General features: G+C 37.2%; 1 protein-coding gene across 1 annotated transcript; it reads right to left on the bottom strand.

Annotated features, from left to right (window-relative positions):
* Nucleotides 1–19483: 19483 nt before the first annotated feature.
* LOC132106653 (TOX high mobility group box family member 3-like) lies at nt 19484–67837 on the bottom strand. Its single transcript, XM_059512557.1, has 7 exons — nt 67056–67837; nt 37172–37234; nt 28462–28710; nt 21912–22175; nt 21577–21804; nt 21163–21243; nt 19484–20218 (listed from the first exon to the last, which is right to left on the bottom strand). Exons 1-7 carry the CDS (start codon nt 67152–67154, stop codon nt 19484–19486), a joined length of 1719 nt encoding a protein of 572 aa, XP_059368540.1. The 5' UTR covers nt 67155–67837.
* Between the last annotated feature and the right edge of the window lie 4252 nt (nt 67838–72089).

Genomic DNA, 72089 nt, shown 5'->3' with positions numbered 1-72089 from the left:
CTGTCTGAGAAAGTCTTCGAATCCTTTCATGCCTCATTTTTTTAGATGGTTTTCTCAAACTCTTGCACGTATCCTTACTACTATTTTTTTTTTCATGCTTTAGTGAGTGTGAAAGCTTGAAACTTAAATGCAGGCTAAATATTTGAATTCTGGCCTTCAAAGAAAGAACAGCCTGGGAGAAAATCTACATGGATGTAGCTTGTTTTAACTATGTGAGATCCAAACGCTAGAAGTAAACTGCATAAAACGCTTGACAATAATGGATGCCCTGTCTAACATCAACCTCAGAAGGTGAGAGTAATAGGCAAACAGACATATTTCATCATGATTTGACATAAATCATCATCTCCTCCAGGCTGTTTATAAACTCTACCCTAGATCAGCCCAGGATGTTGCACTTCACTGGACATTCATAATTTTTTTCGTTTGGATATGTTTTAAGTACAAAATATCACACAATATAACACAACTTTTGCACTATAAAGATACAAATAAGATAATTGGGTAACTTACATTTTAGACTTGTTATTTCCATTTACTTTGTGTATTTTTGCTCTGCCACAGAAAAATAAATGAAAATAGCTATGAATAAAAAAATCTATCAAATCAGTGCAAAACAAAAATAGCTCAAAACAAAGCTAAAATAAAATTTTTACAGTCACTGAGTTATACACACTTTCAACGTGAAAATCTTTTTTTTTTTTTTTTTTTTTAATGACTGGTAGTAATCATAAACACATTTGAAATGTCAAACCTTTAACCAGTGGATGAAAAAAATCAGCAAGCGGCAAAAATTTAACAGTAATTCTGCAGGCAAACTTTGGAAAGCACTGTTCTGAGCAAACTCTAAATGAATCAGCACTATTGAGCAAATTGGTTAAGTGAAAGATTCATTTGTTGCAGTCACTTTGTTACATCAGTAGGCGGCAACAAGAGTGAGAAACCGAATCCCTTCACAAAAGAGTTTATGTGGCTGTTAGGTCTACCGAAGAGTACATGCAATGGTCACTTTGAGAAGTAGCTTAATTCACGATTAACTTTTTGAACACTGAGATCATTTACAATTTGACCAATTATCTAGGAATTATTAGTAAGTAATAATTCTAAAGTAATAATTCTAAATAAATACACAGTACACAGAAATAGATCTGAATAACTGGCATAACATTTTATTGATTTATATTATCAGTATATACCGTATAACTTTTTTCTATTTCTTTAACTGACCACAAGGGCATGACGCAGCTCTGCCTGTTTATTCACTACTGCTAATTAAAACCCTCAAGGGCAATACATTTGTAACAAGTTTATATCAAACACAAATGATCACAGCAGGTTCTCCTCTTAGGAACGCTACAGAGAAAACTGAACAAAACAATGCCAATAAACAAGTTGCTGTTTTTGTGTTTTGCATCAGCTGAGTGACAGATGTAAAGTGTTAGCAGGGGAGAGGTGCTGCGGGTTTCTCAGAGAAACCGCGCCAACTCTCTCTCATCAGATAAATGCTTTGAACTCAGCGGGCAATGAAACTGACACTAATGAATGTGATTCCCCAACACTGGCTGCCAAAAGCAGGAATAAAACTAATAAAGCATGTTCAGTTCAAAGGTAGACAACTCAATATGGACGGAATGATAGAGACTTGGCTCAAGTCTGGACCAAAGTACATGAATGAGTAAAGTTTAAACTTATGCGGACAGCAGTCTGGCGGGCACTCTCGGTTGACTACATATACCCACAATGCACCATGTACAGCTCTCTTAGCTTCACCCTTGTCCAATTAATGTTTCCTGTTAGGGAAAAAGTGGACCTTTTGAAAATCTTGCAATTCTCTGGTGTATGAGATTCCTGAACAATTTCTCAAATAAAATCGTCTGAGAGAACACAACTGTACTGTATACACCAGGACAGAAAGGACAAAGGGGGCCTCTCTTATTGACCACTTCTTGCATCAGCCATGGCACATCTGTAAGCAATTGAGACATTGGCGTATGACTCAAGACCTATGCCACCACAGCAAATACACACCTGGAGTGCATTATTCATTGAGATGTGAGGTCAGACAGTTTGTAAATGGAATAAATGTTGTGTCAGAGATGTAATTGGGCCACATCTTTTACCTCTAAACTACAACAAAGGAAAATTATAGATACGACAATGTATGTTTGCAACCTTCAGCATAAGGCAGCAAAATCAAAAACACTAATTTATGCACTCAATGGAGTCAGAGGGCTATGAATGAACTATCTGAACCATCCTTTTTTTATCCTTCATCTTCCTAGAAATGGATGTAAACATACAAAACACATACTAGCATTCATAAACAGAGAGCTCCCACACTCAAATAAATTCTTGATTATTACGTGTAAAATGTTGCTGATCAGTCAGCTGAAAAACTAATTTCATTTTCTCATTAGGAGCCTGAGCCTGAGGCACATTCTCATGTCAATGTTTATTACTCTGAAAACAGAAAATTAAAATCATCAGCTTGTTTAGCTCTGGAGCAGTGAATCACCACATTTATAAGAGCACGAGGGAGAGAGAGAGAGAATAAAGCTACTGCAGAATGGAGATGATAATAGGAAACCAACTCATTCTAACCGAAGCAATGAATTTATAGCCACTATGACCTTTTCCTTCCCTGGAGATTTGTTGCCATGCCAACTTAGATCACATTTTTTGACGGTATGAAGTACAGACTGTGTATTTTGTAAAGGCAATTTAGTTTTTTATAGTATTGAGAAGAATTATGTCTGGGAACACAGTCGACACTTGCAGGTTTAGTTTTAAACCTGATGACTAGTCAGCACTTGAAACACAAAATTCCTCTTAATATTTACTGTTCGCTTCCATAGGAGGTCTTGAAGTCCAAGGCTAGATATATTATTTATTACGCTGAACAACTCTTCAAAGCTGCTTGAAATGCCAGGGCACTTTATTAAATAAGACAGCTGCACAAATGTTTACCTTACTTTGGAGTTGATTTATACTGTCAGGATAACATTATTTCTCCCATTATATCTCACAACTTCTCGCTTGCTCAAAGGCAAAGCATTTTACACATCCCCACAGAAAATGTTTACAACATTAAAAAAAAAATCTACAGTAATCTACAGTATGTCATATATGACTGAATTCAAAAGACTCCAGTGTGGCAGAGGGTGACACAAACAAGATAAATAGATGTGACTAGTATTCCTTTAACTTTTTCCACCGAATGTTGCAGCCTAGACTATAAATATTCCTGGAAGATTACATTTCAAGATTAGTTTTTTTTGTTTGTTTGTTTTTTCATGCAGGCTGCAAAAGATGTAATTCAACATTAGAATCATTTAATCTGATGAAAATAAACCATGACGTTCTGGCACACAGAAGATATTCCCTCTCTACTGATGTGCAGAGGAACCTTATTTAGAAGAAATGAAAGGTTATTCTGCAGGTTTGAGCTAAACAGATGCTGTTTATCAACACTAATCAGTGCACCACCATCATCATCATGCACTCTCAACATTACATAATCAACATGCATGTAAGGCTGATTCGGTGAAGTCCCTGTTGTGTTTGTGCACTCTGCTGTATCTAATGAATTACAAGATATGACAACAGCACTGCTCAAACAAAAGCCAACTGTACATCACTTCCAATGAAGCCTAATGATTTGAGTTTGCCAATCCAGTGAGGGAGAAAAATATGGCAGAGCCAGAGAACAAAAGGGAAAAGTTCATCAGGGCTTGGTCTCTTCATTTGGCAGGCTGAGAACAGGGCAGCTGTTGAAGAGTCTCTATTGTATTAAGACTCTGGTCCTCTACAAAAGATTCTCATCCATCAAAAACCAAGCCACTGACCCAGAAACACACAACACAACCCCAACAGGAAATGTGTCCCTCAGAGCAGTTGTTCTCAATTAGAGACCTGGGGACCCACTGCTCTATACATTTTGTATGTCTTTCTTATCTGACACACTCAGAGCCCATCCACACAGAGACATGTGTAACTGCATACGTAAAAGATTTATATAGTATCGGCATTTCGCCCAGACGGATCCGGCATTTTGAGAGCCTGAAACTGGTTCCTAGGGTGGATAAATCTGAAAATGACGCCCTTGTGTCTCCCCCCACGTCTCGGTCCTAGTCAGACACCGCTATGTCACATACTGTAACAGCAACAACAACAATATATACAGGTTATTGCACATGCTCCAAGTCTTCTTCTCCATTTCTAGTTTATCTCCATTGCAGAATTACAGCAGCACATACTGGTCTGGCATGCATACTACATTTTGAGTCTGTTTCATTGGTTTCGTGTGTACCCAAATATTTCTTGAGATGACGCTGTGTTTATAAATTTTTTTAAAAAGAGAAATAAAGACCGGATAGGGAAAGCTCTGGCTTTTGTGTTAATGTGGCCTCAGTTAATTTCATGGAGCTCTCTCCTAACGAGCTGATGATCTGAATCAAGTGTGTTAAATAAGGGAGACAGAGACAGAGACAGAAAATGTGCAGAGCAGGGGGTCCCCAGGACTGGAACTGAGAACCAGTGTCTCAGAGAGCCCAGTCAATCACAGAGAGATGAGAGCCGAGTCAGACTGTGTAACTGTGAATCATGCCAGTAGCTCTTTACAGGAACCTTTTATTGTCCTCGGTGACAACATGCACACACTTTCTATTAATCAAAAATCCCTAATAATGAGAAATGGTTTTTGGGCAGTGAATTGTCTTAATAAAATGATTTCTGAAGGATCGTGTATGCTGTGTCATGGCAAGAAAAAAATATATTATATATATATATATATATATATATATATATATATATATATACAGTACAGACCAAAAGTTTGGACACACCTTCTCATTCAAAGAGTTTTCTTTATTTTCATGACTATGAAAATTGTAGAGTCACACTGAAGGCATCAAGGGCTATTTGACCAAGAAGGAGAGTGATGGGGTGCTGCGCCAGATGACCTGGCCTCCACAGTCACCGGACCTGAACCCAATCGAGATGGTTTAGGGGTGAGCTGGACCGCAGACAGAAGGCAAAAGGGCCAACAAGTGCTAAGCATCTCTCGGGGAACTCCTTCAAGACTGTTGTAAGAACATTTCAGGTGACTACCTCTTGAAGCTCATCAAGAGAATGCCAAGAGTGTGCAAAGCAGTAATCAAAGCAAAAGGTGGCTACTTTGAAGAACCTAGAATATGATATATTTTCAGTTGTTTCACACTTTTTTGTTATGTATATAATTCCACATGTGTTAATTCATAGTTTTGATGCCTTCAGTGTGAATCTACAATTTTCATAGTCATGAAAATAAAGAAAACTCTTTGAATGAGAAGGTGTGTCCAAACTTTTGGTCTGTACTGTATATATATATATATATATATATTAGTTGGGGGCCGTTATCGGCGTTAACGTGCTGCGTTAACGTGAGACTCTTATCGGGCGATAAAAAAAATATCGCCGTTAATCTATTCTCAAAGTTGGGTTGGAGGATGGCAAGCTATGATGACTTTCACCTTGATATTTTAGCGCGGATGTATAACTAGCCGAATCTGTAGGGGGCGAGAACGAGTCTTTAAACCTACTGTGAAATTACTACATCAAACGTGACGGTGCGCATGCAGAGAGAGAGCCGCGTATCACAGACAGCGACACTGAACCGAGCTCTCTTCTGCGAAGTTCTCCTCGAAGTCCCTCCTGCACTTGAACGAACAAATACAAATCGAAAACACTCACAAATGAAAGAAAACACTCACTGCTCTTGACTGAATTACTTTGTAGTTTTAACAAGAATTAATGCACAGTCAAACCAAAAATTATTCAAACACCAGATATAATTTTTTATATATTTGACTAGTAGGTACAGGACACTATAATACATTTTTGTGAGTGAGTATAGCAAAATTAAGTGAACTGTGACATATTATACCCAAAGAATCTTCATACAGTGAACTACTAGTGAAATTGATAAAAAATTGTATATCAAACATTATACAGCACCTTATAAAGCACCATGTATTGCTTATGTGTTTTTTTTTCTGAATTGCTAATGGAACCTTTTCACACCACAGTCTGAACAAAATTAAGCATTGCTTGGTAATTGGTCAACAAAGTATTGATGGTAGTGTAAATATTGTCATAATAACAGTTGTCTATAGTTTTGGTTGATTGTAATCCATTACATACATTTCTATCAAAGTTATGACATTATCAAGACAAATTTGTTCTGACACAGTTTAACTCTAAGTTCTTGTCATATTTTAGAACCATTTTACAAGCGATAGCAAACAAACTGTGATAATGTGAGAAATGTTGAAGGTGTCTGAATAAATTTTGGTTTGATAGTATATTTCATTTTTACATTGAAGACTATCCAGTGCTATCTAACATTTAATTATTCAGTTTCTGTACCTTGACACCTACAAACTTGAAAAAAATAACGTAAACATTGTGTAAATAGCACAAATAAATAAAAACGAATGAACTAACAAATTAAACAATTTCAAACAGGGCCCATTGGTACAACCTTCACTGGGGCCCCGCTGACCCCAGCTTTGGCCCTGGGTGCAGAAGCAGCATGGACTCATACTCATTGTGCTTTCACACAGGACGCGTTTGCAGTCCGCTACTCGGTACGTAAACGATCGATCACCTGGAACGCACTGACAGACCGCAACTGTGTGAATGCTGCAATCCGTTAACATGTGCGATAAAAAATATGCAACGTAGTATGTGTGAAACAGGCGTAAAGTTGTTTGAACCTTGTGCAATGTGGAATTAGTTTACAGCTTTTTCAAGCACTTTGTGATGCATTTTGGAAACAGGAGATGAGCCCGTGGTCTAATGCACCACCTGTCTTGAGAAACCCGTTCTAAAAGACTTACTTTTAGTCATTATTTTATTTGGGTAGCACACATATTCTGAATGTTTTTGGCAGAATTCAAATGAGCCATTTTAATCTAGATTAATCTAGAATAATTCCAAGATTACATATTACAAGATATATATATATATTAGAAAAGTGTCCTTTTAAATTGTAAAAAGATTTCACAATACACACTTTTTAGAGTCAACTCTTTGTACATTTATATTGAACTAAACAAGTTTTTCATTATTTTAAAAACTAGGTAAAATAAAATAGATCTAAGTTAGCATGTCGTTTTGTAACATGGATCTGTTCATTTTACACTTTTTTTAATTTGAAGCAAAAGTCTAATCAAAATCTTCTCATGCTTCCTGGTCCACCTCATCATCAAGTACAAGCCATCTGTGGTACTGTAGATCGTTCTCGAAAGACATCTCCACTACATATGTTCTGACCTTTCCCCGCAGCCAGGCTCTCTGTTTTCATTTTCTACTGCTGGACAGATAGCGTTGCCATTTCATTTCTGCCGCCTGGATCATTTTTCTCACCTCTCATATCTTGAAGAACACTCTTGCTCACAAGCAACAGAATTGAATGACTAAGTAATGTTTAATACCATCATTATCAGCAACCTTTATTAATTACAAACTCTGTTCTAATTGTGTTTTGATTGCTCAGACCTCATTATTGTTCATAGCGGCAATTAACACAGCTGGTCTGTAATAGGATAGGAGATGGAACCATTCACATATACGGGATCAGTATTATCAAAAACATTATCCATACTCAAAAAACAACATTATTTACTAAGCCCTGCTTGGATGTCTAATGCACATTAATTCAGTCAAACAAATAAATGAGGTGTGATAGATTTAGATTAGTCTTTTCTATATATACACATGCTGTATTTTTGTTGTGCCCTTGGCTTGTGGCTTCTCTGTGCACACACGTACACACAGACACACACACACACACACACAGACACACGCACACACACACACACACGCACACACACACACACACACACACACACACACACACACACACACACACACACACACACACACACACACACACACACACACACACACATATATATACAAAAGAGCCACAAGCCAAGGATCTATGTTTCTTAGCTTTATTTGGCATGTGTCTGTTTAGTTTTCAGTGCTTTTCTGTATATATATATACACATCAACAATCTAAGAAATCATTAATTTAATAACTAAAGGCTTTTAGTCTGTATGGTCTGGTACATGTTTTTATAGCATTTATCAAACATCCTATCCAGCTTGTTTGAATTCATAAGATGGAGTGATTGTGTGAAATTTAGGACACTGATGAAAAAATGAGGCCCATATGTTTACAGACGGCTTTTGGAGGAGGCACGGTTATGGACAAGGGGTGGGGGTGGGGTGTGCTTCTGTCAACCTGATGTTGATGGATGAACCCTCTGAAGATCATGAACACAGAATTAGTGCATTAGGAGCTGTGTGATGAATAGCCCCAGTACCTCCACAGCCTCATCAACACAGTCCAACACATGACAAATGGAATGGAACCATGAACATAATAAACCACACTCATACATAAACACACATTCACACACTCACACGATCACATCACTGGGGTGGTCGAGGCATTGAAAAACAATAGAGAACTGATTTTAATAAAAACTCATTTAATATGCACAAATCTTATGTATTGTGATGCAGTCTACTGCAGAATGAATGCAGAGATTGTTTGAAGGACAAAGATGGTAAATGCAGTATTGTTTAGAGTTTGCTGATTTTAACAATTTAAATTTATTTGAAACTATTTGTGACAAATCAGCTGCATTAGATGTAATAAGGGGGCCATTTGGAGGCCATGTTTTATAATTATGAACACATGTTCTTGAACCCCATAACATTTCACTCACTTTTTTTGTTGACAATATTTCACATCAGGTTCAAAAGAATCGAATTTACATAAATATTCCACAAATGTCCATACTGTTATGAAAGAGGATTAGGATTAAGTTGATGCATCTTCATGCTGTCTTGCTGTCTACACCTTCATGTGGAATTCAGTTTAAACTCTGACCAAACCAAATAACTTCACTAGTGTAATCATCACTGGCTGGATCTGTTAAGTAGGATTCTGAGTGATTCTCTGTGAGTATTTGCCTTATCTGTATATAGAAGCAGAAGAGTATAACCTTTGGCAGATCACTCCTTTATTTTCATCTCTCTCTCTCTCTCTCTCTCTCTCTCTCTCTCTCTCTCTCTCTCTCTCTCTCTCTCTCTCTGATTATTTTTAAGAACATATTAAATTTATATTGCAAATAGTTAATGCTTAACAAATCAGACCTGAAGTTATATTCCAATTGTCATGTAAATGAATGCCTACCACGTGACTAGCAACGTCGTTACAAACGCATTTTCAACAACACTTCTTTATTCTTGAATGTAAAGCATAATAGCGGCGGGGGGGGGGGGGGGGGGGGGTTGGTGGTCTAAATGTATTATTGTTTTTTTGTGTGTCCCTTTGTGTCTGATAAACTGCAAAAACTGTGATAAACAATAAGCAGACTGCATAATAGACTAACAAGTGGTCCAAAGCTCTCTTTAATTTAATGAATGTTTCTACAAACTACTTGGATCGCAATGTTTTTTGTGAAATGTAAAGATTAAATACTACTTACGTCACTGTGTCTCCAGCGTGCATTGAAGGTACGGTAGGCAGTCTCTGTGCTACTATAGCGTCCCCTAACGGAAATACAAAAATACGCCTTCGCTTACTCAAACACAGGGTTAGTTCACCCAAATAGCAAAATTGTGTCATTAATAACTTACCCTCATGTTGTTTCAAACCCGTAAGACCTCCGTTTATCTTTAGAACACAGTTTAAGATATTTTAGATTTAGTCTGAAAGCTCTCAGTCCCTCCATTGAAACTGTGTGTACGGTCTACTGTCCATGTCCAGAAAGGTAAGAAAAACATCATCAAAGTAGTCCATGTGACATCAGAGGGTCAGTTAGGATTTTTTGAAGCATCGAAAATACATTTTGGTCCAAAAATAGCAAAAACTACGACTTTATTCAGCACTGTCTTCTCTTCCGTGTCTGTTTTGAGAGAGAGTTCAAAACAAAGCAGTTTGTCATATCCGGTTCGCGAACAAATCATTCGATGTAACTGGATCTTTTTGAACCAGTTCACCAAGTCGAACTGAATCGTTTTAAACGGTTCGCGCATCTCTAATACGCATTAATCCACAAATGACTTAAGCTGTTAATCAGCTTTTTTAATGTGGCAAACACTCCCTCTGAGTTCAAACAAACCAATATCCCGGAGTAATTCATGTACTCAAACAGTACACTGACTGAACTGCTGTGAAGAGAGAACTGAAGATGAACACCGAGCCGAGTCAGATAACGAACAACAGACTGACTCGTTATCGAGTCAAGAACCGTTTCTGTCAGACACGTCCGATTCGAGAACCGAGGAGCTGATGATACTGCGCATGTGTGATTCAGCGTGAAGCAAACCGACACACAGAGCGTCTGAACTGAACTGATTCTTTTGGTGATTGATTCTGAACTGATTCTGTGCTAATGTTATGAGCGCGGGTAAACCGAAGGCTTGAATCAAGGGCAACAGAGACAGTTTGAGGGCAATCATCGCCAATGACGCCCAGTGTTGGGAAGGTTACTTTGGAAATGTAATAGGTTACAGATTACAAGTTACCCTGTTTAAAATGTAATAGTAGTGTAACTTTTTCAATTACTTTATTAAAGTAATGTAACTAATTACTTTTGAGTACTTTTTGATTACTTTTCTAAATTTGTGAAAATTAAAGAATAATAAATGAAAGCATATACATCAACTTAAATACAGTTATCTAATAAGCATGTGACGTATTCTGTGTAATAAACTCCTGAAACATTGGTGTTTTTTTGAAACTGCTGTCTCTTTGTATATGATGATAGTTTTCTCAAAATAAGTAAAATGCACATGAAGTGACACAGAGCAGTTCTAGAAATTATGTTTATGTGCTCGTGTACTCCTATATTGAGGCAGCAGAGGTTGAAAACACTGCGAGCTTCAGTAGGCCTATGTGTAGTAAATGAAACCATGTCTTTACCATTAATTTACAGAAGGGGCGGACTGGGAAAAAAATTCAGACTGGAAAATTCAAACTCATACAAACAAATTCATGGACAAAACTATTTTTTTGTATGGACCTGACATAAAAGAAGGTTTAAATCTTTAATTTGGGGACATGCAAAATAATTTAAAGTTCTCTCCTGAACTGCACCTTCACTTCTATTTTTCTCTTCAGTCTTTTTATTTTGCCCTGTTATCCATCTCTCTCATGACTTTAATACTCAAGATTGAACAAAACTATACTTTACAATACTATACTCCACAGTACTACAATATCTTTATAGAAAAATCCTAATACTGTACACGAGTCATGTTTTTCCCTAACAAAAAATTACCATGCTTTTATTAGCCTATATAAAAGTAAAATAACCTTGTTTTGTTTTTGTTTTTTTTGAAAATGGATTTGTATTTATTTTTAAATAAATACAATTGTAAAATAATTTTACATTTTTGGTTACCACAGTTAAACAATAGTAACCATTTGGTCTGTCGTAGCTCCCCCTAAACCTATAAAAAAAAATCAGAATTTTTTTCAGCTAAATTACTACTGTAACATTACAACAGATAATAATGATGTCCTTTATATAGTATTTTGAGTGATGACTGATGAGCAACGTGCTGCTGCTTGATTAATTAAATAAAAAAACAAAGACAAAAAAGCATCTTTACAGATGAAACTGACCTGAAACCCTGAACAGTAGTTCTGCTTCTCTGCTCCAGCTGTGCGCTTCCACAGTCCACTCTTTTCTATCTCTCTCTCTCTCTCTCTCGCATTGATTACTCTGAGTCTGATCCAAACCGTTTGGCGGAGGCGCGGAGAGCGCGCGAATCATGACTAACAATTCATGACAAATTAGAGATTTAATTATCAAATGGCGGATTCGCAAATGATCGATTTAGTATATAATAATGGTATTAAATAGTGGGGCAAAATCGTCTGCCAGGCCACCGGGAATTGTCCCGGTTCTCCCGGTGTCCAGTCCGCGCCTGATTTCCACAGACACACAGAACGTGCAGGAGTCATATGTTGCATTTTTGGGGCTTAATATTCACAGACACTAGTCCATGTCATGTTTTGATTCAAGTGTACTGACCTACTTTTGATTTAGTCATCCAAAATGTGGCATATTCCGTCCGCGTTAGGCATTCCGTTTTTACGACTGGATTCTACGAACCAGACTGTATTTCCGCATCCCGGAAATTATTAGGGCGGTATGTCTCAGAATAGTCAGTGCAATTTGGGAGAGAAATCAGTTAAATATGTATGTGGATGTGTGTAAATATTCAAATGTAATCCCCTTTGTAATCGTTAAAAATTTCATAAGTAACTAATTTAATTACTCATTTTTTCGTAGTAACTGTAACTAATTACAGTTACAATAATTTTGTAATTAAATTACGTAAAGCCGTTACATGTAACTAGTTACTCCCCAACACTGATGACGCCATTACGTCGAGCGCAAAAGAACCGGTGAACCGTTTTCTTCAACCGGTTTATTGAATTGAACTGTCCGACAGAACTACTGGTGATCCGAAAACCGATGCAACCGGTTCTTGACTCGTGAATGAGTCAGACACTGTTCGTTATCTGGCTCGGCTCAGTGTTCATCTTCAGTTCTCTCTTCACAGCTTTTCAGTCAGTGTACTGTTTAAAGGGATAGTTCACCCAAAAATCAAAATAATGTCATTGAACACCGAGCCGAGCCAAAAAACCAAAGGATTGAAACAAGGGCACTTGGCAAGTTTGTCATATCGACTGAAACACAAACATTTAATCAAATTTCTCCATCTTGTCAAAACGCTGCCATTGTTAATCCTGTCTGTCTGAGTATTTTGACAAGTCCTCGAATTTTGGCTCGCACTTCTGTGACAGAATCGGTGCTTAACAACTAAACATCTTCTGGCTCAGCTGCTACAGTAGCCACGCCTCAAACTCTTGCTATTGGCTGCGCGGAGGGATGCAAACATATAGGTTGACAGACCAGTAGGACATCCTATCATTGCATTCAAACATTTTATGTTCCTGGGCCCTCAGACCACAGAAATATTCCATATTCCTTACAATTTCATCCACCTATGATGCAGACAGTTTTCTTCAAATCAGCTACAGCACATTACTGAATATTGATGATGGCCAAATATGCAAAATAAATAAAATGCAAAATGTAAAATGGTGATTTCACAAGCATTTCTATGTTTAGCCATCCTAACTGGTTAATATTTTAAAATGCTGTGTAACGTGAACTCTCAACTCTTGTTGTCATGAGTCTGACTCATCAGGGCCCTCAAAAGACTAGCCATGAATTTCTGTTTCCTCTTTCTCTATTTGACAGCCGTAATGGAGTCCACCAAGTTCGTAGAAACAAGAGGCAAAATTTACCATCTCATATTTAACTGTTTCTACTGCACCGATTGAAAAGAGCATTCCTCCTCATAATCTGTAAAAGATTTGTTTCTGACTCCCCTTTCATCAGAGCAATGCGTTTCCACCCTTCCCTCCCTCTCACCCTCTTTCTCTCTCTTTCAAACTTGTGTGTAACCTTTCTCTGCCCCCATTGTTTGGCTTTTGTTTGGCAACAGCTGTTGGGGTGGATTTTTTGGGGGTCAGCTGTGAGAGCTCCAGGCACAACAGGAGCAGATGGCGTTTTGCCCTGCATGAATGGAGAAACGGAGGAGAGGAGCTGAATAGAGTCTCTCTGAATGGTGTCTGTACAGCACCTGCCTCTTGTAGCTCCACACAGACATCATAGAAACATGGCCTGATCTGCTACGGCTTCTTTACTGTCGTACAGAATTAGACACAGAGAGAGACTGATGTAGAGAGAGGTAGAGAGAGAGAGAGAGAGAGAGATGGAGCATGGCTTGTTGGGTTGTGTCCACATTTATTGATTTCTCTCAGACCACTGGAATAATGTGCCGTATAGTAAGTTTGAGTTATTGGATATGACACAGCATGCACATGTAATCTATCACTTTGGTCTCCCAGTACACTTTATCAGCTTTGTTGCTATAGTAACATGTGAGCTCAGTAATAGCTTACATTAACAGCCTAAGTAAGTCACAATAAAAAGCAATTTCAGAGAGTCAGGTTTCTCAGAAGAACACAAAGTCCACAGAATACTGACGAGGAATTGGAAAGAGGTAGCTCAGGGGAAACGATATGGTTTTATATTCTGCAACTGAAGGAGATGGAATTTATTCTCTCTCTCTCTCTCTTTCTCTTTCTCCCTGAGACATCTGTCAGCTACAAAGTTTAGTTCTCTGTCACAACAAAGCAAATGTTCCTCAATCAATGCCAGCCCACAATGCAATTGTTAAAATGAATCTCTACCTGAATGTTAAATAAATGTAACAGTAATATCAGTGCAGAAAAATTCCAGTTATGTGCAAACTGTTCTGAAAACCTAATCACATTGTTTGTGTTGGCCACAGAAACACTGACTGTACAATAAACGATGTTTGGAGATTTCCTGGAGAGATCGTGTTGAGAACCGCTGGCTTTTTCCTGCCTGAAAGGTGAAACAGAGTCGTATTTCTGGGCTTGTTCACTTCAGTGATTTTGAAGCAGGATTGTTTGTTTGATGACCTTTAACTCTCAGAGTTGGAGTTTGAGAAGAGCTGAAAACTGAGAGAATAAAGTAGTTTGTGAACATCTCACAGCATTTCTTGTCTTTGGCCATGCTAAAATGCAGTCCTTTTTTTTCATCTAACCAATAAGAAGTGACTCAGTCTATGGAATATTTATGTGCTGTACTGCAAATGACAGCTCTGTATATTCAAAGACAGCACATTCAAATGATTTTAGCTGCAGAGAACAATGAAAAGAATTTGAAATTATACTCACTTAAATCCAGCAAGTTCATAATATGTAAGACATTTTATAAAATGAACTTGAAATTAAAATATTGAGGGCTTCATTGTATTCATCGCTCTAGTAGAAGCGTGAAATTTAGCTCCACAGAATAATCTCACTTGACATTAATAAGTGCGTATAAGTATCCTGCTTTAGCGAAAACTACTTTCTGGGAATTTAAACTTCAGTTTAGTGCAGTTCTGCTGTTTCTGCCAGAGCTCAGAGGGTTGCTGGGAACATCTAGAAACCCATTTCATCTGTACTCGGGAGGAATCGGGCTGAAGCATGGCTTTGATACAGGGGTGTTGAAAAACACATCATGTTCATCTGATTATCAAGGCAATTGACTAAATAAACAAGTACTAATTGTGAAAACAACACTAAAAACATTTTTTGAATAGAAGCTTTTTTTCTTCAGAAAGACTAAAATAAATAAATAGCTTACATCAACTAAAATTAAACAAAAATATTAGATGAAAAAAGGTGTTGCCTTGGTGCTCTGTGTGATGTAGCATCAAATGACTCAAAATAAAACCAATTATAAATGAATCAAAAGAAAGAAAAGTAAATAAAAGAAAGAGAAGACTAACAATTGAAAGTCAAGTTCTTTACTTGGCCTCAGATCCAGCTGTTAGCCTGTCGTTCAGTCTGGGGAATCTTTCAAACAAATGTTCACAGCAGCACCTAAAGAAAGTCTTCTCTCTCTGACTGAGAGGTCAACATTATTCAAACAAAAGCTGCTAGGGATCAGCAGGATCTTGCTCAAAGCTAGTCGGTGAAACTCCTCACTCACTGCAAGGCCAGGTGTCTGAAGTCAGGTCAAAGGTTGCATGTGTTGTTTGGGAGCTGTGTGGGAGGGGGTTAGTTTTGTTAATGGAGGGCAAACAGCATGGACTACCGGACAGTGTTACTGATGTTCTGTGGTTAGAGATGACCTGTGCCCTATTCAAGTTCTACCCTATTTGGTTATTGTTGCTAAGCTACACAAACAATGTCCACAGCCAGAAACTCTCCATCTGTCATGCTTTATCAGTGAATACTTTATCAGAAACCAAGAAATTGTATCAATGATCACCTCAAATTACCGATCACAATATTTTTGTGTGTTTGTTTGTTTCACAAATTTCATAAGATTGACAAGATTCAGTGAGGTAGAAATTCTTGATTGTTAGCTACAAACATTGTTAGTGTCTTTTCACAACAGGCTTACAGCTTGGTCTTGGTAGAAAGTACAGTATTATTTATCCATGTTAAATATGATATAAAAATATAAATTATGGTCATTTATTTTCATGCTCTGATGAAAATTAGTCAAAGAGAACACAAGCTATTGAGGTCACACTCTCGGCCTCAGGACACAGACCTTTTGTCACACTGTTCCCACTGAATCTGTGTAGACAGCAGGGTAATGAAAGACACCAATCAATCATTGACTGATATTACAAAAATGGGACATTCACTATGCATATGACCTTTCCCTCTGTGTCTTTAACACAGACTAAATCAAAATGCATGTGTGCTCACACACACACACACACACACACACACACACACACACAAACACACACACACACACACACACTGAGTGGTGAATAGCAGTGAAATATTAGGTTATATGCAATAAAACTACTTTCTGATTATGTGACTGTGGTTTGAACTAGATTCTATAGATAGACATCATATGAATACTGGAGGGTAATTCTAGTCGAGGTGGAATTTATGTTTGCTTTGAAGAATTTATGGGAACATATTACTTTACTGATATATTTATCTGAAAATACTGTAATTACTCACCATCATGTCATTCCAAACCTGTATGGCTTTCTTTCTTTTGTGGAACATAGAAAAAACTATATTATGCATATTCATATATGGAAATATAAATAAATACATATATATATATAATTTATATGAGGTCTGGATGATGATTTTTTTTTTCGTAATTCTTAAATTCATAATAGCTCATGTGTAAACATCATCGGCAGTTGTTAGGACGTTTAATCAGTTTTGAAAATATCCGCGAACCTTTATTTATTTATTCATTCATCGCTGGGGGGTGTCAGAGTTCCAACCCTTGTTGTGAGATATTTATCCTCACTGAGACCATGCGGATAACAAGGTTTACCAAATAACAAGGTACTGCATGCATTATTGATGCTGCCCTCCATGAGACTGTTTGGAATAATAAGAGCTATTTCCCGGCCCCTCATTACCGGCTGTTTTTAAAGGATGTGTTTGGTCGCCATGGACACCACTCTTACATTCTATGCTTGGCAATCTTGGCTTTCTCCCTCCTTTTCTCTTCCCACTTCTAGCCATTGAAATTCAGGGCATGTGGGGTACTCGCTGTTTTTAATTTTCATTTCATCATAGGCGCTTTAAGACTGTTGCCAGCACTTATTTGCAGTTTTCCTGCAGACCTCTCCCCTATACCCTCTGACAGAACAGATGCTGCAATTAATCAAAGAGTGAGAGTGTAGGCTTCTCTGTGGCACAAAACCGACTCGAGAGCCAATCACTGCAGCCTCTCTCATGCAAACTGCACAAGCATTCTCAAAATTAACTAATTGGGTACAAAATACAGATTGAGAATTCTATTAATGTGGAACAAGATATGCACAGGCACAGATTCCTTCCCTTCTGTTGCGTTGGGGTGTCTCTGTCTGGCGTTCAGCAGATAAAGGCGTTCCAATGTCCTCACATGCTTATTGTGCATTTATGATAATTAGCCTTTTGCTAATCCTACCTTCCCCCACAAATATTTGTGTCTGGGGGCTCACGGGTCATTTTTAAAAGGTGGAAAAGGAGATCGGGGTGAACAGGCATGAAGGAAAACATAAATAGAAAATGCACAACATATTTGCAGAAATAAATAAAACCAAATATCTGAGTTGAAAAATAAAATCCAACTGTATCCAATTTATCCAAAATAAACAGAACATTTTAAGTACTGATGTCTTTATTTTAAGTCTTTCATAACTAACAAGGACACATTGAGGAAATATTTTATACAAAAGTATGGCTAATATAATCTTTGAAATGAATCAGTTCCTTGAAATAAATATTTTTGATTATTTTAATTGCAAACAGAGAGACACAGAGAAATATAATACAAAATTATGGCTAGTTATCATGTTGTTGATGAAGGAATGCCTCTTTTTAATGTGTATTATTTCTTTTTTTTTTTTTTGATGGAAAAAATAAAACTTAATAAAATGACATGTATGACAGGTGGAGTTTCCAACTGACATGAACTGTATTTATTTTACTGTCAGGTTTTTAAAAGCAATTAATTTTGAAATGTAAGCAAAAATACAAAACAGATGATTTGCTGCTACTATAACTCATAAAAAAGTAGAAAAGAGCACTATGAGATAAACCAGGTGACAGTTCAGCTTGCCAATGTCTGCATTTAAAGCTGCACGTATTAAAACTTTACAACAAGAGGTATGAAAAATGTACAACTTCAATTTCTTCTATCTTACATCTGATAAGACTCCCATTTAACGGCCCTTGTTGTGAAATTTTGGGTATTATGAAATAAAAATACCCAACAGCCTAAATTCAGTAATTTAGCTTTTCCCCCCATGTAATAAGTTTTCCTTACACATAAAAAAAAAAAAAACATAGTCAATAAAATTTCTGAGGTAAAGATAATTACAGAGAAGGATTTTTGGAGTGCTGTTACTAGATATGTTGGAGTGAATGCGCTATAAATGGTTTTGGCCAGATGAGAATAACTCCAAAAACATTCTCTTCTTTCCTAAGAACACATACAGCAGGTTACAGGTGTTTGGAGGTGTTTACAAAGGTGTTTGGAGACATGAGGACTGAAATGATCTATGGAAGCGTGTCAGATAGTCTAGCAAAATGCCAAGTGTTTTACATCTTTTGTAAATTCACTGGAGATTGCCTGTTTGATAACACGGCATGAGATGGGTCAAACACCACTTGGTTCTAAAAGCAGGATGATTTGATTGAGAGCATCCCAACAGTGACTGTTAAACAGTTTCATCCATGGGAATGCCAAGAAGGATGATGGAAAAGGGAAGAAGAGAGGGTAGATTTGATGATACACTGGCCAGACAGTGCAAGAGCCATTCAGCATGTCTCTGATGGCCAGTTTAATAACAGTTCAGTTCATTTATTTTGTGAAACAGTGACTTCTTTAGAAATTCCACGTCCACAGAAACCCGGTCTTCCATTTTGTCTTGTGGTGAAAGAGAATCCAACCTCATAAATAAAGCTGTTAAATAAAACTGTCAGGTGTTTCTGCGATCATCTCTGAATGTTCTTCCCACGCCATCATGCGCTGACAGAGTTTAAACTCCACGACAGAAAGAGCGAGAGAGAGAAACCAAATGAACTAAATATACATACAAATGACTACTGGGCACACAAGTCTATTAACAGACCTCCCGGTAGCTCAGCCTATCTTATAGACAAAAAAATCCAGTTCAGACGCTTTGTCCTTTTAACACATATCTTATATCCATCTAGAACAAAGGACAGTTCTTTGTAAAACATTCATATTTCTTACACACTTCTTAAGTGCAACTTAAAAAAAGCAACCTTGCAATGATGCTTTTCATTAACAACTTCCTTCTGGGTTTCTGGTGGGGTTCAGTAGATGCTCACTTGCGACAGGACCTGGGCATGAGCCTGTACCTGCGAGGGGTGAGGCTGGGACGCGGGAGGGGGTGGCGGGCTGCCGAGAGAGGCCGAGTGCGGCGTACCAGGCGAGTGCTGCACAGGCGAACACTGCGACTGCGGGATATGCTGCTGCATTTGATGCTGCTGCATCTGCTGCATGTGCTGCATGTGTTGCATTTGCTGCTGCATCTGTTGCTGCTGCTGCATGTGGTGCTGCTGAAGCTGCTGCTGCAGGTGATGCTGGAAATGCTGCTGCTGCATTTGCTGCTGAATCTGCTGGTGGTGCATTTGCTGCTGCTGCTGCATTTGATGGTGCTGCAAGTGCTGCTGCATCTGCTGCTGTTGCATGTGCTGCTGCATGGAAGCGTGCCGTTGCTGCATCGGTGGACTCAATTGTGGTGACATGCCCGTCTGCGGACCACCCGCTCCCATCTGCCCCAGCAGCTGCGATTGAACGCCGCCGGGTGTCATGTTCTGATGAGCTACTGTGACTGAGGTGACAATCTGGCTGCTGCCGACACGCATTTGCAGAGGTTTTGGGGCAATGGCTCGAGGCAGGGCCTGCTGGAGTGCCTGTGCTGCGGCAGACATCGAGTGGTGCTGGGATAGAGGGGAAGGCAGCATGAGCGCTGGAGACAGGCTGGTGGAGGCGAGAGTCTGCTGCACCGAGCGGATCGTCTGGGCCTCCGCTGACTCTGCGGCAGCCTGAGACAGAAATAGAAAGTGGTCAAATGAATTCTAGTACTCAACAGATGTTTCTTATGTAGTGCCCTCTTCTTTATTAGTGCTGATCTGGTGACTGACTCGACAGAAAACCTGTTCAGAGAAAATTGCTGCTGTCTTACAACTCTGATCTAAAGAACTTGCCAAGAGGGGAATTCATATTATTTGGTAGCCTAGAAAAAATATCTGAAATAAGTCTTGCACACTAAAAATAACACACTTTACTGTTCAGACTTTCTGAAAAGAAGCTTTATAAATTTACTCAATCGCTGAATCGAGAGCAATGTGATGTTGGTGTCATAAATGTAGCATAAATCTCAAGTACTGAAGTAACACACAGTACCGCTAAACTGTCCGTAAAATGATCTTAATTTTTTATAGGAAGCAACAAATATGCAAATGTTCCCAACTGCCTGGCTGATACAGCGAGTTAATGAAGCATGATGAATCATAAGAATATCTCATTCTAATTCATTAGCTGTATTTAATGCTATTTCTACACCTAAAGTGTGATGGAAGAAACACATTCACAGTCACGTTTAAGTATGCAAGAGAATTCGGTTTACAGAAAAAAAATCATACTTTAAAATCCTTTCCAGCTGGTTTTTAGAAGTTCAATTTGAGAAAATCAATGAATGCACAATGAAATAAACACTGCTCCTAGTAATAGAAGAACTCCTGCTTTCAATTGCCTTTCAGCTGTCAGTTCTATTTTTGGTGCTTTCACTGAAAACTTCTACTGTGTAGAAGGTTTTTTCTAGTGGCTAAGGACTCAAGGTGAAAGCTATCGAGTCTGAAAATGAGCTAAACTATTATACAGATATTGGTTAATAGAAATATAATAGAAAACATGATTAATGGTGAACAAAAAATCTATGAGTGAGCTTAAGTCTGCAAGGAGCTGTTTAAACAGAAATCATCTTCACCTTTGACACAAGGCTAGCGCGGTACACTGCGAGAGCTTTCAGGTACTCCTTCTTTGCGGCCTCTGTTTTGCTTTTGTAAACCTGTGGAGAACAGAATACGTGAGGTGTGACAAACAGATAATTAGCAGAACATTGACTGGCAAGCATGAGCTTCACAACAGGGAGAGCCTACAGGCTTCATCTAAGCCGGTAATAAAAAACTAAAGAAGGGTGAAAATATCAAGCAGTCTGTTAAAATACCTGTTAAAAGAATCATTCTGTGCAAATCGGAGAGTAGAAATTCAAAACATTTGTTATTCTACCTCAAGCGAGAAGACTCCACGACAGACAGCTCTATTCACAGAATGTTACAGATGATGTTTTTTGTGAGGTTAAAAATATATTTTGGTATTACACAGGACAGCAGTTTGATACCTGTTTCTGCTCCTCTCCCAGTCCGTCCCACATAGAAGCTACTATCTTGGACACCTCTCCGAATGTGGCGTTAGGGTTCTGGCCTTTAATGGCCGCCTGGGTGTCTCTGAAGAACAGGGCATATGCAGACACTGGCTTCTGAGGCTCATTGGGATCCTTCTTCTTCTTTTTCTTGGGCGTCTTCGGCTTCTTACCTGCGTCAGGGGCGGGACGCTTTTCACCAATCACCTGATGGAGAGAGAGCAGCTTGCTATAAGTCCTCACTAATTGAATGTTGATTTAATTCTCGTTTAAATGTTATGATGAAAACACTGCATGGATTAAATGTCACTCACCCTGTTTCCTTCCTCTTGATCGTCTTCATTAATGGAGCTGGAGGGAGAGGGTGTGGCTGATTTGCTGGCGGGTGGGGATGGGGACGTGTGAGCAATGCTTGATCCGGTCATATTCAGCCCCAGCTGTGTGTTGATCTGGGACTGGTTGATGGTGGTAAGCTGGTTTTGTGACATCATGCCATTGGGGTTATGCATGCTAATGATGGAACGCATCACCATGGTGGGGTTTGGAGGGTACTGACGGAGGTGGGTCTGACTGACAGCCTGCAGAGCAAACAGACAACAAAAACCTTTTTAGATATACACTACCTCACACATTTTTGGTGTCAGTACACTTTTTAAGGACACATTGTTACATTTCACAATATTACATTTTCGATCAAATAATTGCAGTCTTCTGTCAAAATCAAATGGTAGGGTATGCTTATATTACAGTGCTAGACTCAGAAACAGAGTGTTTAATTATTATTTATTTTTTAAATAAAATAGTACAGAATGTACTATTGCCCATTTATAAGTTATTGGGCAAAACATATTAATATATATATATATATATATATATATATATATATATATATATATATATATATATATATATATATATATATATATATATATATATATATATATATATATATAATAATTACCAGCTTATCTGTATTTGCCAGAGGTTTAATATATTTGCAGCCTTTAGTTAAAGAAAAATAGAATTAGCTCAGTGTAAAAAGAACAGAAGTAAAAGGAAAGTCCCAATCAAGACTAAAATAAAAGTGATGTATATGTATTGGGGGAGTTTGGACGTGGGGAACCTGATGTGTTTTGCATTGACTGAACAGTCTCCAAAAGCAACCGGATTACAGAGAAAATATCTACTCAAACAGCTAGAGAAAACCAAGAGTTAATTTGATCTCCTTTGTTCATTTTTCATTCTACATCAACTCTCTCTCTTTTTCTCTCTCCATCTGGTATTCAGAGACTCAAACTCAATATCTGTATGTGTCAACACATCATAAAGCTGTGCACCTGGCCTTATTGGCCAGACCTGCCGAACCCTTTCCCTTAGTACAATATTCTAACACCTTCCCTCACACACAGATTACATTTTCTCTGTATTAATTCCCCTGGGTACATGCAGCTTCGTACTGAATCCGTAAAAAAAACACAATCTACAAAACAATAGCTGTTTTCAACATCTGTTAGGGGGAATTTTTATTTTTTTATTTTTTAAAGAAACATACTACAAAAAAATGAAGCAAGTGAATAAATAAAAGAATCACTGAATAAATAAACAAATTAATGACAGAATTACACTGCCAAAGAAATACACATTTGCATTAGTTTCATCGCTAGAATGCAGTGACCAGAGCCAGAGCCAGCAGTAGTCTTCGTGTCAGACCTGTCTACTGTGATCATTAGTCATGACCATCTGTGTCTAACACTTTAACACTAACAGTCAGCAATGCCCCGTACAAATCTCTATGAAATCACTACAGCATTCTCTATGAGTCAGTAATGTAAAGAGCGGAGAGAATCACAAAGATGTAAGGCAGCCTTTGAGGATTCATGTTTATCATCACGGTCTCAGGCTGGGCTTTGTGTTTCGGCTCTCTCCCCCATGTGAACACATCTACATGATCCATGATTTGAACATGCAACATTTGTAAGACGACCATATGCCCACTTACTCTTTTGAAGTTTTTTTTTTTTTTTTTTTTTTATGCACTGACTACATTGGTGAATGTAGTCCCGGAAATGATCAGAACTGGTCTTTAGTTTCAGGAGCACTTTGATCTGATCGCACAAAGCAGAACAGACTTAGAATTATGTCCAAAGGCGGATTATGAAAAAAAAAGCTGTGATTTATTTTGAAGCATCAAATGATTTGGCAACATTATATTCCAAATTCCCAATGATCATACAGCAGAAAAAGAAAACATGATATGATTTTGTATAAAATACATATTTATGTGTAGAATCGGTAGATGGAAAAGAAAGAATGATGAATGGAGCATTCAAACTAAACGCGCACAAAGAGCAGTCAGCTTCTGCTAATAGCAGCCTTTGTAGGCAATGAAAGAAATGTGATTTCTGCTATCAGAGTGGTTTAGCTGGTAGTAAGAGTGAGTCAGTATCCGATCGATTTATTTATGTCCCTGCTGCACACGCTCCATTTGCATTTTGATTGGAACATTGTCTGCTGACACACAGCTCACATCTACACAGATGCTTTAGATAGTCTTCATAAATCTGTAAATAACTTCTTATCTGAAGAGCAAAGAGGCCAGATGTGCCCTCTCCTTTCCTCTGTGTGTTTGCATGTGCTTGTGCAAATGTTGCTATTATTCCAGCAATCAGCCCATCTCAGCTGACTGTATTCCAGCAGAAAATAACCCTTTTCCCCTCATATCTATATTCCCCAACTTACTTAACTACAGGCACAAAAGCTTCTGACATTAAAAGGCGGCTAAAAGAGATGCTGACCAAACAGCCACAACGCACTGAGACATTAGATGGATGACTGTTTGGTTCAGTCTCAAATAGTATCCTCACCCCTTTCATCAAAAGCAGGAACCACAACTAAACAGTCAAGAAAATATACTGGGTGGGGGGGCATCCCCAGACCTCTTTTTCCAGCATGTGTTCATAACCATAACATAACCAATACTACTTTCATATGATCAGGATAAGAATCTGAAGATGCCGTGTCAAAGGCTGAGAGTCTCGGGTCTGCTCTTTAAGATACCAGCCTCGGGACTCTGTGGGGGGTGGGAATGGAATTGGAGAGTTTATTAAAAGCAGCTTGGTATGAGCTGTTCCATGCTGAAAAGAATGTTAACAAGTTCAATTTCCATTCAATCATTCAGCGGAGCTCTTGGAAATGTTCCATAACAGAAAAAGGAGTATAATCATCTATATGGTAATTATGAGGATGAATCTTACAAGTTTGGCCAGTGTGAAAAGGTCAGCTCTATTATGAATAGTTTATCAGCCCCCTGCACATATTCACAGCAGCACTGGAAACTTAACCAACATCCTGCTTTATTTTTCAACCATTTATGGGCACCTGCATAACTGGCTCCTTAAAAAATATATATATAAGAAAATGGAAATCTGAATGCTTGCAGAGACCATGGTAGCGTGAAGATAAATTGTTTTCTGCTCATATTTCTCCTCCACCTACTCACTCTCCTCTCTCACTCCATCTACAAGACACACACACATTCTCTCGTTTCATGCAGCTCATATACTGTTCAATGCATCATGTACGAATTGTCCCCTTTGAAAAAATGGTCCAAAAATATTGTTCCAATGCCTTAAATTAAAAAAAAAAAAAAGTCTACAACCAACCAATCTTTGCTCTCATCTCTTTTGCTTTCCTCCTTCCCTCCATGTCTCCCGTTGCACTATGGGTATTTAAAACTTGTTCAACATGATTTCATTTCATTTCAAGTACTGGCTGAGAAAACTAAATTACAGAATCAATCACACAGAAGGTCAGGTTGAGACTTCATTACAAGTATTGCATGCCTGCATGAATATCTTTCATTTCTTACCGGCCCAATATGTCACAGTGGATGTTTGACAAAAACAAGAAAAAAAAAAAAAACAAGAAAAAAGAAAAACATGAAGGTGAAGGGGGAGGAAAAAAAAATCCACTTTCAAAGATTGATGTACAACTGATGTCACAACTACTCAGCTTGGAGATAAGATAACAGAAATGTGTAAAGAGAAAGAGTGGGGGAGAGTGGAAAGTGTGTGTGTGTGTGTGTTTGGTTTTGGAGGAGAGGAAAAATATAGTTTCTGCAACACTGGTCATATTTTTCATTTTATTCACACACACAGCAGTCAGACCCTCATCGGTCTGTGAGGGATCATGTTTTAAAGACAAACTGTTCCACTGTAGATAGCTTCGAATCCCACAAACATCTGCTCTACACAAATACATGCTTGTTCATTATATTTTTCCTTTAGGAAATGTATGCATAACAAAGGAATGTCAGTTTAAAAGTAATAAAACACTTTTAGGTTGTTGCTATTGCTTTTCAATTCATGCACACTGTTTCTAAACCTGCTCTGCACAACCTCAAAGAACACCTCCTGAATTTAGTCTAAATAGATGAACTCATACTGTAATTTGCATCTTTATCAGTTGCTGACTACTCTGAGATCCAGTCAGAACCCAGATTCCAGTGAGTCTCAAACGAGATGCAGGAGCTTGTTAGGAGAACAGATTAAATAAATAATGACTTCACATTCTGAATCCCGCCAGACTTCTTCACAGCTGAGAAATGGATTTTGCCGAGCTGGGTTTGGCCAGCAGCATCTGTGGATAACTTCGCCTGACATACGTGGAGCATTAGGGGGAATAGTTTGCTTTAATGCAGAAACACAAAGAGCAGATGAAACTAGCACAGGTACACCGTTCTGTTTTGGAATAGATTTTTTTGAGGCAATGTATACATTTTCTTGACATACATTTTTGTTTTATTCTTGTGCTGACCGTCTGTCATAAACATTACAACAACTGGATCCCGAGTTGTATTCAATATTCTGTCTTTCTGCATTAGATGTGAAATTATAATTCTCAAACACATCAACTTGACTGAAGGACAACGTTGGAGGTTACAATGCTAACTTCCGCTAACCCTTAGCGAGTCCTTTATAATTGTGAGGCATTGACTCAAAGACACGACACTGTCTGTACCAGTCCCAGAGAGCAGGACAAACTGAGATCAATTCCATTAAGAGGAGAGAGACAAAGTATTTCAGGAGGACAATGAGTGATGAGCGATAGAGAAGAATCAGAGGGACGGTCACAATGCCACCAGGCACAGAGCAGAGTGCCCTCATTCTCCCCCAAACCCGCTAATATAGTCCCCACACAATCAGAACCACTGTCTGCAGAAAGAGCTGCTAAAGAGGAATAATGTTGGGAATCAAATCTAATCCTTTCACAGTGCAGTGAGAACAGGCCGCGTTGTAATTGTGTCAAGGTTCCGTTTTTCTTCCGGATGCATACGAGCTTAACTGACCATGAAATGAAAATTCTTTAGGCAAAAAAGCCTTCCGGCGGTCACTTATGCAGCACAGATATTTTAAAAGCTGCAATTATTTTACTTGCCAGCAGCACGGATGGCCAGGAAAAGAGCAATAAAATTTGATGGTGCCTATCCATATTGGAATATAAATAAGGATATATTATTCCACATATGTATACATATTCCACTGTAGGTTAAGGGAAAGGAAGGAAGTATACAAAAAAAAAAAAAAAAAAGCTAAACATCTGCAATATTCATGAAACGTCTCAAAAACTGAACCATCAAAAGCATGTCAACGCATCATCTGCTGGCTAATGCCACTTTGTGTCCTTTTATGTATTGAAAATTCACTGATAGCGATTTCATTTCTATTATAGCGGTTTTAAAATATCTAGTCTAGCCATGACATTTTCAGTGCTTCCTCTTTGATGAATCCATGTCTGTGGCATTTAGGAGCCATTTCTCTATCTGAATTAACATCCATAAAAGCTTGATCATAAAACATGATTATTATGAAGCAAGCACTTGCCTAGCCCATTATTTTATCTTACGTGTTAGTCATTACAGCAACACAAGGTTAAAAAATAAATATATTCAGCTAAGCTAACCAATTTTATTGCTGGCATTATCCATCTGTTGTCTTTTTAAATGATTGTCCTTTACTAATCCTCATGTTGTTCTAAACAAATAATAACTTTATTTCTTCCATGAAGCAAAAATATAGAAACTTTAAAGAATATACTGCTTGTTCTTATGCATGAAGTCACATCGAGTAAGGATTAGAGCTTTTAGTCTTCAAGAAGGTTGGGAAATAACCATTAAAATGCCATTACCACACAAATATGGTCCTCAAAAGTGGTCCATATGACTGTAATCCAGGTCTTATAAAGCCACACAATGGTTTGTGTGATGAACAAACCAAAACTGAAGTTGTTAATTAATGATGATTGTCTAATCGAGTGAGCTGTTAACCATTATTACCAGACCACAGGCTCTGATAGTTCAACCTTAGAACCAAATTAGTCAGATATTTAAATTAATCATTTAGCCCATTTCTGTGAACTGGACAAACTGATTAATGAAGAGATGCGACCCAAAAGAACAGTTTGATCAAGAATTGAATATTGTTACACATCTCATAAACTTACCAAGGAGACCTAGAGGGGATGTTAAATTTATATTTATAGATGGAATATCCCTTTAAGGCTTTATCTACAAATATAAATCGAGTTTTATAACAAGAGCACGTTGCATCAGCCACCTTGATTTGTTTTGCACATAATATCTTTGTCAACCTTATTTGCATTTAGAGGAGGAAACCTACCTGGATTTAAATCCACACTTTAAATCAAGGAGGATTTAAAAGCTAAATGTAACTGCCAGTAAATTATGTTGTGGAAATATATTTTTTAAAAATTTTGGCTTTGCATAACTACTGCCTTCAACATCTGCCAAACATTAAGATCTTTAAAATGTTCAAGCAAATAACCAGAGAACAACCAGACACTTACCCTTGGATGTCCATTGTTGATTTGTCCTTCCTGCTCCATCATATTTCTGGAGATGGTGATTGAGGGCAGCTCCAGGCTCTGGGGTGGGAACTGAGGGGTGAACGACCCCCGATGAGAGTTGGGGTGGTCAGGTATCCCAGGGAAAGCTGAGTCCACCTCCTGGAGACCCATACCAGGCTCGGTCTCGGGAGGAGGGGTGATAGGAGGTATTTCAAACTCCTCATCACCAAGACTTGGAGTATGAAACGTCTAAGGAAAAAACAAAGGAGAAAATCAGACATTAATTTTGCCCGAAATCTGGAAAGGGCTATGAAGTTGAAAACCTGAAATCACTATGATGTGAATACTATTAAAGAGAACACTGTAGACATTAAAACATAGCCTACTGACTTCTCATAAATTGGAAACTAGGGCTGACAAAATTAATGTGTTAACGCAAATTAATTTGAACAGCATAAATATTATTAACGCATGATTAATGCAGCACACATTATTTGTTTCACGGTTTCTGGGGGTCCTTAAAAAGTCTTAAATTTGACAAGAAATTCTAACTTAGGATTTCAGGAGGTCTTAAATTTGAGAAGGGAAAGACAAGAATTGCGATATGGCTTAATGTGACTTCAATTAAACTTCAAAAGGTGATGATTTCATTGAATAAATATGAGTGCTGGACATTTCAAAGTTAGCTGTTGTGCCATCTGCCATTTTTAATAAGTCAGTCTACTGTTTTTGTTCAGACCAATGCTAACATCCACCCATGTTTTTATGCAGCAAAGACACAGTTGTAAATGTGAACTGGTAGATCGATAAAAAGATAATGCATTATAAATATCAAAACAATTAAGACAGTAAAAAATATTATTATAATATTATATGTTAATTATAATAATTAATTGATAATTATTGTTTAAATTAATATAATAATGGATACTTTTGACTTTTGATTCAATTTATTTAAAATGTTTTTAAAAACTATTTGTTATTGCGAAAACCTGTATCTGAATTCTTTATGCTCTGTGTTGAGTATGGTTTTAGTAATAATAAACAAACATTTGCATAAAGAATCCATATTTGTCCATTCCTGGGTTGATTAGAGTATTAAAAACTTTAAGGTACATTTAAAAAAGATACAAATGTGTGATTAAGTTGCAATTAATCATGAGTTAGCTTATGACAATCATGTGATTAATCACAATTAAATATTTTAATCGATTGACAGTCCTATTGGAAACACATTTAATTTCAGAACTGTGAAGTATCTGTTGACCAGAGCAGAAGCGATAACAAAACCTATTGATTTCACCTATAAATTCCGTATTATTATTTTTTCCAACTTCCGTTTTTTCTGTAAAAAAAATTCTGGATTCTGTTTTTTTTTTTTTCATTTTAATTTTTCTCAACTCCTTTTTAATAGTTAAATTAAATTTTATTAATCAAAAAACATGTGTAATGTCTTATTAATTGAAGTCATGAAACTTTACATTTTCAGATCAGTTTAACAAAAATTACTTGTTTAGGGCCCTATGAAATGTTTTATTTTTTCTCACCATATTTTTTTATTGTCACCAAATTATGTATTTTAGCATTTCTAATTATTTGAATGCATAAAACAACTTACTTTTTATTTTTTTTTTACTTAAAGAAGCCTTATGAACTTTTTTCCTCAAAAATTCTGTAATGTATTTATTTATTTCTGGTTATCAAATGAAGGCATAAAACAATTTAATGTATCTTTTAATTATTGAAAATTAAGCTCCCTGTGTTTGTCAAAAAAATAAAGTTTATTTACTATTAACATTAAAACATGGAAGAAATGTTGTGATTATTCCTTTAAAAAAATGTTTGTTTCATTTTAGTAGTAGTAGTATTAGTAGGCTATAATTCTACTGAAAAATAGTAATATGCACAATGAGCACGTTTACATGCACACCATTAAGCTGATAACACATAAATATCATATTTATTACATGTGCATCAGTAACCTGACAACGCAAGTAATCTGCGTTTACATGACTTTATTAATAAATCAGGTTATTTTCTTTTAATGATGTCAACATCATTTTCGCATCTGACTGACCGATTATTCCATATGTTTGACAGTTGTGAAGTTAAAATAAAGCTTGTAACATGCCAGCGCAAAATTTACAGCTCAAAGTATCCTCTCATGCAGTTATATAGCCACTTCTATTTCTGCTGCTCGAGATGAGAACACCCATTTGTCTTCAAATCAAACCTTTTATTTTGACCGGTTGCTGTGAATACCAGTTCTGTGTATGTGATATGACACTAGTTTTACTCAAATCAAACAGTCAAATGCTCCTGGAGGGACTCTCAGAGCAGTTCTGGAGATGTTGTTAATGTGTTTATGTCCTAATTTAGTGAGACAAAAGACGCTGAAATCACAGCGAGCGTTACGCGCTCTTCAGTTTGCGTGTAAGAAATGAAACCCCGCGTCTGCTTCATTCATTACCAGAGACGCAGAACATGCAGGATTCATATTTAAATCGACTTTTGCAGCATAATATTTACAGACACTAATCCATATCGCAATTTGATTAAAATGTAATGACCTAATTTTGATTAATTAGTTTAATTTTTTTTTACAAATTCCGTGACATTCTGTGTTAAACTGTGAATTTTCCGTTTTTATGACTGGATTCCGGGATTCCGTCCGTGGTTTGCGCATTGCGGAAATCATAGGGCCCTATTTTTAATACTTGTACAAGAAATGAATGTTTATTCTGACCAAACCAAGCATTCTCCATGAAACATGATGTGAAAAAAGATGTCAGACTCTGAAATGCAATAATGTGTGACTCTTACACTAGCAGGACAAAATAAAAGCAGCTTAATTCAAGCTGGATGATGTTGGCTGGAGGAGAAAAGGAAGTGCAGGGAATGATGGGTTTAGAGAACATTCACACAGATTTTGGCTGTCCAGAAGTGTTGCACTTTGTTCTTCTCAGTTGCACCTACAAATCTGCTCATCAAACTACCAAATCCCTCCGTCTGTGAATTACAGTTTATCGTCACACTTAATTTGCTTATGTTGACTACCTGGTCTGGGCTTCTATTCGAGGAATTCACTAACCTCCGCTACTCACTCTCTTTTTCTTTGTTTCTTTCTTCCCGTCTCCCTCAATTTCTTGCTTTATGTATTCAGAACCTCTAGTTTCGTGTTCAATCCTGTTCTCCATCTTCACTTTAATACTCTCAATGTGCTTCCTTCACTGTCTCGGAAAACATATCAACATCATGTCAACACACCATCCATCCTCTGAAGCTGCTTGTCTTTCTTCCTGCTATTCTCTATATCTTATCTTTCATATTCCCACTTCCTCATTCTCAACCTTCTGTCTTTCCAGTTTTATTCTTACTCTTTTGTAAAAGCATAATGTGCACAGGAAATATGGCAACACATTTTTATTTCATTAGCGCATATTAATGGTCTTATTTTATAGCAAGTACACAGACACACAAAATACACTTGGTGGGACTATCCATTGACTTCTATATTTCTTATATTGAGTTAATTGTAACTGATAAAAACCTTATTGCATTTTAGATTTTAATGTGTATATATATATATATATATATTTTTTTTTTTTTATTAAAACATCTTCTTCAAAGCCATCGGCTGGTGACAATGTGGGTGATTTCAGGGTTCCTTACTATCCTAATGGGGACATTTTAGTGTGTAGGCAAAACCTGAGCACCATCCCCCCATCCACACCCACACACACATATAGAGACTCAAAGCTCATTCAATGCCTGTATGATGAGATCCAGGCGAGGGGTAAGGCTTATAATCAGCTCTTTTTTGTCACCTCACCCTCTTATTTCATTTTTTATGTGGCTCCATTCCAGAATTTTACTTGCAGCGTTTTTTCCACAGCTGTGAGCAACGGATCTTGTAAAGGCAGTGGTGTGTTTTGTCATAGTGAGGGCCAGGGGCTTGCAGTTCCTAACACGTGTTCACATTACCTCCAACTAAAGCCATTAGTGACCAGCCCAGCTCTGTTTCCCAGCTCTCCATTAACACACAAGCTACAAACTTATTTTCCCTCCCTGTGGCATTGGAGTACTTAACAGTGTGTTAATCAAAACTGGATTGAGGCATTAATAATAATAATTGTGTCATGAGATAAGAACGCTTTGGATATCATGCACATGGCAGTGATCACAAGACATCACTGACACGGAATTTAAAGGCCAACAGGGAACCAAAATAAAAAAGAGAGAGAGAGAGGGGGGAACTAAAAAAAAAAAAATACAAGGTTGATAAAATAGAGGGAAACAGGAAGAATAAATGATAGCAAAGCAGAGAAAACAGGAAGAGAGAGAGAGAGAGGTGCTCTTTTCATTTACTTTACTTCATGACCTTTCTCTGTGAATACGACCTGCATTGCCAGCATGTTTTCACAGTACAATACTGCAGAGAGAAAGAAAGAGTGAGAAGGAGAGAGAGGGAGAGAAAAAGAGAGAGTGGCCCGACCTAAATGTCCCAACAACACACAGCTGTGCTGTTAGATCTGATACGACATTCAAAGATCAAATGTGAGGTAGATATAGTCCCTTTCTTCATCTTTTTCACATCAGAGCATAACTAAAATGACACTGACCTTTACAAATAATAAAATAAAAACACGGAACACCTGACTGAACACAACGAGACGAGAGAGAGAAGGCAGAGATTAAATTAACACCTGCTCTTGGAGTGCGGTGGTGTGTGTGTGTGTGTGTGTGTGTGTGCAAATGAGAACTGAGATATGGTTGTAGCATGACTTAAGTGCAGAAGCTGTCAGCTGTCAGTGTAGCGCTGGTGTTGTGGGATGAGGTAGTAGGTCACTGGAGAGAGTATTTGTGTGTGGTGAAAGCTCAGATCAGTATGTGTACAATCTTCAGTTCAGGTGGAGGAAAGCACTGTTTTTACATATGTCCACACTTATTTGTTTTATGTTAGTGCCCTTGAATCGGTTTGCCTTGAATGAGAAATTTTCAAACAAACTCATTCTTCTGTAAATGAACTAAACTCTAAAAAATAAGAATTGAAAGTGGACGGAGACATTTTTAAAACCAAAGTAGACTAAAATAGATTTGACCTTCAATGTAAACGCAAGTAGACACTAGGTTTATTTTCATTCGGTTTACTTTTTGGTCCACTTTAAAGGTGAACCAAACTGTTCAATAAAACAAATAAAACAATTATTGATCTTTAGGCATTAATAAAACATCCTTATCATATTTAGCTTATTGCTTAGAATATGAATAGAATATGAATCCAATAAAACAGAACACATAGTACAGGTTTGGCAAAAGCAATTGTGATAAATCAATAACGTTTATTACAAAAAACATCATGAGATTAATCACAATTGATTTTAATTTACAAACAGCCTCAGGTTATACATTGATCATCTGTACACTGAATGAAATAGTGTAATATTTCTGTCATAATTTCCTCACTTGACCTGGCACTGCAAGGTTGTCCAACCCTCAAGCCTTCATTAGTGCAGAACACCTTTGAGAGTCTGGATGGAGTTTACAGTACTGTGGATTATTCTTTAATCTCCACAGACATAAATTAAGCACATCATCAAGGAGAACTATGCCTGCAATTATTTTCATATGTATGCTAACCTGTAAAGGCCAAAACATGTTTAAATATTATGTGGGAGAAAAAAAGCCCCAAAAGTGAAAATTCTGTCATCATTTACTCAACCTCATGTCGTTCCAAACCTGAATGACTGACTTTCTTTTGTGAAACATAAATGAACATTTAAGCAATGTCTCTTTGTTTTCTTGTCCGTATAATGAAGGTCTGTAACTGAAATGGTTTGGTTAGCAACATGCTTTAAAATATCTTATTTTGTGTTGCATGCATGTTTGCATACATGTTTTAAACAAAAAGAGGGTAAGTAAATGATATCAGAATTTTCATTCTTGGGAGAACTATCCCTTTAATTCAACATAAACTAACAGATATGTTCTAAATACCCAACTTGCATTCATTCGTCAACCCCTAGTATGCTAAACTCAGATGACCAAGGTAAACCAATAGCACTGATTATGAAGCAGTAAGCCCTTTCGCTTTGTATATTCAGTAAACTGATTCAGCAGAGACATAAGCAGCAGTTGTTAAAAGCAGTGCATCACAATTACTGAGCATGATGGTTAGAAAGATCGATAGAGCAAAGCTCCTAACATTAGCCGAGCAGAGAGAAAGCACTCCTCAGATGACAGCAGCAAAGACTCTCAGAGTCCAATAGCAGCCATTCCAAATCCATTGCTACATATACAGTAATGATTACATGTGTGTAATGAGATTGTGTGTGATAAGTGATATTACTAAGTGGAACTGAATATGGCCATATCAGTTTCAGTTCAACAGCAGGAAGGAAGAGGTCAGCTTATCAAGCACTGTGATATACTGTTTCCATATCATGTTGCAGTACCATGTTCAAGATAATGTGGTTTACATATATTATCATATTTGAAATATCATTTAACTCAAGATCAACATGTATGAATTATTGACAACTTATGACTAAAATCCATTACAGTTAAAAACTGTTAATTGGTGAACTGTTGCTTACCTTACCATAAACTGTAAAAACTGTAAATGATTTAATATGGCATTATATGTGGTTTACTGTAAAATGTATGGAAAAACTTTTAATAACTTTAGAATTTACAGTTATAAACAACAGAAGACGATGCCTGACAAATCATACGTGATATTTTATTAAAACTTTTCAGTTATGTTATCTACATTTGTTGTATACACTTTTTTTTTCCTTCAGTTATTTAGTTAGTTTATTGAATTATTTCATGTGTTCCCCGATGGTGTTTTGTCTTTGTGTGTACAATCTGATTCCATATGTACCACATTATCATGGTGGTTATTGGAACATTTTAAGTTAAAACGCAGGCTGTTTTTGTAGCTCAAGTAGATAAGGTTAATTTAAATTATATCACTTAATAAAAAATGCGGTTATAAGTTGTAAAATAATGTATACAGGCACCAACACGGCATCCCGCTGTGCCTAAAACATTGTCACTGCATTTTTACTGTGAATTTCTGGTAACCACAGCTGCTGTTTTTCTTTCTTACCCTAAATTTAACAGGATAATTACCAAAGATAAAAAATGTATGTGTATATAAAAACCTGGTTTACATTAAAACTAATCTTCTATATAGTATAAATGGGTCCATGCACAAAGTGCAGAGTGTCAGACTCAGAGATACTTAGCGTCTCTCTCCCGGTCTCCATCTCTCTCGCCTAAAGATGACACATTAAGCAGATTAATGAAAGAGCTAAAGCTCACGGAAAACCCATCACACTGTGAAATTACAGCACTCACTAGGGTAAAGTCCCTTTAATTTCTCTTCAGCTTGAGTTACAAGAAACAATATCCCCTCCCACCCCCCATATGTGAAAAAGAGGAATTTAAATGTTAATGCTTTTAATTTCATTGTGTCATGTCATAACACCAGCTGCAATGCGAAGGAGCAAACGTTATTTCTTAGGAAAAAATTTGAATGGGGAAATTTTCCGTCAACACTCCACAGCTCTACTTCCACTGAAGGTGCCAACTTGGAGCTTGGCCTCGGCAAAGGAACTCTTTTATCAGAAAGATTTATGGAGATTGCAAGCAACTCGATCAAATGTGGAAACAACTGCATGTGACAAAGCTGTGGCTTCACCACCTAAACTTAAAATGAAAATGAAGCAGGAGGCCCACACTAACACATCATTACCAACAAATGTGCAACAAACGCTCTTTACATGCACAGACATTATCTTTGCTTAAACAGCACAAGTCTATCGATGTCGTTGAGATTGTGAGGAGAAGGAGATTTGCATTGGAAATGCGATGGAAATCAGGCAGTGTCAACAGGGAGTTTATCATTGAGTGACAACACTGTACTGTAAGGCGCCTGTATACAATCATACACAGATAGTGAGGCCAGCCTAAATTACACAACCTGTGATTTGCAGTGTATTTTGTCAGACTCACTGACAGGGGATAAAAAAATGATGGATAGAAAGAGTGACTTTTGTGAGAGGTGCCACTTTTCTTTCCGTTTCTAGCTTGATGCTATCTTTACATGATCATGGGGACAGGTGTTTACATACACATTCCTTCAGCCGTCGCCAGAGCCTGATGGCAGCTTTCACCTGGAGCATATCAGCAGGATGTGAGCACCTGTGGTGTATCACCCTGCAAAAGCAACCCTAATCCCATCTCAACGCTCAACGCCCCCTGTACTCTTCAACCTCCGGTCAGCACTGAGCCGGTCGCTCTCTTAACACTAAGTATTGATACATAAACATACCGGATCCACTGGAGGAATCATTGAGTCAGGTTCTAACATTGGGAGCGTATGTGTATGAACATGTTGCTGCTGGCATAACGAGCTCTAAGCTTTAAGGGTTTGAGCTGTGGAAAATCCCATAGCAGTTCAGGAAGGCATGTAGGGAGCTAATCATGTTTTATGTAAATGCAGCAGCTGCACACCTGCCGCTGAAATTAATCATCTTATTTGAACATACAGAGGCATGCATGCTAAATTAATTGACTTTGTTTTAAAACAATAAATGGTTAGACGTGAAAACGACTGTTTAGTCAGTCCAGATTAATATGGCTCATGGCATAAACTAACAATCCATGGAAATGTAAAGGATATCCTCAAGCATATACTCACATCTCCTGCTAATAGAGCTCCACTGGCATCAGCCATGTTCATGTAGTTATTGTTATTCCCAAACTGCAAAAGAAGAAAAAAAGAATGCATTAGTTATTTCAGTTGCCATCTCCTCTCACTCTTCAATTCACTGTAGTCTAATAGTGCAGTCATCATATAAGAATGAAATTTGCTTCATACTGTATGCACAAAATAGTAGCGTTGGGAATTGAATTATAAAAGAATTGATTCTTTGATTCTGAGGAGTGGGGATTGGAGATTTAATCATTTTAAAGGGGTCATGAACTGAGAAATAAAAATTTCCTCAATCTTTTGACATATAAGAGGTCATTGTGCTATAAATACATTCTGTAAGTTTCAGAACATAACGTTACTTTTTAATGAAGTTCCAGACCACGTAAAAACTTGATTCTTTGTTCATTTTTTAACCCAGATTTGTTTATAAACAAGGCACAATTCGATGCAGGATATTCAGAACGATTGAAGATAAAAGACAATTCCAGTGCCGAGTTTTCTATATTGGATCTGGCAGTAATGTCGCACCACACAAGTGTGAGTAACTCTTTTTATTACGTGATCACTATTGCTTTGTATGTTTTTACAGATCGTTTGATATGTAGTGAGTATTTATGTGTTTTTAATCTAAATCACACCAGCGTCCACCTATGAAGGATGTAGGATGTCAAACATACACAACTGTTAGCCAATCATAGCAGTGGCGTTTACTTCAGTGTCTACAATAAGTCACGTCTGTTCAAACGGAGCGTTCCGATGAGAGGGTCAAAACAGGACAGAAAATAGCCTATTACTTTTAAATTGTGATGTTTTTTGATAAAAAGGTCTTGATAACATTATAAGTGGACCTCAGAGAACAGTAGAAAACATTAAAAAACAAACGCAGCTCATGACCCCTTTAAAGAGCGAGGTCATGACTATTTATTTAAATTATTTGTTTGTCTTCACTTATAAAAGTCTGTGTTGCACTGGTAAATAATAGTGCTGTTAAATATATATTAAAGGTGCTGTATGTAGGATTGACACCGAGTGGTTGAACTAGGTATTGCAGTCCAAATTCAAAATACTGGAGAGGGTTTTTTCCCGGCCCCTCCTCCTCAGACTTTATGCACACGCAGGTTGCCAGATTGACGACACAAACAGGAACGAGCACACTTGACGATGAATAAAATGAAATACACTGTGTTTTCAGCCAACTGGCAACCCGGCTTGCCAAATAGAATTGGGTAAACTGGCAGTGGGCGGGTTTCACAAACCAAAACAAACAAGACATTCCAGGCCGCAAAGCACATTTTCAAAGGAGAATAACTGACTGTAGCATTGTTTTTCAGATAAACAAGTATGTTAACTTCGCATGTTTCTTAAATATCTGCAAACATATGGTATTTTTATGCTTTAGTAGAGTCAAAATCTTACATACAGCACCTTTAAATTAATATAATCAAATTAAATGAAAATAAATGTAATCATTATAATCATTTTAAGTCATCATACAAAAGTACCTGGTTTATTTTTAACTATATATGTTGAATGTATTTTACTTCTTGCATGAGATATTTTAAATCTAACTGGATGTTTGGCTGAAATAATAATAAAAAGCACAAATACATAAATTCAAAATGAAAACAGATAGCACAATTATTTTAAAACAAAGATTTAAAAGTATTATAATAACTACTTGATCTAGAATGTACCTGCACATAAATGATATCTGAAATATTTTTTTCTATCTTGAAAAGCGGTACCCAAACGGTTCACTGATTAGTTCACCACTCATGTAAATGGGTAATAATGACACGCGAAGTATCCCAGTTGCTAACTCACCTAACATCATCTTGTGCAGTAACGCATCAGCGGGACAGCTCGGTGTGGCCTGCTGTCTGTCATGCAGAGACTAACTTTACATTACAAAGGAGGGGGGGGGGTCATACAGTCATTTTACTAATCTGAAATGCCCACACAGGCTGATGAAGGATCACGGTAGGTGACAGTTACAGTAGGTGAACACAAATCAACCCACACAAAGACAATAAAAAAAGTCTGAAATGTGAAAACAAATCAATAATTTGTGTGAAAATTACAGTACAGCACATCCATGTAGTTTTCTACAGCTTCCTTTCTAAATGGAGCTCTTTTCTTTATTCTATATGTACCCCTCTAAATCAAACGTGATGGCAAATTGTTGAAATGGCAGGCATCCTATCTTTTCTTCTGAGACACAAACACACTGACAGATAGGAACAATGGAAAAGCAAAATGAGGAATTATGGGTTAGCAGCTGGAAGGCCAGCACAGAGGGCCCTCTATAACCAGACAAATCATGCATACACACACACACACACAGACATACACATGTGAGGAACAAGCACACACACACAAACATCAACCACAACAGCCTCAAGGCCATGATTCAACGGCGCAACCAACAGCAAGCTTTTGTCTGTTTAAAAGTGATTCCTTCAGATGTTACACAACCAGAAGAGTTGGAATAATTGAGAAAAAGGCCTTTCTTATCTTATTGTGGAGGGCAAACAATTGCAGGAACAAATTAAGATCAGAGCAAAACGAGAAGAGCATTAATTTATTTTTCCCTTGCTTTGTTCTCTCTCTCCCACTCATCTTTTTGTCTGAATGGTTAGTATGCGAATGTAATTACCGAAGGAACTGTAGCTAATCAACTGCGAATGGTATCCATTAATTAGTCTATGCCCTGGAGAGAGACTGCACAAGAGAAAGAGTGGGGGGAGGGGGGCAGAAAAAGAACGAGCCGATATGTTAAAAGTCTAACCAGCACATACACATGTATACCAGTGCACAACACAAACACACACGCGAGTCTTGCAGCAGCTGCAGGACTTGAAGAGCAGGTGTTTTGGGCTAAGGAGGCCTTTTGGAGCTCTCACCTGGTGCATCTACACTAAAGAGGAACACCACGCTGCCTTGCACAATACAGCACCACAATGTCGTGCTGAAAATAGAAAACCTAAAAAAATAACCAATATTCCATAAAGTGTTTGTTCTGCTCTTTTGTTGTTGTTGTTATTAAACATTTTTCTGACCATATCAGTGAGAGTCTTCTGTTGGTGGTCCAGTCTTCTGTTGGACTCCCTCCTTAGGTCACATTCAGTCCTATCCATTTAAATACATTATTGGTGTTGCTTGAGAGTAGTATGCAAAAAGCAAATGCTTTCTGCTTTTTAACATGTCTCTGTAGAGGAAAATGAGTTTTAGGAGCAACCAATGGGGAGAGAGACAGACAAAGGTCTTTGACTAAACATCTCACTAAAAAAAATAATAATTACCCCTCACCCCACACTCCAAAAATGGAGAATTAAAGAAAACTGTAAAGTAATAAAGCAACTCAATTTAACTGCAGCACTGTTCAGAGTCAAAATAGAATTTTCAAATAAAAGTGGTGTTTTTTGAATAAATAAATAAATAAATAAATTCAATTTATTCTAAAGAATAAAGGGGTTGTCTTCATAATCCTTAAAGGGATAGTTCACCCAAAAATGAAAATTCTGTCATCATTTACTCAGTTCCAAACCTGTATGAGTAAAAGAAGATATTTTGAAGATTGCTGGTAATCAAACAGTTGTTGGTTGCCATTGACTTCCATAGACGGCCAACTGTTTGATTACCAGCTATCTTCAAAATATCTTCTTTGGTCATTCTTTGAAACAAGTTTCTGTTTCTGCTGAAATCACTTAGCCCACTCAGGCTATTGGATAATGTCAATTAACTCTTAGAAGGGGGTTTTTCACAGGGATGCTATTTTTTTTTTTAAGAGTATTTATTCTAAGAGTAAACAATCAAATATAATTTGCATTGTTTTAACTTCCATTCGGTCTTGTTTTATTCTGGTATTGAACATATTTTTATGATCCAATCGATTCCACCACACACTTTTTCATCATTAAATATCCAGTTTCACTCTGAAATAGGTACCAATACAGTAAATGGGATACGAATGACAAATGATATTGACTTTATCAATGAAATTTAAAAATGAAGAAAGACAGGGAGATGAATTCAGTGTGTGTGAGAGAAAGATCTATCAAATCCGACACAGAGAGAGAACACAAGGTGGATTCTGAGAATATGGAAAAAAGTTCACGCCTCATTTCATCACTAATGTGGGTCTTCATAATACAAACGACAAGGGGAAAGAAGCGTGCGTGTGTGCGTGCTACACAGGCTTTAAGTTGGGGGTGGTGTTGGCGCAGTGGATAAGACACATGGCTTTGGTGTGAGAGACCCGGGTTCGAATCCACTGTGAGACACCAATGTGTCCCTGAGCAAGACACTTAACCCCTAGTTGCTCCAGAGGCGTGCGACCTCGGACATATACAGCAATTGTAAGTCGCTTTGGATAAAAGCGTCAGCTAAATGAATAAATGTAAGTTATTTATTCTCAACATCAGCATTCACTCTGTTTTAAATCCCATTACCTGCCTCTTGCCTCGCATCACTGACACATGCAGATCTACAACTCATGAATATTAATTGAACAAACATTACTCTCAAACGGATAACACAGAAGGCTAAGAAGTGCTGCTTTAAATCACCTCTGACTTGTCAGCTGTACATTTAACAACTAATGCTGATTAACAGAAATATAATAACAAGAGCTTTTAGGAAACAGAAGTTAGTGTGAATGGAAACAGACACAGGGGGTGTTGTTGTCGCTCTTGGCTCTCTTCAGTGAGAGAGCAGACCCTCTCGTGTTCATGGCAGGGTAGGATTGAGCCAGATGCCAAATGAGATTAGCCGTGATGGGAGGATGAGACAAACTGAAAGAATGAAAGATAGAATGCTGTAAATGGGTCAGATCAGACAATGGAGCCTCTGTAATTAACAAGATGAGAGCAATGCAAACACTACCTCTGCCTTGTTAATGAACTGTAACGAGCTCAAGACACGCCCCTGGTAGGGATAAGTTACAATAGATGACTAGTCAACTATTCATTCAACAACCAACTAGTCGATTAATTACATCAAGTTTTAGTTTTTTATTTATTTATTTTTTCAGAAAATCTTTAATAATGTTGCTGTTATATGCACAGAATGTGAGGCTTCACTTGTATGAAGCCCCTGTCTAATCTTGGACACCAGCGTCCATACTGATCTGGCTTTCATAACCTCAAGTGTTTGTATATTCTTATGCAAGTGTTTCCAGAGGGAAATAAAATATTATTACAACAGCCTGTTTGAAGAATTACTGAGGTCAGATGGTTATTATCTACGAATGGGCAATGTGATGTATATTCGAGTTTACTTTATTACAAAAATATAACACTTTGAGAAAGGAATTATCTTTGGTATTTTAAGGGAGACAGTAAAACTCAGCCTCTAAGATGGCGTGAGTAACAAACAATATAAAACGACAGTACACACAGTTCAGGGAGGTAAATGTGTAAACTGACATCTTTGTCCAGCAGGCCCACACAAAGAGCCTAAAGAGAGGCTGTTCTGATCCGCAGGAGAAATCGATCACTAAAAGTCAGTTTAAAGCTAAAATCATTACATGAAAGCACTGCACACAGAGAGAATACAATAACACTGACAGAGACTCTCTTTAGACAGTCACATCTTCCTCTCATCTCTCTCCTTCATGCTCTCGCTCCCTCTATCCCTCATTTGCCTTCTCTCTCCTGTGCTTTGTTATTCTGCTACTGCATTCTGCTATAGCCCACATTATTTAAAAACAATTCCATCTGGGTGTATGGGGCCATTTATAAATGAAAACTGCAATACTTGAATTGTTTTGCTGTAGAAGCTGGCCTTTCACAAACATATCAGGAAGAGAGATAAACACAAGATCTGGACTAGTGCACTGATGCCAAAAAGAGCTACAAATGGCAACAACTAAATCTGAGAGCTACTTGAGATTTTTCCCACCAGATTAGAGATATGAAATGGATCCATATACAAGTTCTTGTTTTCATCCACTGAGGAACGAATGTAAATTAAAAGGAGTAAATTTGACATTGAAAAACAAGAGAGAACTATAATAACCTGAGCATGTGTTACAAAACACTCAAAGTAGTTTTAGTAGTAAAATTATTATTAATATTATTATTATTATTAGATTAAATGATAATGCAACATGTCTTATTTGGACACAGATCTTCATTGTAAAACATGCCATACAATATAAGTTGTCACACAAGAGTTCACTAGGGAACGTCACCTCCTGCCAACCTAGCATCTGTTTCTGCTGTGTAACAGAACCGGACGTACCATGGGGAATGCCATTAATCTGAGATATTTAGATAAGACCAAACAGTCCTGTTTTGTCTCGTCTAAATACCTCTGATTAATGACAACCTCTGTAACTTCCTGTGCTGGAGTCATAGGTCAGTTATTCTATTTCAATCCTTACAGAAAAGCTTTAAAGAAAGCCCTGACTAGCTGAAGCTTCATCTTTGATCTCAACTGGCAAAGCACTGGCTCTGTGCCTCAGAAAAGCTATAGCTGGATATAGCTTCAGAGATTTTCACAATAGAACAGAACATCCAGTTACACACTCGATCACACACACACATGGAACACAGTTTATGTGTTTGCTGACTTGCACCTAATTTTATTTAATTTCATAACCCTGTATAATAATAATAAAAAAGTAAGCAATAAAAAGTGTACCCTATAATTATTATTCTTTTTTTTCATATTACCAAGAAATCCTGTGCAACTTCTGAAGCAGCGTTTTCTATTGTAGTCATCATTTCCATTACTAATTTCTCCAAGTGTGTATATTAAGCCGTTATATACTGTACATTTCCTTTATTGCTGTTTGGATACATCTGCAGTGCTCTGCCTGCCAGTTGTTCAGTCTTTTTAAATCTGTGAAACAAAAACTGTTAAGAGCCAGCTCATACATCAGCTTATTATTCTAGTGAATACTCCACCATATTAAACAAATGGATCAGCCCACAGCTGCAGAGAGAAGCCTGCATGAGGGGCCAAAGTTTATTGTCTAATTTAAATCTTGGCTGTATTCCCGGGCCAGTGCCACATTCCAATTTGTGGCTGTGTAGCCTGGCGCCACTGACAGGAGTCCTTCGGAAAACACAATTATGGCCGCCCTCCAGAAATGTGTCGAGAAACAAAGCAATCAACAGGTTGTGGAAGATTAACAACGGGGTTGATATAAATTAGCCTGAATAATGAAAACGGTTTATAGGTTTTGTGCCACACAGACCGCTAACACCTATTGTGTGTTCACACTAGGGCTGTAGCTATCAAATATTTTAGTAATCGAGTATTCTACCAAAAGTTTCATCGATTAATCGAGTAATCGGATAAAATATGTTTTTGCTTAATTGAAGTGCAATATTAATTATGCAAGAGAAAATAAGACTCCTGGGTCTCTTAAAATGAACAACTAAGTTTCCTTTTTTAGAAAAAAATTATTTTTACTTTTTAAATGCATAGAATGCAATGCATACATCAAAAATAAACATTTAATTATTACCCATTGTTTCTCTGTCTGTACTTGTACTGTGAACAATGACAATAATGTTAACAGATGAATTAAGTGCATTTAAGTGCCATTAAGTTGGGGGTTTAAATAAAGCATTTTCTGAGCTGCACTTTTCCTTTTCTTGTCTTTTCATTTATAAAAAAAAAAAAAAAAACACCTGGCTATGCGTTCTATACTAGACTAACTGAGACTTGTCATGGCACTTGTTTACTGTTGTTGTTCTCTTGTTGACCTGACTGCTTCTATTGTTCTCATTTGTAAGTCACTTTGGATAAAAGCGTCTGCTAAATGATTAAATGTAAATTAAATGTAAATGCACATTAAACATTAAACACACAAAACATTAATTTAATTTATCTTTTAATTATTGAAAAATTAAGCAAACTTAACTTTTTGGTAAACACAGGGGATTTACTATTAAAAATAAAACATGGAAAAAATGTTGTGATTGTGATTAAACCTAAAAAAAAATGTTTTATTTTAGTTTTTGTAGTAGGCTATGTACATTCTGCTGAACAATAGTAATACAGGACTTTTATTTTGATGGGTTGACGTACCGTTACAGTTCTGTGTATGTGATATGACGCTAGTTTTACTCAAATCAAACGGTCAAATGCTCATGAAGTGACTGTCAGAGCAGTTCTGGAGTTGTTCATGTGTTCACGTCCTTATTTAGTGACAGCAGACGCTGAAATGACCGGAGCGTCACGCGCGCTTCAGTGTGTGTGATAAAACGCGCTTCTGTGTATTTAAATAGACAGTCCCGGCTTAATATTTACAGATATTAATCCATATCGGGATTTGATGTAAGTGCAATGACCTATTTTTGATTAATTCATTCAAAATTTGGCAAATTCCGTGCCATTCCGCGTTAAACTGTAAAATACGTTTTTATGACTAGATTCCGCGACACACGTCACGACGTTCTCTTTACATTTGCCTGCACCCTCAAATCAAAACACTGCTGACTCCTTGCAGTATGCGATGTAGGACGCAGCGCTTGTGTCTCCTTCCGCTTTGTGGGTGACGTAAACGCGTTTTGTCACATAAAAAAAAAAAAAATTGCAATAGAACCTGACGTGAGATTTAAAATAAATGAAAAGAGTCTTCAAGGCAGAAGAATTTGCCTTGATCATTTTTTGTAATCGAGTTACTCGAGGAATCGTTTCAGCCCTAGTTCACACACAGCTGTATGGAAAGAGAGGTCTTGCTCACATATGAAAGCCAAACAGTGCTCCTGGCTTCATGCTAAATAATATAAAGAAAATTGAAAAAACAAACCACTAGAGGCATTCAAGTGAATCAATAGGCATCCCATATCAAGCAATGTTTACACCTGAACTGTCATCTTTATCATTGCATTTTCAAAGGAGGGCTAAGATTGCGATGGCAGTAGCACAGAAATTACAATTCCTAATCTTCTCTATTCACTTCTGGTCATTATGGTGACACTCTGAGAGCCTAGGAACAAAAGAGCTATAAGGATTGGTACATGTATGCCCTAAAATTATTCTACTCTTGAAGAAAGGGCGACAGCACAGAGATCAAAGAGAAACTGAAATAAAACAGAGAATTACTGAAACTGTGCCACATCGTTAAAAGGGTTTCATGCAGTGTGGATGGAGAGAACTTCTCTTCAGCAACAAAGACGTTTTAAGAGAACAGAAGAGACAGTGGAAATCATCCTGTGAGTGATTCTGGCACTACAACAACAACAACAACAACAAAGTAAATGGAGGAATCAAAGTACATGTCAATCACACGACAGAAATGTGCCCTCATCAAAACTTTTTAAACACAACCTATGATAAAATCATATACTAAACTTAAATAATTCAACCATATTGCTTAAAAAAAAATAACAAAATCCCTGACAAAATGTCATTGTCCTTTATGCACTGGGGACAGAAAATGTATGGTCTTTCACTGCAAGAACATCATGCAATTTTATCCCATTTTACGGTGAAAAGTCTGAAAAGGGGGTCAATAACAGATCCTGTATTTGAGTCCTGACCTCTGTTACAGGCCAAACGGCAGAACTGCTACACTAAAATAACAGATTGGGCAAAGCACACAAAACATTCCACAGCACATGTAGACACTGTCTACCTCCATCTGTCTTCATTAGGCCAGTGTTTGACCCATTTCTCTGCATCTGAAGAGGTCTTCTGGGGCCTTCTGTGTACTCCTGTAACACTGTTAGCATGGATATTTTGAAAGCAGTAACCTCAAAACAGAACACAGCTAGCCAATTTACAGCAACAGCAGGACAGGTGAAGACAATGGCAAGCGGCTAATCTCAGCCTAAGAGCAAAGAGACAGAGGAAAGATCTGACATGGAATGCATCATCTGAGGATGGGAAACGAGAGATAGACTGCTTCTATACTTTCTCTTGGGTGATGAAGAGATGTTATTGATAACAAATAAATAATAATAAATTAATCAGTTTACACAAAGGAGATCAATAGTTTTCGGAAAGGTCCCAAACCCAGACGTCAGATTTTCAGGACAGATCATGACTAGTCAATCACAAGACTCGTTACAATTATTAGTCCTGAAACAATTTTAGAGGGACTTAGTAGAAATAAACATGTACAACTTTTTGATTGAAAATGATAATGCACGATACTCTTATTTGTGAAGTACAAATTCCAATTCCAAACAGTTGGAACATCTTTGCTTCTTCTTGTACTGCATATCCACACTTAAAACCTCCAAATTGACCACAGCAGAGATGAGGACAGTTTTATTTTCATTCCCATCTCCCACTCATCCTCAACCATTCCAATTAAAATCAGAGTGACTGATTGAGTATAATTGTAGCCAGAGGCATGACGTTTAAACACTGGCAGACTCGCTGTCAGTGTGGACTTGTCATGTACAACAAAGCATGTTTAAAGCATAATTGAGGCCAGATGGCTAAATCTGGTGCCAAGACAGACAGGCAGTCCATATGCATGGCCACAGAGTATCAGTATGACTGTAATCAAAAATCGCACAAGTGTCTGTCAGACAAGTCTTTTCACTCAGCGTGCTATTTTAAAAAAATCTGCAGACAACATTCAGTGCACCTCCAAGGCCTGCTGCAGTAGTGCAGCAGAAGCCTTCAATTAGCAATACGTGGCAATACACAGTCCTTCAATTCAGTAACATGCTCTCTGTATGTGCACATGAAAGCACGCCGCTCCTTTCTAGAGCTGAAACAACTAATCGATTTAATCGATTAAAATCGATTATTAAAATAGTTGTCAACTAATTTAGTCATCGATTAGTTGCTAAATAACTTTATTTGCCGTAAGCGGCTCATTTCGTGCATATTTCAAATCTGCGGTGACCAAAGTGTGGCAGTAATGAGCCACCGGAGGTTTTACTCAGCCAGTACAACAGGAGAAGTAGCGAATAGCCAATAGCTGGCTTCGTTTTATGTCACGTGCTTCCCGAACAGCGTCTCTGCAGCATTCAGCGGGATGTGGGAGTATTTTACTTTAAGCATTCAAAAAAGAAGAGTAACCTGTAAACTCTGCACTACTGAACTGTTTAAGGGGCCGTTCACGTATCGCGTCTTTTGCGCGCTCAAGTTCGTTATTTCCAATGTAGGTATGCGCGCTCATAATGGAAGCGACCGCATCGAGTTAAAAACATCTCAACTTTTCAGAGAGCCGCAAGCGCACCGCGGGTGCGATTTTTAGAGCTGCAAATCCATTTATCCTTTGCTGAAATTTCCGCGTTTTCAAGGAGAGAGCACGTCATGGTTGCTTAGCAAAGGCAGACGCCTCAGGTGCGCAAGAGCCCGATCGATTTGGAAAGAAGGAGAGAGCGGCGCGCCTAGCGTTTTCCACGCGTTTTTAAGCGCGATTATGTGAACGGCCCCTAAGACTTTTATTTGTGCAGATTCTCCAGTACAATGTTGTTTGCAAATGTTTAGTCGTAAAAGCTAATAACATTGCTTTTTAACAGTTAACATTTAAAGATTTACAAACATGTTCTGTGATCAGTTTGTCGTTTACCAGTTCATAATTCAGTCTTGCAGCCTAATTATGACTGAATGAGAGAGGTAAATGTTTAAATATATTTGAAATGCACTTTTATTCTAAGTATCCATTGCTCTTTTTCACACAGCAGTTTTTTTGTGTGTCCAATTTTTTTTTCTGATGGATTTTACTTTCAAATGTGAGTTCCATTCAGGTTTCACTTTTTTCCGAAGGATTGTTTACAATTTCACAGCATAAGCTATAAAGCTGTTTCCCAGTAAATAATAAAATGCAATGTACTGCAATTTTTTTCTGTTTTATCCTTCTTCTTCATGAAAATATGTTCTGAAAGATTCCTTAATAAGCTTTGTTCGGGACGTTAAACAACTTTAGGAGCTCTAAGGACTGCCATGGTGAAAACATTATTTGAAATCTCCTTGTGAAATTTGCTATGGGTCAGTGTTTTGATTGCAGAAGAGTTCGACAAAGGATTACTAACACATAATAAAACAAAACTCCAGGTATATTTTTGATGAGGATATGACAATGAAAAATTGTTAAAATCTCTTAAAAATCTATGCTGAATGATAAAGACCCTTTATTAATAATTTACTTGGGGAAAAAATGGGCAAAACTAAAATATAAGGACATAATCCGATTAATCGATTAATCGTAAAAAAAAAAAAAAAAAAATCGACAGATTAATCGGTTATCAAAATAATCGTTAGTTGCAGCCCTACTCCTTTCCATGGCTAAATGATGAAAGTAGTGTTTTTTGTGAGTGTTCTACAATGCTGGTGACCGGTCGGTCGCTAGTCCAGGTTTTTTAAAAAAGGGATCCAGAGTAGAGATGAAACAACTAATCGATTTAATCGATTATTAAAATAGTTGACAACTAATTTAGTCATCGATTAGTTGCTAAACAACTTTTATTTGCCGTAAGCGGGTCATTTTGTGCATATTTTAAATCTGCGGTGACCAAAGTGTGGCAGTAATGAGCCACCGCAGGTTTTATTCAGCCACTACAGCAGGAGAAGTAGCGAATAGCCAATAGCTGGCCTCGGTTTATGTCACGTGCTTCCCGAACTGAGTCTGCATTCAGCGAGATGGTGGAGACAGACGGCAGTGGAGTAAGCTTGAGAAAGAAAAAGATGAAAGCGGAAGATAAAACTAATCGAACAAAGTCATCCAAAGTGTGGGAGTACTTTACTTTGAGCCTTCAAAAAAGAAGAGTAACCTGTAAACTCTGCACTACAGAACTGTTTAACTGTTTAAGACTTTTATTTGTGCAGATTCTTCAGTACAATATTGTTAGCAAATGTTCCAAGAGGGTCTGGCTGCAGACTTGCACTTGCACTCTCAAACTTGCACTCTCAGACTTGCACTCTCAGACACTTGCACTTCCGCTAGTGACATCACTTGCAGTCTTTATTTTTTATTTTGTTGAATTTTTTTATTACTTTTTGTTTGAATTTCCCAACATTTTATAACAGTAGCCAGGTGGCGAAGACAAGAAAAAAGAAACTAAATTATAATGCAATCGCTACTTGCACTCTCCGCTACCTGTGACGTCACTTGCAATCAACACAGATCGTGCGTGTTGCCAATGGAGACAAGACACTGTGGTGGTGATTAAACGATTAAACCTAATTTAGTACTATAACGTACAGGGTCCTGCAAGAAAAAGACAAGACTGGCAAATCCGTGGCCAGAACAGCAGAATATGAACGCTTGCGCAAAGTCTCTCGCTAAGCATTTTCTTCCCGTAGAAAACATAAACACTTAACATGGCTTAATGTATTAAGATGATATTAAAATATCAAATTAAATATACAGTTCATTATTTTAATGAATATGTATATAGTATTTTCCTCACATACCGCAAAATGTGGCATAATGGACTAAGATGATTAAGGCCAAACTCAATATGCTTCTCTACATTATTAAAATACACAACAAATATGTACAGGCAAGCAGGTGAGCCCAAAATAAACGCAAGACGCAAAGTTTCGCGTTAAGCATTTTTCCATATAGAATAAACTGTCTACAACTCGTTTAAATCACTGTCTTTGTCCATTAAGCTACATTATGTGTTTTATTTATAATATTTATAATGATTTTCTATAAGAGGAAAACGTTTAATGCACAATTTAACGCACTGCGTTCTGTACTCGTCTGCTTGACTGTACGGAGTTGATCCTTTTAAAATCACTTAATGCATTTCATAATGCACGTTCATATTTGCTGGTCTGTATATATGTTGAGTCAACAACAAGACATATAGGCTAGGCCTACTGAATTGTCTTTATCATCTTAGTCTGTTATTAGGCCACATTAAGCGTTTTGCTGTATGGGAGGACAAAGTTTGCGCACTGTGTTCAAAGCCATGTGCTTGCCTTGTAGTACATTACATAATAACTATATTTTGAATTTGGTCTTTTAATTGAACTTAATGTATCTTAATGCAGTATGCCATATTAAGTGTTTGTTTTTTTTACAGGAGGTAAACGCTTAACGAAAGACTTTGTGCATTGCGTTCATATTCTTCTGTTCTGGATATGCCGGTCTTGTCTTTTTCTTGCAGGACCCTGTACGTTATATTAGTAGGCCTACTAATTTGGTTTTAATCGTTTAATCATCACCACAGCGTCTTGTCTCCATTGGCAACATGCACGATTTGTGTTGATTGCAAGTGACATTGTAATTTATTTATTTTTTTTCTTGTCTTTACCACCTGGCTACTGTTGTAAAATGTTGAGAGATTCAAACAAACAGTTATCAATAAATAGAACAAAATAAAAAAAATAAAGACTGCAAGTGATGTCACTAGCGGAAATGCAAGTGTCCGAGAGTGCAAGTCTGAGAGTGCAAGTGCAAGTCTGCAGCCAGACCCTTCTCAAATGTTTAGTCGTAAAAGATAATAACATTGCTTTTTAACAGTTAACATTTAAAGATTTACAAACACGTTCTGTGATCAGTTTGTTGTTTACCAGTTCATAATTAAGTCTTGCAGCCTAATTATGAATGAGAGAGGTAAATGTATTTAAAATGCACTTTTTTTATTCACTGCTCTTTTTCACACAGCAGGTTTTTTGTGTGCGTCATTTTTTTTTTTCTGGACAACCTTCTGATGGATTTTACTTTAAAATGTGAGTTCAATTCAGGTTTCATGCCATTGGCACTTTATTCGAAGTGTTTTTTACAATTTCACAGCATAAGCTATAAAGCTGTTTCCCAGGTATAAGTTGTGTGTTTACAGGAAAAAATAAAATAAAATGCGATGTACTGCAAATTTATTCTGTTTTATTCTTATTCTTCGTGAAAATATTTTCTGAAAGATTCCTTAATAATCTTTGTTCGGGATGTTAAACTACTTTAGGAGCCCTAAGGAGTGCCATGGTGAAAACATTATTTGAAATCTCCTTGTGAAATTTGCTATGGGTCAGTGTTTTGATTGCAGAAGAGTTCGACAAAGGATTACTAACACATAATAAAACAAAACTCCAGGTATATTTTTGATGAGGATATGACCATGCAAAATGGTTAAAATCTCTAAAAAGTCTGTTGAATGAAAAAATGGGCAAAACTAAAATATAAGTACATAGATTAATCGATTAATCGTAAAAATAATCGACAGATTAATCGATTATCAATGTAATCATTAGTTGCAGCCCTAATCCAGAGACCGCCCCAGGAGGATGGGGTCTGCTGAAAATTTTAAAGAAACATTATGTTTGGTGCAGTCCAAGTTATTTGTAAACTTGAACAACATTTATTGTGAAAAGTTTTAGATGAATTAAAAAAGATTGAATTGATTTATGAATCTAACATCTCATCAAGCTGTTTTTCACATATAAAAAGGTTTGTGTGCATGAAAAGTTTATTTACAAATGAACCGCATAATGACGTTCAAAAAAAATAGTAAAAAAAAAAAAACCTGAAAAAATAACTGATGAAATCAGTGATTTCCAATCAAGAGTCAAAAACTTTATTGGCTGACCACAAATATGTTGGATGCCAAATATGACTGACAGTGAAGCACAACATTAAGCATTGCTTCGTATTTCTCGGTGAAAATAAAAATATTCTAAACGGCCTCGTAAAATCTGAATAGTCCACGTAATCCCATCTGGGAAATTCTGCAGTGAACACTCTGGCATCATTTCAGTAAACTTTTCTGCCAGTAACAACAATCACTGCATTAATCTCTCGCTTCAAATCGACAGGACCGGCAGAACTTCTGGAGCAGCGCCTCTGCCATCACACTTTATGAATTATATAGAAATAGAATATAACATTGCACACGCGGTCCAAAACATACAGGCAATGCTCTGGGGCCTAATTTATCATTGTTATTCAAGTGCTTGCTCACCTCACACTTAAAACAAAATCCTTCTAGATTCTAATTAAGCTCTAAGGTACCTCCCAAGGGCTTTACTTTGGCAAAGAAAAGCACTTTGATTTATGTAGCACTTTAGGCCTGCCTGTTGCGAAAAATAGTGATAAATATGAGCATAGAGCAATTACTCATATTTGTTAATTAACTCCCGCTAACAATGTTTTCCTCCACAATGTAATGAAAACACAGCAGATTGAACACAAATATGCCCCGTTATTTCATGTCTCCACCTACATGCAATTAAGATGAAAATAATTTGCTGCTACAGAGCCCTCGCTGTGAGGGGGAATTTCCACGGCATACCAAATAAAAGCCGTTTACCCAGCACAAGCAGCAATCACATGGAACTGATAGGCTTTAAATGCTGTAATTAGCTCTCAACCTTGTGGCTGTCCAACTGCATCCCACTAATGTGCGAACACATGCACTTGTGAATTACTTCAAATATCACAGCTCTCCTCTGAAGCCCTTTAGCCTCAGTTAGACAGGGGCCAGACACTCTCTAGCTCTCTCTCGAATAAAGAGAAGATAGCTTAGCCATCTTTTCGAGGAATGCCATACAAGTAGATTGTATCCTACAGGACCACGATATTGAGAACAAAGATGTTAAACACAGAGGTCTCACATGCCAAGGCAGTGAAAACCTATATAGCTGAATCAGATCCCTATATGAACACAACACTGCCTGTCATTTACACAGAATGTTTCTGTACTGAAAAGACATTGTTTATATGCTCAACCCACAAAGATTACACTGATAACAATTCACTCTCTCACTACTGGCACAGAACAAAATGACTATTCAAACCAGGGCACGTCAAACAGCTTGGAGTCCACCCCAACACTTATTTAGTAGCGATCATGGCCTTCTTTTACATGGCAGTGCTTGGTGAGGGTAGTTGAGCTCAGGAGTGTATTGAGCCCATGTGTAAACAGAGCTTTGGAGATTCCAGTCTCTGGGGCTCTGACATGTGGCTCAGAGGAGCATGAGGAGATGAATGCTCTCATACAATTGGGGGTTTTACAGAGTGTAAGAAAGACTCCATGGCGCACTGTCCAGTGGTCCAAGTGAACCGATGCTAACATTGCAGTAACATCTTGTGACTGCTACTGACTGTATGTTCATATAAAACACACAAAGTCACGCACTGAAGCAGAAATTACGTTTATTAAAGGTGAAGTGTTTAATTTCTGTACAACTAGGTTTCTTCAAACCCTTCACCCACCTGCCTTTGATTAAATAAACTGTCAGTTCCGCCTCAAACTCATGCCATTGGCTTCTATGTTGAATCATTAAAAGTTTAAAGTGACACATTATTTGCAAAGATTATCCATCTCCATTTACTGAGGAATGCATGCACTGCTAGGGAGGAACACTTGTGAATGTGAACTACGATCAGTTCCAATAAGCTTCAAAGGTCAATAAAAGCAAAAGTAAGTTTGCAATTGTCAATAAAATGGTTGATGAGTTTAATACATTCTTATAAATGAGTTATTATGCTGTGATGCACCCCAAGCTGGCAAATAGTTCTATATGGTGAAGAGCTACTAAAAGCCAACCATTTTTTCAATGTCATTTGTACTTGTGGAAGTTTAGCAAAGATTTGAAATTTAAGTGAAATGCTTAACGCTGTAATTCATCAGCTGATTATATTGAAAATGGTCTAAAATAATACACAGGAATCCTTACACTGGAATTCTTATTGATGCAGGGCCACAGAGTTTTTTCCTAAACAATGAACAAAGCAGTCTGTTTGGACTATTTTTAAAGAGCAGGTCATATGGTATTTTAAAGTGTCCTAATATTGTGTTGGAGTCCCCTACAACAGGTGTAAATGCATCTAAGGTCAGAAAACATTGTAATTTTCTCAGAATATACATTTAATATTAAGAGTAATTTGCCAATTAATTGAAATGATTTGTTCCAAGCAAGTGCAGAGCAAACCTCCATAAGCCTACTCTGCTCTGATTGGTCAGCTGGCCAAGCCTGTTGTGAGCCAGTTATCAAGTGCTATCATTGACAAAGCACCTTTACATAAAACAACAATAGAGTGCTCCAATCCATTCTTATAATAATGACATAAAATACAAAAACGCTTATGCAAGCAAATCGTGCCCACAGCTAAAGTTTTGCTGCTAAACAGTGAACACTTAGAACAATAATGATGGGTACGTTAGCTGAGTGCGAACGTGACTAACTGATGAAACAATACAGTTTGTAAAACAAAATATGTCCACTATAATGTTTGAAGAACAACAGACAAAAGACGATCTGTCATAACTTTTAATCAGAATGCAGAACAGCTCTATCACAGGCGCAGCAGCCTTAACCAACTCGCTCGTCTCTCCCGCATTAACCCTATAACTGCCGGTGCAGCAAATTAAACAACAAATTCACTATGATTATAAAGTCTGTGCCCTACACTAAATTTTTATTATTAAACAAAGTAATTCAAACAACGTCAGTCTACATTCATCAATGCATTCTTCGGAAATAGTGGGTTCACAGCAAATAATCAGAACTGCTTCAGTAAGACAGTAATATGTTTTACCTGGAAACCTAAAGCTGCACTATAAATCACATATTAGCACAAAAACTTGATATTTTGAGCACTCAGTTGAAAATGTACACATAATGTATCAATCATACTCACAGGTTGTGGTTCAGAGAGCTTGTTAGTCCAAATTAAGATTAGAAGCCAACAAAGATAAAAACCAAGATTAGAGAAGTAGTCCTTGATAAAATGACAACAACAAAAGGTTTGAATTGTATTTCTGTGGTATGCTTGAACACAGCGCTGCTCAACTCTGTTCATATTTCGCGGGCAGGCGGGGATTATACAAATGTGTTACCCAGTGACAACTGGAAAAGATTTGAAAATATGACGACTCGTTAAGGCGATTCTGAGTCGACTCTCTCTATTGAGAGACAACATCTGTATTTATCATGCACTTTTTTGAGAAAAAACTGCAGATTGTTTTTTATTTAAGAATAGCAATGTTATTAACTGCAAATTAGATATTTAAAAAAAAAAAACATATGACCTGCTCTTCAAACATTTTTATTAGCTTTTAAATTCTGCTGTAACCTTTTGGTTCCACTCATTATAATATATGTTTTACAACGCTGCATTATATCAACTAATGAAGAGAGAGAAAGGGACAGAGATGAGCAATAACAGGTTGAGGTTCTAGAACAAAGGATTCATGCTAAAGATATGTCAGGAGGGTATGACAGGAGATTAAATGTATTAAAATAATCAAAGTACTTAAGTGATAAGTAAAAGTGATGTGTATCATCCTGTTGAACCAATTTTTGTAGCGCTTAAGGCTTCATTTCCTTGTATTTGCATCTAAAAAAAAGCAACACTTAGCACAATTGCATCTGTACACTGATAACAGAAGTGAGCATCCATGTTTGAAATTAGATCACATTCATCTTTATTTCAGTATTCAATCATACATCAATCATTCAATCATATACATACCAAAACTAGGATCAATGCGAAAACATGCCAGTACCTACATCTTTGCATAACTCCAAAAACATACTTAGTGCCAGTAAACGCCAAACTTTTTACATAAATTATGATTACCTAGAGTAGATTATATAATTTCAGTTTAAATAAAGACTTATTTTCATATATATTTTCATACATATGTTAAGACCTCTCAACACTCAAAACATTTTGACATTTGCATCACATAACCAATACCACATTTAAGACTCTTCTAACACCGTAGCCTTGATCTTCAGCTCACCTGGTGCAGCACTGCACTTGTGATGCAAAGTGCTCCGGTCTCGTGAAACGTGAGTCACACGTGAAAAAGGTAGATAAAATGACATGGTTGCTTCAGCTAATTAATTGTATTTCAAGTTTGCTTTTTTTTTAACACTATTTGGTAGGTTTTGTTAAGTGATACGTTATTCAAACATGATAGAGTTTTAACTTTATTAGCACAGTTGACCAGACATGTAATTTCCAAACTGCCACAAAAAAAAACACATTGTCAGATGGCACATTTTTCCAGAGACTTTGGGATGTTAGCACCCATTGCAAACCTCAACTGTTTGTTCTTTGGTTTCATTGGTATCAACCAAACGCCATGCCCAAGATTCATTGAACCCTGTGAAGGTCCTCCTTGTAATCATCCAGCTTCTGTGGCACAACTCAGCCTTGCAATCGTTTCATATAGTACCATATTAACTACACTGTATTCATGTTAAATTTCCAAGTCAAAAGTGGTACATTTTTATGCTTACCTAAATATATTTAAATAAAAGCCCCTCACCCCCCAAACACACTCACACACAGTAAAAGCCTCTCCACAAACTCCAGATGGGAGCCAGCTGCTGAAGTCTCCAATAGAACTTTATTAGAGGCTAAATGCAACATTCAATCACACTTTAGCAGAGAGTACAGACTGGTGTTTCTCTCAAGGATTCCTCTGAGGCTTATAAAAGACCCATCAGCAATGAAGGAATCACTGTACAATATTTGGAAACCATCTACAAAGCATCCACTTTCCAGCATCCACTTTCCAGTTTTAATATGCATATGAAATAAATATCAGCAGCTGGCTCAGCAGTGAGGCAAACCATATGGTTGGTGGCTATGAAAACCAAAAACAGTGTCAAACCTTTTTCCCTTTTTCTTTCTTTCTTTTTCATCATTCTTCCCTCTGGCAGAAACTTGTCTTCCTCCAGCATCAAACAGAAAACATATGTCTTAATGTGTTACGATACAAGTGACAGCATATGAATGTCCACTGCCCTGGCTTAATGAAAAGAGGAGCTCCTCTGTATGGAGCAGACTTATATTACAAGGGAAAATACGCTGTCATGGGCATGATAACAATTTCATGGTTGGTGAATCGGATAGGAAGAGCAAACGTGTCTCCTCTGTCTGTGATACAGCATCATTCCACATGCTATTCAAATGATTAATTGCCCTGGGTTGTTCTGTCAAGCACAATTTAAACGAGTCAGCATGTCAGCACAAGCTGCCAGCCTTTGGAAATCAGTACCCTTGGAGCAATGTGCCACTACAGAACAAAACCATGCTCCTGTTCCGCCTCAGGCATGGGAGACAATGGTGGGTCCTCTTCGCTTTGACAAATAAAATAACTGCAAGCAAACGAGTCCAAAGGAGCAGCCGTGAATCAGCATGCTGAGAATCCGATTTTTGTGAAGTGCTAATGAAAACACAAGACAAACCAAATCCATTCCAAAAAAGGGATGACAGAGCACGTAAAAGAGGAAAGAGAGAGGGAGTGCAGTGTAGAGCTAAAACGTACACAACGATTTATTTAACACACACACACACACACACACATTACATTTCCATGCAAAACAAAGGTTCTTTTTCTTATCAGTCTAATGCACCTTTATAAAAGGATCCAATTAAAATCTTGAGAGTGCAAGGGAGATGGCAGCCTTTCAATTTGAAAAGAAGAACTGGATTTGACGATATTTAAAAGGTACCCAGATACCTTGTGGAAAAGCAAGAGTTACCCGTACTGTCAGTAACCGATGCCCTTTTTTAAGCTAATAGCAAATATACATTTGGTCCCTAATTTCCATAACACCGTCTCCAGCTGTATACAGTCACCTCACTGGTTTTAAAATCCAACTGAATTTAATGTTGAGAGAAAGAAAGAGAAAAAAAAGAAAGCAAGAAAGGGCAGAAAAGCAAGAAAGAAAGACTGCTAATGTAACCGCACTGAAGGTAGCCTTCTATATGAATGTTGTTACTCATACAAGTCATTTCAATATGTGTTTTGTTTGCTCATTCAAATGAGTCTTTTGTTTACCCTCAGTATCTGAACTCTTTGCTCAGTTGGCCTTACTAGTATTTGCACACCTGCTGCCTTTGTCAGTTCATACAGGACAACTTGAAGCCGCAGGGCATTGTGGGTATGTGTGGCACAACCTGAAAAAGGACTAACAGAAGCACTGTACTATGATTTTATATGATCATCTGACACGTGGTATCTGAGGCATCATTCTTCAGTTACAATAATGAGGTCCTCCCTCCTCTCTTCCACTTTTTACGTCACTAGTCACTTCTGTGACAGGATATCAAAAAATGGAGTTTAATAAAAAAAAACGAATAAGTCTTCAACAAATGAATAACTGACACTGTACCTATTTTTCACAAATGACTGAATAGGCTAGAGACTCATGTTACTCTAACTACGAACTAACAATCAAAAGAGTTTTAGTCTATTAGAAGAGCTCAAATTGATTAAATGCTGAGACTACTGAGTGGTTTTTAGATAAGATAGTGGTCTTACAGCAATTTTTGAAGAATAAAAGTAGCTATTATAAGCATAAAAAAGTGTACTGCACACTTATGGATCTTTAGAAAATGCTTGATTCAGAGCATAAGCCATTTTAGGTCACTGAAAATATCCCCGCAATAAGCCTGAGAGGTGGATAACTTCAGAGAAGCAGGACAAAGCTTATGAGAGCTTTGAGAGACCAAATATACTTTGTAAGGCCATGAACATACACTTTCCAGACTGTTCTTTAAATAGTCTGTACTTCCTTCTAGCCTTAATGATGCATAAAAAAATAAAAAGAAATGAGAGCAATCATTAGTGCAATTATAATCTCAGAAACAGTTCACTTGAAGGGCTCTATAAAGCTTAATATAAATTCAGACAGATGTTCTCTCATACAGTGTTTGTGTCCCCTAACTCAACGCTATTCAAAGACAAGAAATAAAAGCTATTACAAGTGAATCAGAGTTTTTGTCTAAACTATCACAATCATGATGAACGACAGCTCATCATCTCATTGGTCTAAATTCAAGATAAGAATACATTAAACATCTTGTTGATGATGCCTTGAAATTTGACGAGCAGATCAATGGTGTTGTTCGATCTGGGTTTTTTCAACTAAGAACACTGGCAAAGATTAAACCGTTTTTATCCTTTTGTGATTTTGAAAGAGTGATGCATGCTTTTGTGTCTTCCCGTTTGGACTACTGTAATTCCCTGTATTAGTAAGTCCACCCTTTCACGACTACAGCTTGTCCAAAATGCCGTGGCAAGGTTGTTATCTGGTTCTCGGAAACGGGACCATATCACTCCCATTTTGTCATCTTTGCATTGGATGCAATTACAAAATTGATTTTAAAATCTTGCTATTTGTTTTTAAATCTTTAAACAGTTCAGATCTGTTGCAACCGTACACTCCATCAAGATCTCTTAGGTCTTCTGACCAGAAGCTTTTGATTGTTCCTAGGTCGAGACGCAAACAGTGGGGGGACCGTGCTTTTGCAGTAGTGGCCCCAAGGCTTTGGAATAGTTTGCCTTTACACATAAGAACTGCCACCACACTGGTGTCATTTAAGTCCCTTTTAAAAATTCCCAGGCTTTTTTGCAAAATGCTATTCAGTGAAATGTTGTTATTTGTGAATTTTTTTTATTATTATTTATTATTTTGTGTATATGTTGTTTGCTTATGTTTTTTATAATCTGTACAGCACATTGGTCAACTTGTTTTTAATTGTGCTTTAGAAATAAATTGCCTTGCCTTGCCCCTTGCCTTATTGGCTGAGATTGTGTCACATCACACAGCAGTTTCATGAATTTCTTATTTGTCACTGGATATATAAGTCAACATGATTTACTTCTAGTTTATAAATGCATGTTATTGATTTTTTTTTCTCTCCATGCATAATTTTGACCTAATAATTTAAATAAAGTATCATAACTCGAACCTCTTGTGAAATTACATAAACAGGAATTCTCCAATCATTTAGTCTGCTTAAACTCCGCCCCTTTTTTTTTTACAATCTATTGCATTGAGATCTGCCTCAATTCAATCAGCAACCTATTAATAGAACTTACAAATTTATTTTCGCTTCACTCTCATATACTTCATAATACAGAAGAAAAGAACTGCTGCTACCTCTATGTCATTGTGACTTAACTCAGCAGTTTAGAAAAGTACATGCATAAGCATGCAATATGCAAAATGTCAATCAACAGCTCTGTATAAATAACACAACAATGTGACCATTAAATAAGACTTCCACACATACAGCCCCAAAAGAAGTGGAAAAATGTAGCAATACTTTCAAAGGCTTGCCTTGCTCATCGTGACAGTGATGTTTGGTGACCCCATCAAACTAAAACAACGTATGGAAAAGTTTCCCTTCTCTCTTATCAGAAGCCATTGTCATAACTGGAATATCTTCTGTGTGATCAGCATTCCAGATTGGCACCCTTTGTTTTGTAACAATAAGGTTTGGGAAGTATTTTGGAACAGGATGAGAATCAGAATTTCAGCTGGGCTCTTAACAAAAGAAAGAGGACATGCTAAACCCTCTCCACATAGCTGACTGGCATCAGCACAATGTGTTGTCAGATGCGCTGTGCCCTTAGCATGGGGCACATTCCTGTCTTGAAGAGGAGCCATCAAACCTTTGTTCAACACAATCTAAGGGGAAGATTTGGTGACAGTTTTCAGCAGCTCGGGATCAATGATTTCTTTCTTTTTCGGTCTCACCTTCCTTTTCTCTCACAATCTAAATATGCACACAGTTACACACACATAGAGTAATATGTGAGTTCATCAGGTTTCACTCATTTATTATTTTACTTTATTTCATCAAACACATTCAGAAACGTCTCACTTCAGTTAGAAGCAAAAACAGATGTTTACAGCATCAGTTAACTCAGAAGTCGACATATAGCAACAAGATGAGGCACACAGGTAATAATGAGATGAAGAGCATTTACAGGAAGCAGCATGTAGAGGATTAAAGAGATGATTCATAGAGCATGATCCGGCCTGGCTAATGGTGTGTGTCAGGCAGCTACAAATTTAAATATTTGCCAAGGCACATAACATCATATCAGCCAGCTACTAAATCAATCATAGCCACTATTAAAGAGTCTGCTGATAGGGGTTAGTGGAAATGAGCTCGTGAGCCTGCATGGGGCTTGTACTGGCATGGTTACCTTTCTTCCATCAATCACCGATGCATCTGATTCTGAGATGGCCATTGATTACAGTTAACTGTGAAGGACTCAAGTTAATTACATTGCTGATACCAAATGATGATACTTTCCATGCACAGAACGAGATGCACTATGAAAGTTACACTGCGTGGCCATATGCGACTAGTACCATCAAGTGACTTTTCACATTAAGGCCCCGTCCACACAGAGACGTGTTTATGCGTAAAGTCCAAGTCTTCTTCTCCGTTATTATTGTTTCTCTGTGGCAGAATTACAGTGCCACATACTGGTCTGGCATGTATACTACATCATTTTGTGTCGGTTTCATGGTTTCGTGTGGATGCAGATATTTCTTGAGATGAAGGGGAAAAAAAGATCGTCTTACATCTAAGAAAGTCTAAGTTCCCTTAAAGAAATGGTTCAATAAAAAAGAACCAGAAATCAGAACCAATAAGGAAAAAAAATAGAAAATTAGAAATCAGTACTTCTGCAAAGACACAAATGAAGGGAACACAATGTGATTGGAGTGCTCTTTTGTTGAGTGTCAGTACAAGATCTGAACATTAAGTAGAAGATTACGTGTACCCTGCCACAAACACCACAAGTCCAAATGACAACCTTCGCATCTGTCTGCCATTTTAGGACATAATACTGGTGAACTCATATTCTGATTAAAGCTTTCCACTTTCAATAAATACATCAGTATTCCTGGCAAAAGAAATGAGAAACATTTCAGACACACGGCACACTTCCATCTGCTTCTGCTCTCAAAATGCTATGTTGTTTCAATGGAGATGGCAAGCAAAACTATATAATTTGCAGCGTTCTTCAGCTGTCAATCAGCTTAAAGGGATAGTTCACTGAAAAATAACAATTCTGTCATCATTTACTCACCCTTGTGTCATTCCATTTATCTTGAAAGAAATTAATTTTTTTGTTACAAAAACAGTTGAAAGTTTCTTCAAAATATCTTCATGATCTTTCATCAACAATTATACTTTCAATTAAACAAAGGGATTTTTATTATCTTATTTCTGACACTAAGCAACATCTGACAAAAACCATCCATTCAGAAAGAATCTGCAACAAGAATCTTTACAAACACACATATCCACTTTCCCTAAAGAGGGGGATTTTGTTACATTGATTAAAACTCATAAACAAGATCTATACTGCTGCCTGTCCATGTGTGTAATGACACCTGCTGTGTACATTCTTTGTATCACTGTAAACAGGTTTGGATGTATGAAGGTGTAATTTAACCCTTGCTGTATGGATCAGCACTGGGCCTGAATTTAAAAGCTATAAACCTGGGGGATGAGAGTCTCTTTGTTGGACTTAACAAGTGAATACATGCACTTGAATAGTCAACAATATTGTTTGCTATCTCTATCTGCTGTCACTGCATTTCCTCTAAGCTTTGTTTTCCAGCACAGGACCAGGAAACAGCATCAATGCTATTTAAGGATAAAGTTCATACAGTCTGCTATATGAGGTTGTATTTTCACATAGCCTATCCTGGAAAATCAGATCAGTGCCAGCACCTGCAAACAGTTTGTGTAAAAGTGATTTCCTTCACTCATGTGGGAAACATTTCTGTCTTTATTAAGAGTATTACTCAATATGTTACTTAAGATATATAGTTATAATATAATATATATATAGTAACATTTCACTATATATTATTTCAAGTCAACATTAGTATTTCCTTATAATAATCTCAGCTCCTGCAAATATGCATTTATCTAAATTGCTTTCATTCTGTACTTGTCTTTCAATATGTGATCTCTTCACTGATTTTATACTGACAGATAAAAGAAATGTACAGTATGCATTTCTGAGAGTTATTGGAGAAATTGTTATGACAGATAATTATGAGTAGGCACTGATAGATTGGCTATCAAAGGAAAGTAAATGTCATTTGAAATTGCAATAAGTTAATATGTCAAAACAATCATAGATTTGTACAATAAACAGTCTGACCAAACCCACACAATTTGTCAGTCCCTGCAGGGAGTTTGTATAATAAAAATCCACAATGTTGACTGTATGAACCTTTTATGGTTTTGTTTTGTTTTGTTGTATAATTTGCACAGCATACATGCATCTTTTACATTTAAACGATGAGTGAATTAGAGTGCGAAACTTCGCAGCAGTTCTAAAGTGATTTGTTTATATCAATTCAAAATGCATATAAACAACCATTTCCAGGACAATCGTCCATCTCTTGCATAACTGAATGATGCTTTTCATGAGAGGGGGGGATAGAGAGAGAAAGAGAGAGTGAATAGGGTTAGGAATGCTGACAACCACCAAACGAAAGACGGACATTCCCTGCCAAAATGTGCGGTCTCATTATCCATGTAATCATTATACTATCTCCTTTGCAACAGCCTTGAATGATTTCAGTGAAAATTATCAGTCAAACGTAATGCCTTTGCATAATAAAAAGACTCCTTCTATTACACTATTACTCATCTGTAAATGATCAGAGTAAATACAGTTCACCTAAAATGCAAATTACTTGTACCTGAAATTACATAAATACAACCACTAACTCACTAAATTACAAAGTGAGCACAGAGTTCAGTTCAGTGTGACAGATCTGTTTTTGATATTTAAGTACAGTTGATCGATACAAACCAAAATGGGACCAAACACAGAACAGAAACAGCATATAAATGTGTCATTCAAAATTCCACAAAACTTTAAACTACAAAAAAGCCAAAAATAAAATCACATTGCATTCTGCAAATGTAGGCACTGGTTTATTTAAGCCATCAGGAACACTTTTCTAGTAAATTTCACTGACTGCTACCACATGTGTCTGCTTCATAAACCCAATGCTCCTGCACAAACCACTCATTACCCAGAATCCACTGCATGCAATGTGGCTGCAGACACATATCAAGACCCCTTATAGCTCAAGGGTACAGGCCTTTAACTGGATACCCTAAAGTTCAGTTTAAAAACTTACAGCCCAACATGGATCTGTTACTGCACTAAAATGATTCATTTATTAAAACGGTCAACTGGACACACCTATTTTTTGGCTGTTTGCAAATCGGTTGTGATCGCTGACCTTTCCTAAGCCTGTGGTTTCAGTTTCAATGTTACAAACTGTTCAGATATATATATATATATATTTTGGATACACCTGAACCTGCATTACGATCATTCTGGGTGGAGAGGACTACAGAATCATGTCTCTTTTCTTTTCTCATCTGCCACTTTTTAGATATTAAGAAAGATGTGATGATGCATGAAAGCAATGATAGTATGCTGTGGGAACGTAATTACAACTGGACAGTGTCTAAAAACATCTAGACACTGTCACTGATGGCTAATACTGTAAATAAGGTAATTTTGGTTCTAGTGTTGTACATTCTGATCCAGGGCCTTGTCAACTTTGTACATAATATAGGCTACTTAAAAAGGCAGGAAGTTATGTTAGGAACAGAAGGGATTTCTCTTGAATATGTTTTAGGTTTGTCAAAAATTATATAATTATGTTGGCAGGTGGTAAATGCTGAAGAGCAGGCAACTCTGCTTTGTCTCAAACCTTAAAAAAGACAAAGATCACACTTAAAACAAAACTGTGCTTAACATGCAAACTATAGAATATAGTAACTACACAGAACATAATTAAGTTGGAATACAGAATAATAGGGGGGGGGGGGTCATGTAACATATAGCTGTACTTCCAATTCCATCACCATTTATCAATAGGACCAAAATAATGTAGTGTCTGATGACAGAGCTGCATAAACAAAGTCAAGCCCCTCTAACACAGAGAACACCTGCCAGGCTAAAACACTGTGACATGAGATTTTATAGTTCTGTGAATTAATAAGCAAAATTTGCTGAGAGGACTACAATTGTGAAATCACAGAAGTGTTCCCCCGGGAGCACAAGAAAACATTCCTGTCATACTAAGCAGAGTCTGTAAGGCAGCACAATTTATGCATTGTCCTGTAACACTGACAGCCTTTTGTCTGAAAGTCTTCTTTAACTGCTGAAGGCATGTATCCCTCTTCTGTAGAATCATTACTAAATCTATAGACCTATTGGGCTCTGGAAGTAACTTACAGTCGACATGGCACAAGGAAGAGTGGGGCTGACTCTTCGGTGAACTCTCTCTAAAAATTATCACAGATGGACTCAATGCTGTTTAATGAAAATAAAAGGACTCAGAAACTGAGGACAGAAAGAGATCAGAGTATGGCAAGCCATTAAAACAATATCTTGATAGCTATTTTCATATAACTGGTAATATACTAATGACTAATATTTTTATGAATTTCACTATCCTCCTTTGCTATTAATCATTACAGTTTTCTTAACAGACACTGAATAGACACTAAAATGCATTCCGATAATAGTAAGATTTTGAATTTAAATATGATGCAGACCTACCGACAAGTTATTATATATCAAATGCGGGAGGGAGGGGTGGTGGGTTAATGACTAAGTTTTCATAATGTTTTTTACATTTCACAAACAGGTACTAGTTTCTAATACACAATTATGGGTAAAACTGATATAAGTACCAACAACAATTAAAACACACTAATGAGACATTCATTTGCAATTTGTTACTAGAAGCAACGGAATAGTTACTTATTATCAAGTATCAAAGAAGTAAAAATCAGTATCTAATGAGTAGAATAGTTATCAGTGAAAATAGTGTTAATCACTTTCAGATTACTTTTTAGTTATTTAAAATAAGTACTAGTAACAAAAACCTATTTAGTCTTAAAGAATAAATGTTATGCTGGCTTGCCACATCTGAGCGTGTTTTGGCAGTAGCTCTTCCACCTGCTCTGACTAACTCTTTACAAAGTTAAATCACTGAAAACATCACGACCCTTCCAATAAACCTCTCCAAAGTTACCATAAATAATTTAAACTGGTTGAAAACAAGTATGTGGTCGCAAAAAAAGTCCCAAATTCAAATCTACTGAACCAAAGAGGGAATCAACTTTGTGCTCCTAGTTTGGAAACATCAGCTCAGGGATTCAAACTGAGTCTCTCACCTTATTATAGTTGTAGTATCCCAAGCAGTGGGAAAAATCCAGGTTCTGTGGGTCTCCAGGAATAGAATTCCCTCCGGCAGACGGATAAAATACATCCATGTTTCCTCTCGGCGAAGCGCTGCTCTACGAAAAGGGCGCAATTTTTCTCTCACTTGTCCTTCAACAATCCAGGCGCAGTGAACGAGAGGGAAGCGGTGAACAACGCAGGTTTAATGCAGCTCAAGGGGACAGAGAAAAGGTAAAAAGGTGGTTTTATACGGAGTTTTGGTAATCCTCTTCTATAAGCAGTGATCGCTGGCCATAGTTTTTGGATGTTGTGAAAGGTTTGGCGATGTTCAAACTCCTCCTGCGCTGCGAGGTTCAGGCATGCTTGGAGAAGAGTAACACAAAGAAAGCCGGCAAACAGCAACTCCGCTATAATGTTTTCCGTTCAAAAACACGCTCACAGGCAAGCTCAGCTGCTGAATGATTTAAACACAAGGTTGTTCCCGCTCTCCGTGTTTCAAAGACGCCTCCATCAATCCACACTTTACGGTTTAAATTAGGCGCTGCCGGTCAGTTTGAGATCTGAAGACACTTTAGCTTCTCAAAGCTTGGCTAATTAAATGAAATAAAGCCCTCCAGACACATGAATGATACTGTCCGATTGCAGCGTTAGTCCAAGAAACTTGGGAAGCGATGTTTACATATTCATTACAGCGCTTGAGGGACTCTGGACAGCCAATGTTCTTCTGTTTACTTCAGCCAACATAAAGCTGTGATGGAGGAGTATGGGAGACAGTGGGACTCATTGCGACCACTCCCCGAGCACCCATCGCCACTCCCCTATCAGCCCCCGCCTGCCAATATATTACTCTCATAATCACTAAACTGATTTTTTTGCATCAGCTGGGAATAATAATAATAATAGCCATAATAATAATTCTAATAATGATACATTTAAACAAAGTATCAAAGGTATTAAAAATATTTTATTTTTTATCATGTAATCATGCATTGTACATGTCACTTTGTGTTCTTTGAATAAACTTGTATTATTTTTAAGGATGTATTTATTTATTATTAAAAAAAATGTGTGTGTGTGACTGTGTGATTTTATCAGCAGTAAGAAGTCACAATAAAAAAAATTAATAAATAAATAAATTAAAAAAATGGTCTTCCCAAATCAATCTCCTGCAGTTTAAGCCTACTAGCTACCAAAATTTGTGCACATTCTCATGCTCATAATTCATTTTAACAACCACAAAGGCAGGCATACGTAGTGAATATTGGTGGAAGTGCACAAGAAGAGACTGTTTACCATATTGAGCTTCTAAAACCTGCAGAATTTGCATTTGTGAGATAATGAGTTTGTGATGAGTTAAATAAAGTATGCAGTATTGCCCGAAGAGACTTTTTGTCCTAGGCTATGTGTTTTGTTCTATAAATGACATGATGCTTGATGAGTAGGGCAACCACTGTGGTTTTGTATAGCAACTTTCGGTTTTAATAAACACTGCAGCTTCTGAATTCTAATAACTAGGATACGACTGAATGTGATTTATGTTGTAGAACAAAATATGAAAGTCTCTTAAAGTCTTATTAACCACAAACCTTATTTTACTCATAAAAGAAAAGCACTATTCTAAAAACCCATATGAGGTTCCCAAAGGAACTACCGGTAATGGTGAATTAGCCTTCTGAGTTAGCCTACAAATTGGCGTCATGATTTTATAGCTATATTTGTATTCAGTATTTTCTCTTTGTTTAAAGCAGAGGTAATGGTGGCCTTCATTCCCATTAGCTCATTCACAAACACAGACTCCAAAACTTAGCATCACAAAATCTCTTGTAAATCCCAACATAACAGGACATTTAAAAAAAAAAAATCCTTATTTTTTCATCTTGCTCAAAAACACATGAAATATACATACTGGGAATCTTCTGCCCATTTTCAGGAACAGAACAGACACGAAATTGCACTTTGATCTGAAGCAAGTAGTTTAATTAAACTAAAACAAATACATAAAACATATTTTTTTAGGTCTTATCAAATATAAAATTTCTTGAAAGGTAAAGACAACCTATGCACTTTTTCTCAGTGCATCTGAGCAGAATTCAAAAGGCACAGGAGATGTTTGAACAGAATATCCTGGGCAGATCATTTGCATGTGAATAGGCAGTTCTCTCGGCTCTTTGCACAATCTTTTTATGGGTAAGCAAAGCTTTAGGAAAAATGTCATTAGTAGTGTATTTCTAACTAATGCAAGGCAAATGTGGGGCAATTTGAAAGAGAGAGGATGTGACATATATGTGTTCCTGTAGCCAACTCAAACATATTTTGTTGAAGCAGCTGGCTAACATTCCCAATTATTACCACCAGGGGCTACAGTCTAAAAACACACTGGGGGCATTTTAAAATGATTTATAATTTTTTTACATTAATATGTTTTAAAGTTTTTTTGTTTTTTTTCACATTGAAGCTATGTCATTAGACTAACAGTGTGGATTTACAACATTCAGATAATCATACAATGCAATGACAATAACAAAGTTTGATGATTGGAAAATAATTCTGAATTTTAACCTAATTATGGTATACTGGAGAATGTATTTAGTGACACACATAAAATGTTTATTTTTTTAAAACTATTTATACAAGCTGAAAGGTTACTGAGAACTTTGTTTCTTGAAATAATAATAATAATTCATGCATGCATAGTGCATTATGGGATGGGATGAGTTCTGCAATCCCATGGGTCTAAATCAGAGAACTGTAAATGAAAGTAACTCTATCTGCAAAACAGGCTAAGCTGGAAAGTAAGGGTGCTTTCACATCTCTAGTTCGATTCATTTGGTCCGAACCAAGGGCAACAATTATACATTGTAGCATTTTTCAGCTTTTTTGGTTCCTTTCCACACCACACTGATTGCTTTGGTCCGTACCAGTTGAAATGAACCAAAATGCAGTCACATGACAACATCTACATCAATCATTGGCCATGATGTATTTCCTAAACTGCTTTTCGATTGGTCAGAATTAACGTGCGGGAAAATTACAACATAAGAGGAAAAGCCAGCAAACAACACGGAGACATCACAACTACACGACAACACGACTGCGCGGGCTGGTTTTGTCCTTGGCCATAATCTATAACATTGTTTGTATACACCACAATATGCAAAAAATACATTTCTATAATGAAGCGCGGATGCGCTCCAGAGTTCGTTTGAAAGCGTATCGAGACCACCTCTTCAAGCAGGTCTCGGTACGCTTGTTTGGTCCGCTCTTAGTCCGCACCCGAGTGCGATTGCTGCTTTCTCACCTGCCCAATCGAACCGCACCAAAGGGGGAAACGAACTCTGGTACGATTCAACCGAACTAAATGAGGCAGGTGTGAAAGCACCCTAAGTTGCAATCATGATTGCATTTGCATTCACAATGTTTCATTTGAAAATTTTCACTCTCATGCAGTGAATTATCCTATATAACACAAAACAACCAAAAATGTAATTAGGATGTGTTTTCACATTTAAAATGATCTACAAGGTCTAATGATTTTACAAAGGGGAAGAAAAACCATGCATTATTTCTTATTTCTTTCCTTCAGACAGACACTCATAAAATAAACATGCATGAACAGACAGACAGACAAACACAAATGTGTGCATGTTATCTACACACATACTGTATGCCTGCACAAATACACACAGGCAATCAGATACGGAGGGTGTTCCACATTCCACGTTGTTGTTATTACGTTTGATAAGTGTGGTGATGAATGCTCCTGATCTGATGAGCACAGGAGCATCTTTGATTCTCTGTTATTACTTATTTGTGTGTGTAATGTTGTTTGCCCATGTGGCAGGAGAGAAACTGAATTAATTTCCTCTCTGTGGGTTTGATATCAGCATCTGAGCGCAGATGAATTATGCCGCACTCACACTTCATGTCATTTCCACTACACCCGGCAACACTGTCACCATTTGGTAACCTGAAAACAAATTATCCCACTCTGGCACAAGTTCAAATTCAATTATAGCAGCCCATAGTAATTATGTGGAGGTATAAAAGAATCATAAATGCAAAATAATTAATTAACCTAATAATCTTTATTTATGCGGCCCTCATATTAAGCCTGTGATCTCTCCATTGTGGCAGTGTGCTCTAAATTAGACCGAACAGCTGTGGATGTAGAAGAAGAGGCATTAGTGGCATCAATAACATTCATATCTCAATTCTCATGTGCTCATTATAAAACAAGGCCAAATACTTCACATAATGCAAATCTTTTAGCTGCATTTTTATATAGGCCACAAAAAGACATGATGTGATAATGATACCATATATGTGCCCTTTCGCAATACTTACAAATTCAATAGTTTATTGTATTTTGCCTAGTGATTTATCATATAGCCAGAGGTGGAGAGTAACGAATTACATTTACTCGCGTTACTGTAATTGAGTAGCTTTTTTGTGTACTAATACTTTTTAAAGTAATTTTTAAAATCTGTAATTTTACTTTTACTTAAGTATATTTTGTTTAAATTATTGTACTTCGCTACATTTTAAAACACATTAATTACTGAGTAAAAAAAAAATAAATAAAAAAATAAATCGCTCCCTGGAAACTACGGCAGTAAATAATGGGCAGGAGGGCAAACTGGCGCTAAAATCACAAGAAAGATGCAGACGGTCAAAACAGGCGTTAGTGGTGCAGACACCGCTGAAAACGAAACCCCGTCATATTCTGAAGTTGAACTCGAAGGAAATGAAGTGAACCCCTGGCCATATGTATGCTCTATTATGCAGTGTAAGCTGTACTTGCCTAGGAAGACCAAACTAGCAGCTTATCAAATCTCGACAAGACATCAACCCTTCGCAAGAATGTAGAGGTAAGCTAAGTAATTGCATCGTTGCATTGGTGGTTAAAATGAAGCTTTGACATTTTAGCAAGAGGTTTTGCACAAATTAGCCAAAAAGACAGTGGTGAGGAGTGTGCTATATATATCATCTGCAATAATATCATGTTTTTTTTGTTTTAGTGATGTGCG

Source organism: Carassius carassius, chromosome 2, assembly GCF_963082965.1.
Source record: "Carassius carassius chromosome 2, fCarCar2.1, whole genome shotgun sequence".
Lineage (NCBI taxonomy): Eukaryota > Metazoa > Chordata > Actinopteri > Cypriniformes > Cyprinidae > Carassius > Carassius carassius.
The sequence above is the reverse complement of the archived record's forward strand: the minus strand, read 5'-3'. Positions and strand labels throughout refer to the sequence as shown.

Bases quoted from the DNA above. Each gene is read 5' to 3' on its own strand.
- LOC132106653 (XM_059512557.1), bottom strand. From the start codon at position 67,154: ATGGATGTATTTTATCCGTCTGCCGGAGGGAATTCTATTCCTGGAGAC. The intron at 21,805-21,911 runs GTGAGTGACATT...TCTCTCCATCAG, and splicing joins ATCAAGAGGAAGGAAACAGG to GTGATTGGTGAAAAGCGTCC. The intron at 21,244-21,576 runs GTATCAAACTGC...TGTTCTCCACAG, and splicing joins TGGGAGAGGAGCAGAAACAG to GTTTACAAAAGCAAAACAGA.